This window comes from Hetaerina americana, unplaced genomic scaffold (genome assembly GCF_022747635.1).
Source record: "Hetaerina americana unplaced genomic scaffold, ioHetAmer1.1.p SCAF_1, whole genome shotgun sequence".
Classification (NCBI taxonomy): domain Eukaryota; kingdom Metazoa; phylum Arthropoda; class Insecta; order Odonata; family Calopterygidae; genus Hetaerina; species Hetaerina americana.
The window spans coordinates 80,556,639-80,628,727 of NW_027286069.1; positions in this window are offsets into that span (position 1 = coordinate 80,556,639).

A 72,089-nucleotide genomic window follows, 5' to 3' on the forward strand; every position below is an offset into this window, starting at 1 on the left:
CATGTTGTTCACATCAGGATCACGTAACAAAGTTGCATTCTTCATGACACCATGTCCAAGTTTGAGCCATGGCTTACCGCCTTAGAGCCATCGGCCTTATGGGAAGGTGGGAAAATAAAGTGGTCCTCCAGCATTTTCGCTGGACCCGCCGGATTATCCTCCATTGTGGTTTAATCGTCATCCTGGTACCAAGCAATTCCCGCTGTCACAATACCGGCGTGTATACGGTAGCGCTGAGGAACGAAAAATATATTCAAACGATAAGTGCATACTATCTCCATCCACTGAGTCAAACGCTCGCTGTATTTTTTAGATAAATATCTATATTAACTACCATCATCTGTCCATTTTCGGAAACTGACAAAATCAATGCATTGAATAATATAAAAAATTTACTATTTCTAAATAATAAACCTCATCTCTACCTTCAAAAAACTGCGTAGAAGATATCTCAAGAAAAACTCCTTAAACCCATACCTTACAGATAATAAATCGTTTTTTTTACAAATATCGATTGAGGTTAAAAAAATTGAAATAATCTGAACATTCTCTAAGAAAGCCTGATAAACTATATGAATGATGCATCAGAAGTATAAAATAAGTATTGGATTTAGAATCCCACCCAAATTATGACTAAAATAGGATTCTTGAAAAAAATATCTGAAAGCTGCAAAGTTATCATTACTCGTATCTCACATCGCTCAAGTCTAAAAATAGACGCAATAAAGATAAAGTCGTTGATGCCTCATAATCTAACACAAGTTGCCTTTGACTATTTTTTTTAATTCTACTCAATGATTTAGCTGGGTTGCAAAATATCGCAGAAAGTATTCAATTTTTGTATCTGAGAGAACATGAAGACATGATTATACGTTTTAAGAAATGTCTCTGAAGGAATAACACTCATTCTCCTCTAGTTAAAAATGGCTAAAATTGTGTAATAAAAAATGTGAGTCAATCGACTGAAATATTTTGATGAAAATGCAATGTATTCGTTTAGCATAATTTCAAAAATCACGAAATTCCAGAAAAATAGTTGAGGTTGAAAATATTGAAATAGTTGTTTTTCAAGATTTGTTTTTGAATATAATATTAATTTTGAGGAAGGTCATGACCAACAAACGAATCAATCAAATGTCTAAGTAGCCTTTAAGAAGATAAGTATTTTTAGAATATTACGAACAAAATATTTATGTTTAAAAATAAAGCATTTAATTTCTATGGAGAATGTCATTGCGCAGTGCAACTTTTCATTTAAGTCGCAAAATTGTGCACCACAAAGACTAAGCGTCGAATTACTTCATTGAAAAATTAAACAAATTCGTTCCATTTGCTCGAATCATTGATTTTTCTCTTTCTCAGCCATGCGATGGAATTTTTATGGTATTCTTATCTCGGTCAGGCGGATTCAGTTCACTAACAAGAGCTGTAACAGAATTGCAACGACCTTTGAATTTTATACAATTTTCCGTCACAAATTAAACTCCAGAGAGCAGGTTATTCAGACAAAATGAATCTCTTGTGCGAGATTTGATGCCAACCCGGAAATTTTGTCCCTTCCTGGGAGGTCGTGAAACAACGATCTACCTGAGTCGGTCTAAGTAAAAAATATAAAATAAAATATTTTTTCATATATATTGTATTGTATCCACTTCTTATTTGATTATCGCCATTTAGATTAGAGACGCAGATCTCTACGCTTTTACAATATTCCCGTAAAACTTTACGGTGAAAATCAACTTTCCTATGCTTATTTTTAGAAAAATCGATTTGAAAACATATTAAAACGCGTAGATAAAAGTGTAAATACAAATATATGAATTGAAGAAGGCCGAAAGCTTAAACAATTTACAATGTGAGTGTTCTTTTAAGTGTTACTATTTTATTTGCGATCTATTGTGCCGTTCAAATATTATATATATATATATATATATATATATATATATATATATATATATATATATATATATATATATATATATATATATATATATATATATATGTATATATATAATATGGGGTACCCACGCGCTGGCGATACCGTCCCAAAACTCAAAACTCGCCTGGTAGATTATAAGGGTACCTACGCGCCTCCACTCCGTCCCAAAACTCAACTTTCCCAATCCTCCTCCACCTCGATTTCACTCGCGAGATCCTCTTTCTGCCCCATCCCAAATTTCATCCTTTCAAATTACTCCGAAATTCTCCCCCTCTTCAGGGTGGGAATTGCGTTTCAATGTTCCCGCACACACAAACACAGTCTCTTTCCTCGCCGCGTCGGGTGAAAGGCCTCGGCAGAACTGCTCCCAGGCACGAGGCGCTCGGAGTCCCCCGTGCCCGCCGACGCCACCAGATGCATGATTTAGGAAGAGGGCAGTAATAATGAATGAGTCCGGACTGGAAGGGAGACACCGAGAATTGTGTGTGTGTGTGTGTGTTTGTGGTGTGTGTGTGTTTGTGGTGTGTGTGTGTTTGTGGTGTGTGTGTGTGTTATCTTTGGGTTGGGCTGAGGAGCGTGGGGGTGGGAGGGAAGTCGGGGAAGGGGAAGCCGCCAGTCTGCAGATGGGGTTGGACGCTTTCTTCGTCATAGCATGACTATTTCAAGCTCTGATCTCATTTTGTGTGGGGAAAATTGATATCACCTCCTTTTCCCCCAACTTTATCACTCAAACACACATTCCCCCACACTTTGTGGCTTCTTCTCCTTCCTCTTCACCGCCCCCTACGCGATATCGCACTCGAGCGTCAACGCCCACCCTTCCGCTGGCTGCGGATTTCAAACACCCCAATCCCGCTTCCCATCCCACACCCACCATCTCTTAAGCTCGCGTTGAACCCACCACGTCGACGCCGAATCGGACGGAAGAAGGGATAAATGGATGCACTCGCCGATGGAGACGGGGCGGGGCATTGGATTCGGGCGCCTTCCGACCGCACGAAGGAGCGGAAAGAATTTAATATCCCCCGCGTGGCATGAAGGCCATCCGTCGTTCTCCTGTCGGGGACTTCGTTGACGAGTTATCATCGAAATCTATCTGGGTCGTCAACCACCGCCGTTTTATTCCCTCCCTCCTCCCTGATGGGATTCAAAGGTGATGCACGCAAAGGCAGGAATAGAGTCTCGAAGTAAACCTTAAATTAATGGGACCCGATGGTTTCATATTTTTAAATCATCACTCTTAATATTGAATTAACATTTACCAGAAGGAAAGAACTTCAGTTTTTTCTATGCCACTAGAATCTTTGAATGGAAAACATATATAGATAATTTTAACACAAAAATGTAAAACACTAGTCACGAAAAATGGCTAATGCACTATTAAAGAACTTTTGTGAGGTTCTAATAAATAAATATCCTTGAGTACGGATTTTCCTGAAGTAACGAAGATTATTGGGGTAATGTTGGAATAGTATCCATCTCAGCAGAAGTAAATATTTCAGCATCACTGAAAATTTTTATCTTAGACACGCATCAACCACACATCAACCTTGCTTGGGCAAGTTATGAAAGTAACCATTATGAGTCTAGACATATTATTAAATATTTGCAGTTTGTGATGAAAGGGCACTCAATCATTACAGCTTAAATGATCAAGTTCGTTAAAAGATCACGAATGCCGATATTTTACGTCATACCCATAAGAAATAAGATTCAAGGAAAATAATTTAGTCCGGATATAGGAAAGAAGGATAACATATAGTTACTAGCGTACAACTTTATTAATAAAAAACCATTAGAGGCCTCGTTATGCACTACAATATAATTAATTGTTATTTGAACATAAGAAGGAAATTTTATGGAATTTTGTAGGTCACATCGGATTTGTCTTAATCAAGTTTGAAATCTTTAAGGCGTTAGGAATTCAGAAATAATTATAATTCATTCGGGAATAATCAGGTCTCGAAAATATTTCGCATGATAGAAGATAGAAATAGGATATTCAACCAGCGAAGTATAAATTTAAATGACCTAGCCCAAATTTTGTGTGCGTACGATTGTGTACGCACTGTGAACGCGATTCCAATTGTAAGGTGACTACGTGAATCTTTCCTACTCTAAGGAATGGCAGGCAGGGCGGGGGTTGAAGGTAGTGATGGGCCCGGATCAGGTCCAAGCGATGGAGAATTTCGACAAAATGATGCGGAAATGTGCCCCACCGAGGTTGTTGCACTTGTTCGCCGAGCCGACGGCGTCCGCCGGTTAAACAAGAGCCCCGGGGGCGAAGTTTGACTACAAAGATGTAACGAGGGAAGCAAGGCGGGAGCGAGATAGTGAGACAGAGAGAGCAGAGGGAGCGGGGAGGGAAGTGGGTGTCCTGGCGTCGCCTAATGAGCATCGCGGAGGTGAATTCGCGCGGAGAAATAAATTCGCGCTTCGAAGTCGCACGCCGATCAAAGACATCTCTCGTTCCTTGAAACCCGAGTTAACACACTGCACGTCTCTGTTTTAAGTTGTCGTAAAGTTTGCGCCTCTCGCGTCTCTCGTTAATATGGCGGCGTTGCATGTGATTAGAAGTTTTTGATGCCATTTGTTTGGACATTGTCACTTTGCAATCCTAATTAATAAAATTGAGTTTCCGTAAGGGAAAATTTGGAATATTCCTTTAATTATGCCTTCAAAACTTCTGTCATTCATTGAAAATGTGCCAATGCTCTGAGATGTTACAACTTTGTCTACATTTCCGCCAAATACCACTATCTTGGAAGCGTGAATGCCATTTTGAGAGCATCATCAGAGCATTGAGAATAGGCTTGTTTTCATTCAAGTGGCGTGGGGAAAACACGCCTGACACCTAATTAAAATAGAGTAAATTTTTTCATACCTCATTAATTATTTTCAAAACTTAGGACTCCTAGAGCTTGAAAAAATGTCCTATATCGATAGTTATTAAAGTTAATGTATGTTTTTACTCACAAGTTACTTCATTTTCATAGTTTTACGACAACTCTGATACATTTACCGAATAATTTTCCTTGGTCAATTTAAAAAAAAGGTTTGCACAAAAATTATCGGTAACAATATTTTCCTGGCGTGTGAATGAAGTGCTAAATTCACCCTGTAGGTTAAGTGTGTTAGTTAAGTAGGTTAGTAGGTAAGTAGGTAGGTAAGATAGGTAAGTAGGTTAAGTCAAGGTCCTAAGAACCTTCTGGAATCAACTTAGCAAGGAGTCAAATTGTTTCGACACTCAAGAGATGTACAGGGTTCGTCCGGAAAATAAGTGTACTGATTTTTTCCCGCCGCTCCAGGCGCACCCAGCACCGCTCTGACGGGCTGCGATTGGAGGGGGGTATGTTGGCAAGCGACGCTGAAAAAGGCAGTCGGCTCTGAGCTGTGGTGTAGTGAGGAGCTCTGTTAACGCGAACCTCCACGCTCGACCCACGTCACGGAACGCGATGCCGAAGTTTTTGGAGCAGCGTTATTCCATCAAATTTGCGGTAAAGCTTGGGAAATCGTCTACCGAAACTGTCGGTATGATTAACCAGGCTTACGGGGAGTCAGCCATGTCCAGAAACATGATCTTTCGGTGGCACAAGATGTTCGTGGAGGGCAGAGAAGAGGTCGACGACGAACCACGGCCTGGACGCCCATCAACGACACTCACCGACGAAAATGTGCGAAAAGTTCGCGATGTACTGAACTCTGATCGTCGTCTTAGTGTTCGGATGAAAGCAGAGCAGTGTAATGTGCCAAAAACAATAGTGCACGAGATTATTAGGGAGCAATTACAGATGCGAAAAATTTGTGCAAAGTTGGTGCTGAAAGTGCTCAGTGATGATCAAAGACTCAATCGTTTGGAAATCGCGACACAACTTGCGGATCACTGCAAAAATGATCCACATTTTTTTAGAGAACATTGTTTCGGGTGACGAGACGTGGATCTTTGAGTACGACCCGGAGTCGAAGAGACAAAGTGCGGAGTGGCACACCCCATCATCACCCCGTCAAAAGAAAGCTCGCATGAGCAAATCTCGGATCAAGGCGATGCTCATTGTCTTTTTTGACAAAAGGGGAGTCGTCCACTACGAATTTGTACCTGAACGACAAACTGTAAATGCTGCATTTTACGTCCAAGTGCTCGACAGGCTTCGAAAACGAGTCGCCCGCGTCCGGCCAGCGATCAAAAACATCTGGCGGCTGCATCACGACAATGCGCCGTCTCACACCGCGCTTGTCGTGTCGGACTTCTTGGCCAAGCACGGCGTGGCAACGCTGCCGCACCCGCCCTACAGCCCGGACTTGGCACCACCGGACTTCTTTCTGTTCCCGAAGATAAAGAGGAGTTTGAAAGGAACGCGATACGGGACTTTGGACGCCGTCAAAGAGGCCGTGACGACGTGTCTTCGAGAGGTTCCCGATGATGCCTTCGCGGGAGCGTTCCAGGAATGGGAACGCCGCTGGAACAAGTGTATCGACTCACAAGGGTCCTATTTTGAGGAATATTAGCTTAAGATATGTAAAAGTGTAATAAATTTTTTTTCCTGAGTCAGTACACTTATTTTCCGGACGAACCCAGTACTTTGAAGAATTTTGAGGCATTTCAGCAATATCTAAAATAAACATATCTTTCCAAAAATGTTCCCGATACTTTTAATACAAACAATGTTATTACGCATTAAGGCTATAGGATACCAATTTCCCTATTTCAAAAGCAAAATAGTGTAGAATAGACTGTATATGTTAGGTATGGGTAAATTTGAGGAATACATGTAAAAATAAGGCAAAGAGTTGCGTCAAGAAAGAATTCGGACTTCATGTACCGATGATACACTGAATGAGGTTTTTTACACTGCTGAGGTAGTGGCGAGAGAGGCCATGATAATTCAATCACCAAACCAAGATATGAAAAAAGAATAATGGGATAGGAAGGGCAAATCAAAGAAAAAAAGGTGTGTGTGATTGTGGTCGGAAAGATTCTCTAAACAAGGAATGTTATGAGTCAGAGACAACCAGGATCTAGTTTTCCAAAGCCACAAGTCAGCTCGCAATTCGTCGTAATTTTCGCTCAAGGAGTTTGGTCATAATGGCGAATGATATTTTACTACATTGCAACACGCCAATCAGAAACTGAATGTCAGTTAGAGACGAAAGAAGAAGACAAGAATGGAAAAATATAGATAGTGAAAATAGATAGTGATATTGAAATTTAGAAAGTAATAGAAAAATAGATAGTGAAATTGAGTACGTTTTCTGAAACAACTAATTATAGGCCTTCTTTCCATTGCTAATACCTTAATAATTTGGGTGTTTATGTATATGAAAAATTTTTCACATTTCATTTTTTGTCTTTCGCCGCTTTTCAGATCATTTAATGGAAACAATCAGAAAAGTCTCAGATTTTGTGACCTTTATTTCTAGTCCTGAGAGTCCTATTTTAACTAAAAACTTACACTATCATACTACACAATATTTTTACTATCTTAAAATTAATCATCCATATGGTGTGAGAATTTGAGAGTTTACGATAGGAAATCAGGGTAGGAATATTTAATTCACGCAGCATGTGAATATACAGATCAACCTGTATGTCTTTAAAGCAATGTTAGAAGATGTGTCAAACGCTGAATCCATGAGCGATGGCGTAATATATTTTGAATTTTGGTGGTAAATATGCAACGAAGACAATGGTGCTCCTATATGAACGTCGAGGCGAAAGCATTTCCCACCCCCGTTTCGCCCGCGCGGGCGTCGGAATGGGAAATTCTAACTCAGCTCGACCGCCAGTAGGTGTTACCGTCAAACACATGGCTTCACGGTACTCTGCAAACGAACGTGAGTTACGCACTGAGCGGAAGGCGATTCACGGTGGAAACTAGAGTCCTGGATACAAACCACAAACACGAGAAAATAAACTCAATACACTTTTAAATCGCAAATTTAGGACCTAGCTCTCCACCACGCCGCGTAATGAAATAAAAAAAATGAGAAGAAAAAATGTAATCATATCCCGAGTACTAAAAAGTTTAGTTTTCGAAGAAAAAATATTCTATGAAGAAATAAATTTTTCTGAAATTGACGGAGTCGTAAAGCCTATAGTTTATCTTTCCGGAGCAAAATGAATTTTACCTATAAGGAATATAATTTGGATGCGCCAAAAAGCTTAAGCATATTTTACCATAAGATGGACATTGATTTTATCGAAGGAGTAAATTTTTCCATGCATATCAGACGTGCGAGTTTATTACTGTCAGTATTGCTTCTGAAGTGATTTCTAGGAACATGTTGGAAGAAATTGTGAGCGATAGATTATTATTACAGGAAAAAAATGAAAGCCTTACCCGGTGTGTGATATGTAATGATACATTAATCAAACTCCATATCCATGACAACACTCATCAGAAATAGCAATCATAGCAACTCTCTTTATATATGACATCATCATGCATAACCATGTATTCTGGGATTCTCTTGATACAATTCTCGTCATAATTCCCCCGGCATGCTAATTTATGCGTCTTTCTTCTCTTTCACTGCCTTGGTTACCCGTTTCAAGATTGCATCATGGTTCTGTGAAGTTCCAGCATATAAAATTTTCTTATAACATTTCTAAGTGATTTGCCATTATACAATACACCAAAGATTACCCCATCGTAGTTAAAGTATTTTCATAGGCTTCGTTATTTTCTTTTTCGTAGAACTTGGCTCGATTCATTTGAATTTCTCTGAATTACTCCTAATATTCTGTCCATATTTATCATCTACCAAGATTCCTTGTGTTTTTCTTTCCTGAAATATTCGGATTTCTTCACATCTTGTTTGTTCCTTTAGTAGACTTTCGCACTTAGAAAACTAGTTGCATTGTCATTCCGCCAAGGCCTGTCTTTATATTTTCTGTTACTCGTAATTCTGCTTCCCAATCGGGAAGCTTTTCCGATTGTTTTAGCTTTTCATGATCCAGTTTTATATCAGTGTTGTCTTGTTACTTAGATGATTATTTAATTTCTCTTCGTACTTTCTCGTCCCTTTCCCCAAATCAACAAGTGCCCTCATTATATGTTTTACCTTTTGCCTGCGTCTAAACTATATCGTCTACAAAGTGGCAAATACTGATTTTTTAGTTCTAGAACACGAATTCCAGCATCGCTTGCCTCCATTTTAACTACTTCTGACCTTTTTAAAGGTCAATCTGATGGATAAAAGGACGTATTCTTTCCTTGATTTTCTTTTTACTCTTACTTTTCTGCTGTTAATTTCATATTTAATTACAGTTTTTTGGTATCTGAATCGCTTTCAATTTAACGTCAGGAAATTGCTTATTTGAGTAAACTTAATCAAGTTCTTTTTCCAAATATACAAGTTCCAAGAAAGTTTTTTCAAATTTTGTCATTACACAGCTCTGGGAGAAGCTTAAGGCTAATCTTAGCACATTATTTCTCCTAAATCCAATTCAGCTTTCATCCAGAAAATCTCGCCTTATATATCTATAACACATTCATTCTTAGCTGTTATACTCTAGATCCAATAGTTCCTTATTATTTGAAATTGATGGTCAAGACAGTTTCACTGTTATCTGCTCCCGTTTGGAAGTTTTGCCACTGAATTATTTTAAGAGTCAATGAATATTATGATTTTTGTTTAATTTACTCTCTGCCGCAGGTTGAATATTTAGCTTTCTCATTTTTGCCGTGTTTATATGGAAAATGTTTATAATTAATCATTTAAAATATATTTACTTTTGTGAAAGCTTTCACCGCACTTTTGATTAGTCCAGAAGTGCTGTGGTTGTTTCGAGAAGCATTGTTTACCCGCGAGTCTTGAACGGCAGCCTCGGTATTCACCACAGCTAACACCAGCAAGTAAAGGACCTCACCAATAACTTTCGCCACCAATGTGTTTCTCAGCAAATCTCATACTTTTGCACTAAGTTATCCATAATTGCAGATCTGTTCCATACACCCTTTCAGCCTAAAACTTTCTCTCCATCTTTGATTAGAATTTCACCGTTCTAATTCCGTACTGCAATGCATTATGCCCCTTGGTGTGGTTTCCTGATATCTCATAAGCTTCTTCCACGTTTGAATTAACGATGTTGACTTCCACTTTCTCATATAAATTCTATCTCAATTTCTCCATGGCTTTGCTTACCTTTCGGATAATCTCCTTTCTTATCCTTTTTTACTTCCGCCTTCAATTAGTTCTTGAGTTTTTGTATTTTCTTCTCTCTTAAATCAGTAACAGCAATCCTGTATCACCTCCGTGATCCAGGATTTTCTCTATCTGTAGCTTCTCTCATTGCTTCTAAGATTCCACTTATAATTGCCCTCCATCTTTTCCCCTGTTGACATAGCATCAACATGTTTTCCTCGTCTTCTTCTTGATCCTGAAATTTCCTTGATTGCCTTTTTCTTCTTAAATTTAATTTAGCACTTCAAAATCTTGATGGCGTTACGTATTTATTAATTCATCTCTGCGATTTCTCATTTGGACCCAAGTTTCACTCATACATGCATGTAGTTAATTTAATATAATCTTTCTTCTCCCACCTTTTCCCCTATACAAGTATACCTTATTCGGCGTTGGTTAAAAACAAGGTGTTTATTAAAACTAATTGAAAATATAAGCTGAATTTGATTAACAAATCTCCACTTGAAGCTCATTTCCATTTTATATTAACTTTTCCCAGCAAATGCTTTTAGAGGTCCGTGGAATTTAAGACTTTCATCCGAATGTCGGCTAAAACTTGCACGATATCTTCGTAATCCAATTATACTTTGCATCTCGATAGATATTTTTAATCTTGTAAACAATAATCAACATGTTGCCATACCATTAATTTCCAGCTCTTCTAGGAAAATCCAGTTGCTGTGCTTCAGAAAACAATTTAGCCTAATTTGGTACTCTTAGAGACAATAATCTCTTCTTCGGTATTTTTATTTTATTGGTCCAATGAATTTATACATTTATTATGAAGCCACTCTTAAATTCTTGTGCACCAGGTTATTTTATTTCACTTATTCACTCTAGCATAAACCTTCACATACATCTTTAGTTTAATTGTATTAGACTTCCTCGCCGATGGTCTTATTGAATATGCACCCCCGATCTAACCTTCTTATCGCCTCCGAATTTACCTCTTCCTCTGGCTATTACACTTCTGTGTATCAGATTTCTTGGATTTATTATACATTTAAAATTTGATAGTACCTTCTCAAATCCCTCACACATGTCTTCAATTTCCCCAGGAATCTAACTCGTCTCCACGAAATGCAAATCAAAAATTCCCTTACCAAGCATTAAGCATCTATTTTTCATTATGCCATGGCACTGATGAATGAATCACAAGGGGAAGCATCAGCACCTGTCAAGGAAGGTGACAACGTTGGCGGGAAAAAATCACTCCACCACCTTACACTCGGAAACAGTCGCGCAGCGAAACGTCAAAATGGAAGATCCTTGATTTCAGAATCACGTATTTTGAGAGGAAGGAAAATACAATAACAATACGTCAGTGCGGAGGAATCTCTGAAGGCTTCGGGTAGGAGAGGCAAAGAGAGAGAGATCACTCGAGTTGACGAAGAACCGCAACGTCACACGTTCACCACTCTGCCCTAGGAGTAGAGGGGATGGAAAGGACGGATGAATGGGATAATATTCGAGGGCGAAGATGAAAGTGGTGGAAATAGGGGAAGGAGATTGTAGGAGCGGATATGGGGAGTGAGGGTTTGGAGGATAATGAAAAAATTCAGGAGGAAGGGACGGAGGAGGAGGGGAAGCAAAGAGGGAAGTAGGCGGGAGGATTCGGCGCCAACTACAGTCGCTTGGGGTTGCGGGGAGTACGCCCGCTCTCCTCTTTACGTAAATTTTTCATTTTCCCACGCTTATCTAAGTGGAAGGGGGGAGGGGGAAAAATAAACGCATTGGACCGGAGTTTTTCTCTCCTCACCCTACCGCCTCATCATGCACGCTCCATCCCCAAACACCTCCCCCATGTTATTCCGTCAAAGAATTTCATTTCACGCGCCTATATTGTCTTCAATAACGTCCACGCGCCATATTTTCATGGGGAAAAATAATAGATTACCACTTCTCTTTTGGCCTTAGGATTTCCGGGCATCCTTACGGAATAGTAGATGACAAGACTGGGCGGGATTAATATGAGGATAGTCCGCATCCGTATAAGTATACTTCGTTTTAGCACCATGATTCAATTTTGTAACAATGAAATCATTAATATTTTTATTTTATTTCCTCGGATAGAGTTACACCGAATAAGGGAAGAGAAGTGAATCTTGCTTGATAACATTTTACTTACTTTGTGACGAGGGATTCAATCCTTAATTTTATATTTACTTACATATTTCGAGAAGGAACAGTTCTGAATTGGAATTGAATTGAAAAGAAGGAATTTTTTGCACAACTATACATCAAGCTCTAGTACTTTACCGGTGTCAATAGTTTTGAATTTGTGTATTCCTTTTTACACCCACCAACATTGAAAAGGGCGTGATGATAACCGACTAGAAGGTAGTATCGTCTAACCTATCAGTCAAATTTCGAAACCTCTTGACGTTGGTGGCACAGCAAAAAAAATTATACCTCTTCAGTTTGTCATAACATAGGCATAAATTTCAAATAAATTTTTGAGACGTTAAAATATATCATTCAATATATCATCATGCTATTTTATGCACTTATAAGAAATCTTAATCAAAGAAAATTTATCTCATTACTAAACTGTTATTTCTTCTATACTACATCGTCAAGACATCAAATTCACTCCGAAAGCCATACACCATTCTGGTGAATTTTAGGTTAGTATGTAAATTTAGTAAAATGGCCAGATTCAATTCGTGATCGCAAAGTTTGTACCGTTCAACCCTTATGAGACCTTCCAGATAAGGTTGATCTTATAACTTGATTATATCCATGAGTAAGTTCCAAATTTAACGATTTGGAACCCTCACGCGTCTATGAGAAACTGTGCGACCACTCCACGCTCCGATTTCAAATATCACCCCCGGCACACTATGGGCGGCACGGCGTGCAAGATATAGGGCGGCGGAATTTCAGCGGGTTAATAATAATAGGAGTTCGGCCTCCCACCTACTCTGATTCATGAAGAGAGCACGGCGCTGTTTTTCGGACCGCGCACAGACCTGTTCTCCGAGAGCACCATTCAGCGCTATACATTAGGCGTTACTTACGACGCGAGAAGAGCAAGCGGAGAAGATAACGCTCTCCAGATTGCAACTTCTTCGGTGCGACGAACTCTCCTTGGCTGGGACGAGCGGGGGGAGAGTGGTGTGCGGAGAGGGATGGGCTGGTGGTGGAGGACCTAAGTTAATCGTGAAGGAGGGGTGAAGGTTCTCGTAGAGGTTGGGGAAGAAGGTGGAGGGGAAGGTTGGTTTGTACTTGGCGGGAAGGAACGAGGGGATGGGGTGGCTTGGAGGTGACAAAAAGGGAACTGGAACATACGAGACTTTGACAACTCCACGGCGGCGGCGGCGGTGGTGAGATGACGCAGAAGACCCAATTAAGGCTCCACTCCTCATTCTCCCTCCTCTTCCCAACTCCCACCCTTCTGCACCCTTTCCTTCCCTTTCCTTGACTAACCTCCTTTCACACCCTCCATCTCCTACCACCAACGGCTTTCAACCACTCTAAAGTACTTCATTCCCACCAAGTAAATGTTCCCTAAACATATTTCTATTCCTAAATGAAATTCCACGTTCAATAAACATCTGTTGGGTAGAGAATTTTTTTATTCTAGTTGCAAGTAAATTTTTCGAAATTCGATTATTTGCATGCAAACCTTGCATTGCTTAAAATTTGCTCCCTTAAATTTCACTCTGTTCATCAGTTGATTCTGCAGAATTTTTTCAACCCCGGATTCCCGAGAATTTCCCGATTGCATTAAATGTCGAAAGCGTAAATGCTGACTTTCGGTCTTGTTTGTATAAGTACTGCCTTGGTTTAATGTTTCAATCCGGTTTGTCACAACTAGGTTATATTTAAAATTTATTTTTCAGTATATTTGTACATTCGATATTGCTTTAGGTAAAATTAAATACGCATAGCATTTTGAAAACGTAGGTGGAAATTTGCATCTAGTGCATTTTTACACATTTTTATGGAGTTTATATACCAATGAATATTCTTCAATCAATTTTTATTGGTTAAATTTCAGTTAAAGCGGAGTAAAAGTTTGCTCCCAAAAGTACAGCCCTTACAAAGCGCTGGCGCTTGGCGTTTTTCCTACAATCTGCATGACATCCTTTAAACGTATCACTGTTCATCTAAATATCACTTTTCTTCGAAAGATTGTCTTACTCGCGGTTGTTCTGACTGCATTGAGAAACGTCTTTAATGCGGATAAAATAGGTGGATCTGTGCGTTTCAACAAATGAAGGACGACAGCAAAAGGTTTTCCCTTTTCCCGACACGATACTATCCTGAAGAGGACGTTAACAGCTTTTTTTTTAATTTTCAGTAGCTTGGTAAATATGAACACCCGCATTCTTATATCTCCAAGCTTAACTAGTAGGTACTCTATCGTTTAGGGTAGGTTTCAATTGAATCCAGACTGCATTACTATACATTATTTTAATACTCTGACACCCCAATCTACGGTAGATCCATCTTCATTTCTATTGCAAAGGAAACACTTGGTTTTTCCACATAAAATTTTTTTGTGGAGTGTATGTGGAATGTTTGTGGAATTTTGTGGAGAAACGAAAAACATGCCCACATGTTAGGCATGTTGTGCATTACAATTATATGGTCAACAATGAGATTTGGAGATGTTTGCTATCGAGAGGGTCAAAAAGATATACATATAACTTTGAGCCTAGTATCCTACATCTCAAAGGTACTTATGGTAATTTAATGCTGTTTGCGAACGAAAGTTGAGAAAAACTCCCAGGGAACCATTTAGAATTCCACAGCCGTTAATAAACGCTATCATAGAGAAAAATCAGGATGCTAATATGCAAGAAATCAGCGCAGATGTTTAGCAGTGATTTCTAAAAATCTATGCATGGATTATGATAACGTACGGGCCAGGAAGCTGGCCCGTGAAAGCTTTTGAAATGAGGTATTTGCGCCGCATGTTCAAAATACACCATTGAGTAAGCAATGAAGACGTTCCAAAGGGATCGAGGGAAAAGTATCAGTAGGCAAAAGCAACAGAAGAAACAAGTTAGGAGAACACTTGATAAGACATTCAGATAGGCGCTTAAAACTTTTTGACGGGAGAATAAAAGGAACAGGGAAAAGGGAAATATATATGGAGCAATTTATGGATGAAATAAAAGGAGGACGCTCATGAGTGGGTGAAAACAATTGTTTTCAACACTGAACATGGGGAGTCAGACACGTGCTACTCAGACAGATTGAGGTGATATAAGAAAAAGAAGCAAATTTTTATCGTGAAAAGATAACTAACAGTGGTAAAATCCAAGATACATAATTACTCACTAATATATTTTTGGTCCAAAATGTTTCATTTTGTAATTACTTAAGGTACTTATTATATGAAAAGAAAGAAATTTTATTTCCGTTTTTCTTTTGAAAGACCTCTCGGCGTAATAAAAATTGTTCCAAATTGATATAAAATATAATCATCAATAAATACCAAAACTGTAAGTCACAACTTAGCTAAGCAGTTTAATGCACTGACTAGCTAAAGCACGTATAACCAAGGTAAATATTTGGCAACAGTCAATGCAGCCGCCATAGGCAATGCATTTTAATCAAATCCCATCTGCAAATCTGCTCATGGGCATGGGTTCTCAGCTCGGACTCAGCATATCACAGGATAAGCTGAGTTTTTCTTTAAAAAAAATGTTAAAAAGGGCTAACAATATTCTGAAAAAATATTGCCTTCCAGACGCCCTTTTCAAGGTTAATCTATAGTACTACTGTACGGAATGATAATTTCTAAAATGAGCCTTCGGTGATTCAGTTACATCCAATGAAATATATAGAGAAGAACAAATATACTTAAATGCCAAAATGAAATTATACGAGGAGGAGAGCTGGTTGGGTCCATGAGAGAGAAAGCAGTTCATTTTATATGAGAAGGCAAATGCTGAAGGAGCAATCAAATTGGTCCGACAAACAGAGCAACCCTTTGGGCACAGCGTGCACCAGCAGAGGGAACGGGCGACCATCAAATACGTACATGGCCAGGCAGGGGAAGTTTCCAAGAGCCAGAGAAAGCGGTGAAAAGAAGCCGACTGCGAGAAATCAGGGTTAGAAGCAATGATTCGGGAGCTATATTTGCTATAAGCATATATTTCGCCGTGTGCATCTAATTGAAGAAGATTACTAGTTCCTAAATTATGCCCAAATTACTGTTGACAAGTTCTATTAAATTATTCGATTCTTTAGATTTATTCCACTGAGTAAACACGTTCTATGCATTAGGGAAAATTCCTACATAGAGTCAATACCATAATATGATTTCAATAATTAATTACTATTTCTTTCATAATTAAAGACCTTGGAAGGTTAGAACTTTCTCTTTCAATGTAAAGGCGAATTCTCTTCGGAAGAACCTAACTATCCAAAACTTCGTTTCTTATTATCTATTTGTTAAAATAACTGTCAATATATATTTTAAAGATGAATGACTGTAAGTAAGGTTTAATCATTAGGAAATGAAAAGATTATCTGAAGAATTCAGTTTTACTCGACATGTCGCGCATGAAAGAATAGTATGTCAATAACATGGAAAAGAATTAATAAGATTTTTCCGGTAAACTTTAAAGGATATTTTGTATAGCAAAATTTACTATTATAATTAAATTTCCATGATTTGATGAAATTGAATGAATTCTATTGTATTTATTCAGTTTCATAATTACAATACTGTACCTTTTGAATGCTATTGGACTTAAAAGTATTGGTGTAACTGCTATCAACACATGCTAAACATGAGGGCAGCCGGTGACTTAAAGGCGCTACTGATTGCGTAAATCAATGGGATAATATCGATCAGAAATGTTGAGCAGAGGTCCAATCAATGACCTTTAAATGGATTCTAGACTCCAATTGCGGAATAATGTCTAAATAATCTGGACCCTACAAGATCTTCAGGTCAAATACCGTTTCATAAACCCAAGCAGCCGTGTTGAACATGTACACTTCAAAGTGTTCATCCCTCAAACATTTTAAAATCCCATCTGTTTTTTTGCATAAATAAGATAAATGCATCAATCATTCGTAAAATAATAAAATATTTTCAAAAAATATTGCAAATAAAAGTTTGAAGTCCATTTTATTTAACAAAACCGAACATGAACTTAAAAGGACTCCCCAATAGCCCGATTATGTCATCATAATCATTGGCATTGTGTGCGACAGGACTTAAAAAAAATAATATTAACAAAAACGTGCAGAGCAAAATTTGCTGACTGCATCATATTTTGTATTCTAGAGAATATATTCTGATCCGTTTAAATGTGGATAACACACCACTGGGCAATCCAAAGACTACGATTCCAAATCCCACCCTCAATATATGCTTCACTGCCATTCTCCCTTTGTTTTTCTCCGACAAGCGAAAATAAAAAAACGGCACTCTGGGACATAAATGATCCTAAAACTAGAAAGGCTTCACTATTATTCCGTATTTGGCATCTGTGCACACACCAGAGTCCGAGTACCCATGATTCTATTTTACAGCCTGAAATAAAAACCCCTAACTCACTCACGATACGGGGAAATGAGATGGAATTTTTATGAGCACAAAAATATAAGCGTTATTTCGTAATCGTATTAGAAATACGGCTCAGGAAGCTTTGCATTGCAAGTTTTATTCAATGAAGTCATTTCATATCAACTAAATAAACAAACCAACCGACATAGGATTAAACATAAAACGTGATATGGAGTTCACTGGATGCGTCCGCATTCCGCCGTTCGTCTTCCTCCATCAATGATCCGTCAGTCTGTCTAGGCTTTAAATCATCCATTTTCGGATTGGGTCTCGGATCCGTGGCAGTTGAAGTAACTTACCGATTCTTCGAAAAAAACTTGTACACCCCATGCCAGGGTATAGCATCATTACCCACGGACCGTGACATGTGCTCATTTTGCGTAAGATAAATTCTAATAAAACTATACCTCCTGATATCTCACAGCTAGTACATACGTTTAGCATTGATTTCCAAATTAGGCTCGTCTTGAGCGATTTTTAAGTGACAGTGGAAGTTCTATTGATTAATGAGTATGAATGATACAGAAATAATGGCGTAATTGCTCTAAGTAACAATTTAGATATAAGGTAAATCATGTTACAGGGACACGCACCTATTTTTTTCCTCTTCCATGGAATATCTGCGTCAATCGGAACTCGGCAAACGCCTTCATTTACACGCTTCCCACGCATGTTTTACTGACCCTCATGAATGTTCATGAACACCGGGCTTTATTTTTATCTCTTGCATTTGTGTGCCCATCATATGAAAATATTCCGAATCATCTCTGACGAGTCTCATTTAAATATCATTATTCGCCCAATTTAAAACAATGATACACACACACAAACATGAAACTGATATACAGTTAAAAGTTAATGTACTTGTCTGCATAAACCGAATCAATCAATGGCAATGGTAGGTGGACCTTAGTCCTGCACTTCAAAATGGAGGATGAATGCAAAGGGGAAGTTAATGAGAAATTTGGTTCAATGAGCGTTTAGTGATTGATTTGCTGAGAAGACAGGAGACTGTTATTCAAGGCTGTAATAGGAGCTGTAATAGAGTTTGCAAAAAAGTCATTGTTGATTGTGAAAGTTGTTATTGACGACAAAATATAGCTATTATTTCCTAGTTATTTTCGAAGCGGTGCGTTTTTTAGGGGGGCGCGATGTCTCCCTGTATTAGTATTTTCTTATAAATTGATGTTTTCTCATGAAAAGTTTGCACAATGTTTGGTTAAATTTCAACACGAAAGGAAAAAGATTCCACGAAACGTTCTCGAATAACTTTTTAGATAATAATTAAGATTCAATAATGCGGGGTTAAAATTCGTTAATCGGGGTAAAAATTTATTTGTTGCTTGCCCTTGAGAAAGTGGAAAGTATTTGTGGAAATGTTGCATAACAGAGCTATCGTAAACAGAGAGAAAAGTTTCTATGGAGGAATAATAATACTGATCAGGAAAGCTGACTTTATTTCGCACGCGCGTGGAATATGCAGTAAATTTAAAACAATGAGAACAACGTGTAGCAGAATTTAGCGAAGTAAAATGATAAACGCTACAGAGTTGAATGTTTTATGAATTAAATGTGGACTTGTGGCACTCAGTTACCGACATTTAAAAAAAATGTTGTCTCCGGCGTAACTTTATGGAATTTACAGAACATATTGATATGAAATGAAAAAAAGTCCATAATTTACAAAGTCATAAATTTCATTTCATTTCAATATATCAACATTCAATGTTAACAACAGCTCAGTTGATTCAGTAAGTAAAAGTGTATAGGTGCAAATGGGAGAAAAACATTTCCCATTTGCCCCTTTACTATTCTAAAAGGCAACACCTTCGACATAGGCAGATAAATATAAAGTTTTAAGATGTCGCAATATATTCCATGACTTTCAATATCGTTGCCCTAAACTTATGTTACCTTTAAGCAACTTATTGCCCTAGTTTAAACTTCATTATGCTAAATCTGATTCATTCCCAAAAATCATTCCAAAGATGCAGAATAATATATACTTTGAAAAAAACGAAAAAGATATATATTGTGTTGACACATAAACTCTAAGTCCTTTGGAAGAAATGAAGATAAAAATATTTCAATTACGAGTTGAAATTAAATCTGGACTATACGAAATATTTGACTCTCGAACAGCATTCGTATTAAGTTAATGAAAATACATCAGTACAGCAAATACAGCATGGCATATTTGAAAAAATATTCCAGTAGACTTGGAGGTAAAAGTACTGCTGGCTGTTATTTATAATAGTATATCATTAACGGCTCATTTATCGGGAGTAACTTTAATATCCGTCACAGGGTACATACCATATTAATGAAGATAAAACTTTTGATAAAACGTTTGATGGTAAGCTCACGTCGTACTAAACCCTTCCGCATGTGAAAATCAAACAGGGTAAGGGTGCAAGTTCCTTTCTCTGGACTGCCTGCAGTTTTCTGAAGTAACTACTCTTAAAATTACATAGGTATGGTTAAGGTTGGAGCGTAAATTTTAGCCGTATCTAGTAACCAAAGTGGACCTCTACTCTTAAGGCTGGAAAACACCTCGTAGTTCCTAAATAGACGTCTTGATAATTCAGACGATTTCGTTCGTTGGACGTTTCACAATAGGAAACCGGCTGCTTCATAGTGCACGATCTGACTTACCTCCCCCGGAGCAGTAGCAGAGAGTAAAAGTAAACTGGTGCAAATGATGAAATCTGAAGATGGGGAAATTCTTGCGGTATCCCATCCCGCATCACGCTCCCACCTCGTCTTATTCTTTCCCTCTTTGTGCCATCGTCGCGACCCCCATGCTCCCCGAACGGGCACACAGCCACCGTTTCCGACTTCCACAAAGGGAGGGCGGCCCGCAGAGGAGCCTCGACGGGGGGGAAGGGGCTTTCTGAGACGGAAGAGTGAGAGGGAGACCGTCTGAGGAGAGGTCGGGTGATGCGAGAGATGGGTTAATTCTCTCTCGCTGTCGTCGTCGCGGTTTTTATGGCGACTAACTTTTGGCTCTCAGCCCTCCATCCCACCCTTTTCCCCCCAAGCTCCATCCATCGCGCTCTATCTCCTCCACATCTGTCTATCTCTCTTCTCTCAATACACCGTCTGAGGAACATCACCGTCCTTCTCTTATTACACACCCCGAACATAATTTCTTCACCCGTGCCGGAAACCGCGCGCACAATGAACGAGACGTTGCGGCATTGTTACACAAACCCCCGGACGCAGTCGGCAATGAAGTTTACAATGGTAGCTTCCCGAATTACTCTTCTCTTTAAAAGGAAATCTTTTTAACACTAATCTTAAAGGTGAACTCAAAGACAGAACAATGGCCAATCGAGCCAGATTTCGTTCGATACCAGGTCACACCTACTTCAAAATCTAATAATATACTATAAGTTCGGTTCACTGCAGTATAAGAAAAAATACCTACTTAGATACCAACACGAATAGGTTAGAAAAAGGTTAGGTTAAAAAAGTACTAGGTAAATGTGATGAAAGGGTCAAAGAGAAATGTTATCTTTCACAGGTTAGGACTTATTTAGAATATGCTGCTAGTGTATGGGACCCCCAAGAAGTTAGATTGATTGCCGAACTGGACCGTGTTCAGCGTAGAGGAGCAAAATTTGTAAAACGTTTTTTACGATAAACTTGGTAGCTTATCCGAAATATTGGAGCAGCTAGGCTAGGAATCACTCACGGAGCGAAGGTTAAATTACAGATTAAATCTCTTGCATAAATTGGAAGGACGTCTCTTTAGCAAGTGATTTTGAAAATATATTATTATCCCCCTCGTACTACGGTAGGATAGATCATGTCTGTAAAATTAGAGAGATTAAGTGTAGAACAGATAGATTTGGAATGTAATTTTTTCCAAGAACGATAAGGGATCAAAATAATATTGTCCGGCCAAGGTATGGTCATATTCGGGTCAGAATTAATATGGTGTGTATTTATCCTATGCCATACACCCTAGCGGTGGCTTTCAGGATACATATACTAATAAAAAATAAATAAAGCATTATTATTTGGAACCTTTACAACAGTTTTCAACGTATTCACTCAATTAAGATGTTTTCCTATCCATAAAAAGAACAAGAAGATATTGTAATACTGATTTATTCAGCAAAAATAAACACCCCACTTGATAAGTTTTCCAAAGCCGATGTCTAGTTACTCACTTTGTAGAACCTGAATGACGTTAAATAGCGGCAGAGACGGGGATCGAGATGGTGCGGTGACTTTCGTACTGGCTTCCCATCCAGAGGGTCCGGGTTCAAATCCCGGCGGTGTTGAATACTTTTCAGAGGTATCTCGATCCCTACTTGAGGTGCTTTGTGGAGGGCACTTTGAGTGAGTACGCCGTCCGTCGGATGGGACGTTAAGCTGCGGACCCCTTGGCACCTTTCGTTAAGAGTAGGCTAATGCCGACGCCGGGTTTCTCTCCACCTTTCATCCTTTCCTGTCCATCCCCTATTGCGCAAATGGCCTCAGCTGTCGGTCGCCTCCCCTGAATACCACTACTGCTAGCATGTGTAACATTACCCGCTTTATAGTGTAACATCTATTATGGATCTCCATGGCACATTGGCTCTTGGCTCAGTGACATTGGTTAGTGACTTAGTGACCAGTTGTTCATATCCCATTAAAGTTTTGGAATTTCAATACCAGATTAACATTGTTCTGGAATTCTCTCCAAAACTTCTTCTGAGTGTGATACCTCAGTAGTTAAAATTGCAATGGTTATAGATGATAACATCAAGATTTTCAAAAATTGTTTGATTGCATTGTTATTAAATCTAATGATAAATGCTTCCTCCGTTTCTACAACCAGTTAGGCTCATTTACATACTCTGACCAGTTCCAACAGAACATGGGGAATGAGGCGAATAATTTAATCGCCATTGACAGTCAACAACATTTTGCATTATTCTAAATGAGAGATGAAACTATAAGCATTACAAATATCTCCCTCAGAATCACGGAATATTTCAAATAAAGACTCTTAGCCACAAAGACGCCGAGGCCCGGATGAAGTCGAATTGGGAATTCACATATACGTTCCCCAACTTATAAAGGGTGGGGTGGGCATAGGAAAATTCGCTTACCCCCTAAGACTACGAATCTAAAGAGAAATAGAACGAAACGGATCGTCGCCACTACCTCTTTCCTCTTGTCTCCCTTGGGGGTCGATGGCTTTGATTTCCCCGGCCACAGCCCTCACGCCCTTGGTTGGAGATTAACTCAAGGATACTGCTACCTCAGGCGTCTAAAGGAAGGTTTGTGCAGAACGAGAGTCGTCCTTCGGATTCACCACTGTGCGTTCAGGACATTAATGAGCGCGCTCCCTATTTGATCCGCCGATGTCACATCCGCCCTACTAGCCAGTGTTTACGAATCATTTCCCCCGCGGGTGGGGCAGGGGGATTGGAAGAGGAGGAGGAGGGTGGAAGGCGGGGAAGCACGCGTCTCACGGTTCGATGAATCAGGCGCGCCTTTAATTAATGCCCTTCCGCCGCACCGTTAGTTTTCCGCGCCCTTAAACAGGATGTCGCCGTCTATAACGCTGAGAAAGTTGCTCATCGACTCATTTACAAAGACGCCTTCGAAGTTATATATAGAAGCGCCTATCCTCCCAAGATTCTTTGGTGCAAAGAGATGATTTAATCCACGCCGGTTTATTTTCAGTTTTCTCCTACATAATTAATGTTTAAACAATTTTATTTTCTGGTTTACGTTCAGGTTGAAATTATATTCAATCTATTGAAAATTCTTCAATTAATTTTCTGCTACTTCAGGTACGTACAGCTAACGCTATAATTAGAATACAATTTTACTAAAGGTACTGGGTAACAAGCTAAGCATAAAAAGTCATCAATTATATCCATTTAACTTCTTTTCTCGAATACATAGTTGTCGTTTCCATTGAATAATTCTATTAAAACATCATTTTTATATAAGAGGTATTAAATACAAAGACCATTAAAAAATGCTGCTTCTTCAGGGAGGATTTGGAGTGAAATATATTTTTTTGAAGGGAGATTAGTCAGCAAAATAGTTCGGCATTAAAATGAAAACTTAAATAGAAATTTCAAACTTTGATGAACTCCTTTTCTCTTGAAATTATTTATATAAAATTGATCAGGGAGGCAAATCATCTTAGATGTTATTGAGGAGACACGTCATTTGGCATAGCTAACCTGAAAAACTTTTGATAAACTCGCCAGAGAGAAATTATTATTCTTATTGGCGTCAAATAGAATATAGAGTAGAATATAAAGGAAGGTCAGTTAAACTCCATTCGTACGCTATCTGTTTCCATCTAGCTCTTCTACGAAGTATTTTACCATTATTTCCCCGTGGACTTCAAAATCCATTATGAATTTTATCTTTATTCACTCCTACGTGGAAATTGTTGCCAATATGCATGATTAGTACATGCTAAATATCAAGTAGCAAAACGTTAAAACTAAGGTTTCTCTAAATACGTACGGATACCTATTGCAGAGAGCAGTAGAGGATAAAGTATTTAATGGCATAAAAATTGCCTTAAAATGTTTTATAGCATTCTTATCATTATTAAAAAATACAACAACACCAGAAGAGGTGGGAAACAAATCCAATGAGCAATAAAGAAAAATAGGGCAGATTATTGGTAGATTAAACGCTGGCAGGCAATTAAAGGGCAGAATTTTAATAAAAGAAATTTAGAGAGGAGATTACAAAAGGGCAGAAGTGATAGATGGAATTATTATGAGAAAAATAAAAGACTAAAGGATTTAACACACCTTCAGACATAATGCGTCTGTCGCAAACAAAATGAAAGGGAACATGGTAAGAAAGATGGCTAGTTGGACTAACACGGATACCAAGTAAAGTGGGATATTGAACGGACAAGGGTATAAGAGTTAGCATTAGATATAGAAAAATTGTAGGACTGCAGTCAACAAGCACTGAATGATAAAAATTATGATGGCAAGTTTTACAAAGATAGGAATAATACTGGATTATTTTAACAGGTTGTGTCAAGATAATGTTCCTTATAATGAAGACAAATTATTTAATTCAAAGTTAATTCGAAGTGCACTCAAGAATTTATTTTATTTTATTTAAGAATTTATCGTTGCAATTACGCTATCGTCCTGGTGGCAACGGTCTGGTCTGGTAAACAGTCAGTCTTACGATGGGCATACATAAATACACCAGAAGAACAGATAGAAGTCAAAAAAGCTCTTATGTACAATGACACTTAAATATTACCAACTGCACCTTTACCAGTACTTAAGTTCACACCATGCGAGTGCATACTACTCACCGTTCATCGCCACACACTGTCCATAATCACGCACTCTTCAAGTTAATATACCGTTCAAAATCACGCACAGTTACCGCATGATTCACTTTTGCAATACTAAATGCAAGTATTAGCTGGCTGAAACGTTTGAGCAAAATACTTATTTGAAATTGGCGTTCCATTAATTTTATATTTTACCCGCTAGGAAGCGTCGCATTTGACAAATTGACGAAATACAGTTTGGAACAGAGACAAAAAGTCCCCGAACCAAACCTTATACGAAATATAACATTATTTTTACAGGCCGGAAACGCAGTAAATACACCGGAAGGTTCCAACAGATTAGTAGCCATACTATGTAAAGGGACTTCAGCTAACGACGGCTCTATATGCACCGGGTTAACCGTGAATGCATTCAAAATAATTCATAGCATGTGGCAGCTTAATTTCTGTTAACCTGGAATTTACAAATTAACTTTGGAAAGAGAAAATATGCATGAAAGAGTTAAGCCAAATGCGTTACCGAGTAATTTTAATTTATTTAAGTTAATTTTTTTCTAATAATTTTTTTCAACGCAGCACCGAATGTGTTTGTGAAAACACCATTGCGTCTCCCTCTGCGACATATGCCTGCCTCACCAAAGCGTCAGAATTTATAGGCGGTCAGGGAAACGGCGGGTGGAGAGGGAAGTAAGTATAACTATCTAGGTTTCTAACCTTCTCCTCCTTTACCTCTCCCGTACCATTATTCCAGGACTACCCTTCGCTCACACTCACCCACAACTACGGGAGGAAGAAAATTTTCCAAGAGGCGATTAAAAGTAAAAACATTCGCAAAAGGGATACAGAGGAAAAGGGACACTGACGCACGCACCGCGGCGCACGAGAGATGCCCATGCAACTCATTACTCCTTGCACGCTGACGCTTCCGCATGACGAGTTTAAAGTAATCACCCGATGGGACTCGAGGCGGCATCGGTATAAATGTCTGAAGGGTTATTTTTTATCATATACCTTCGTAATTAACGTACCGTCTCCACGCATGATCAGACTAATATACAGGACTGTATATAAATATAAATATATATATATATATAAATATATATATATATATCTATATATATATATCCAAGACAGCATATATATACTGTATACGTTGGCATGTTTTTATCAAAATCTGTGATGGTAGAGTTCTCTCAGTACTTGCAAGCCCGACGGCATGTAAAATTCACCCATCAGGGTGGGGTGGCAAGTTCCTTTCCCTGTGCCGGTTATGGTTTCCCAGAAAGATCTTTTGCCCGAAAGATCACACAGGGCGGACCTGAGGGTGTCCAGAAATCGAACCTCGGCACTCCGGGCAATAGTCCAATGCTCTACCCCAGGACTACCACGACACACCGTTAAATATACTATATATATCTATATATATAAAGGAGAGTGTTTGTTTGTATGTATGTAATTTGTTTACTTTTTTGCTGTCATAGAAACAGCATTTTTCCAACTATGCCAGCAAGATACTTTTGCAAGAACACTATTGTATTCAGAATTGCCAAGATATTATGCGTGGAATACATCAAGGAAAGTCTTTTGTAGAAGAAAAATGGGCAACTTTGATCCTGAGAATAATATTTATTCATGTGACGCATTGGGCCGAGTCTACACAGTCCATCCTAACAACGCCGAATGTTATTTTTTAAGAATGCTTCTACATACCATTAGAGGACCTCGCTCATTTGCAGAATTAAGAACCGTAAACGGAGAAATATGTGAGACATTCAGAGAAGCTTGCCAGAATTTAGGGTTGCTAGAAGGAGATCAACACTGGGATGATTCATTGCGAGAGGCCAGTTTGATTTCTCTTCCAGGACAAATCCGAATTTTGTTTGCCATCATAATAACCTCCGGTAATCCATCTAACCCAAAAACAATATGGGAAAAATATAAAGAAACAATGAGTGAGGATATACTGGCTAAAGTTCGAAGTGAAAATCCTACATTGGATATTACGTTTAACTCCGACATTTTTAATAAAACTTTGATTATTTTGGAGGAAAAGTGTATCACCATGGTTAACAAGACTTTAGTGGAACTCGGTCTTTTTGCACCTGTACAAGATCAACAGGGTGTATTTTATCCAGATTATATACGTGAAACTAGGTACAATGTCTTAGACTTAGAAGCATACATCGCGGATAAAAAGCCACTTCTTAATGAAGATCAGAAATTCGCGTATGAAAAAATAATGGATCAAGTAGATAAACAAGAAGGAGGTATCAGTTTTCTTGATGCTGCAGTGGCACGGGAAAAACATTTTTAATTAATTTAGTTCTCGCTGAAATCAGGGTTCATGGAGAAATTGCTCCAGCCGTTGCATCTTCAGGTATTGCAGCGACATTAATGGAAGGAGGAAGAACAGCCCACTCTGCCCTTAAGTTGCCACGTAATATTTCCCGACAAGAAAATCCCACATGTCATATAAATAAAACAAGCGGCCAGGCACAACTTCTTATAGAATGTAAATTGATAGTATGGGATGAGTGTACGATGGCTCATTAAAAATCTCTTGAGGCCCTCAACGCAACACTTCAAGATCTTAGAGGAAACTGCAGTTTAATGGGAGGAGCTCTGGTACTCCTGTGTGGAGACTTCCGTCAAACTATGCCTGTCATTCCAAAATCGATTCGAGCCGATGAAATTTATGCCTGTTTAAAACATTCTGTTCTATGGAATCATGTCCAAGAAATTAGCCTTAAACAAAACATGCGAATCCTCTTAAGAAATCGGAATGCTCAAAATTTTGCAAATAAACTTTTGGAGATTGGAGAAGATAGATTAGTTATTGAAGCATCTGGTATGATAAAATTGTCATCAGATTTATGTGTATCGGTGAAAACTGTCCGCGATATGATACAAGCAGTCTATCCTAACGTTAATCAAAATTATAAAAATTTAGAATGGTTGTGAGAAAGAGCCATTCTTGCTCCTAAGAACGATGATGTTAATGAAATTAACAAGGAGATACTAGCCATGCTGCCAGGAGACGTGATTGAATATAAATCGGTTGATACCGTAGTGGATGCTGACGAAGCCGTCAAATTATCCAACGGAATTCCTAAATTCACTTGATCCAGCTGGATTGCCACAACATCGCCTTATACTTAAAGTAGGATCTCCAATCATTTTATTGCGAAATTTAGATCCACCAAAACTCTGCAATGGGACACGATTGTGTGTGACAAAATTAATGAAAAATATAATCCAGGCAGTCATTTTAACTGGAAAAGGAAAAGGTGAAATAATTTTTATTCCACGGATACCTCTAATCCCAACTGATCTTCCCTTCAACTTTAAAAGATTACAGTTTCCAGTCCGGGTAGCTTTTTTAATTACCATTAATAAATCACAGGGACAGTCTTTAAAGATTTGTGGTGTTGATCTAAGATCGCCATGTTTTAGCCACGGGCAACTTTATGTTGCTTGCTCCAGAGTAGGTTCGTCTAAAAATTTATACATTCTTTCTCCCGGATATGAAACAAAAAATGTAGTTTATTAACAGGTGTTAAATAAAGAAGATTCTTAAATTTGTATGAAGTAGTGTATTATTGTACTTTATAATTTGTTGTTTTTATTTATGTAGTATATTTATATTACTGTTTCTCCCTAACCCGTGCAAAGCCGGGTATTCAGCTAGTATATATATATATATATACATACATATATGTTTGTATTTATTTATATAGTTATTAATTTATATATTTTTCCCGTTTAAATATTCCTATTATTTTTTGAGTCACGTGGCAACGTGCGTTCTTTAAAAATCAAAATTAGGAGTAAAAATAAAGATGTAAAGAGTGATTCTGGTTTCAAAAAAGAAATTTTTGCGACACAATGAAATCTGGAAATCAGATGTGGCAGCAACTAAGAGTGGGACTGCAAGTTTAAACCAGTACGTGGACCACACTTTCGCGTTCTAAATGTGCCTCATCCGTTTTCCCGTCGACAATGTATGAGTTAGCTCTTTCTCCATCACACTCTCTCTCCATATCTCTCAATTGTATTATGTAATAAATAGCCTTTGCAGCTTATCACCTTTGAATTATTCTTAAAAATTATACTCCAATTGAAATGTTAGAGCGCAGCCAAATTACTTTGCTCACATTCACCGCTGAGTAAGCTAGTCCACAAATCGTTCCCTGTGTATAATCAAGCGTATAGAGCACCACTGAAGGGGGAGGGAAACATTTATCCGTATAGCAAGTATTTCCCGTTAGTTTATGCAAAAATGTCAGTTCTCCGTAAAAGACCGTGTATGTGTACTTCATGATGCTATTTTGGTTGGCAAGCTAGGCTTTTTCGGGCTTTTACACGTACTTTACTTCTTCTGTAACCAACTTCGATTATAAAGGCTTCATGTTTCCGAATTACGCCGCGTGTGTTCTTTTCTGGTGATGAGTTTTGTCAACGTAATAGCTGGCGTCTGAAGAAAGCTTTTGCACCGTTTCCCCCTCCATTTCGATCGTACAGAGCTTGAAAAAATAGTGTGTCTCGATCACGAAAAATTTTATCTCTGGCGATATTCTCGGCACTCGTTTAAATTTTTTTTGGAGAAAATAACGAAGAAAAACAAGGTCTCATTCTGATCTGATATCTCGATGGCTGTCTCATTTGCCGTTGCTGTAATCTCATGGCAATGCCGAGTGTTTTGATTCGTGATCATTATCCCGTTGAGGGTAGGAATAATGAGGGGAATATCAAAACATGAAATTCTCTACATCATGCCCCGTCATCATTAGCTGCACATAATGCACAACATTATTGCTAAAGTTAGATGGAAGACTGGAAAAATGTATAAAGATGGCAAGATAATTAATCAAATCTTGATAAGTATTTTTAAAAACGAATATATATTATACTGATTTGATGGTACTATTATTTTGCCATTATGGCATTAAAACATTTACGTTTTCTTAAAAGGGAGTTAACACAATGCATTGAGTAAATTAAATTCACCTCATTGTTGTAAATTCGATTATACAATTAGTTGCATTGATGATACAATCTGTTAGCATAGCTCAACGACATAATTATGATTCAAAAATATTCTTAAAAATAAATTCTCGCATCTTTGTTATGCATGGGAGTGGGTGAAATGATCTCTGCATTATGTTTTCAACACTTGAAACATACAAATGGCAGTACACTGAAAAAAATACTATCGAGTGATTTTCTTTTCAAAATTAATTTCCAACGAGGACTTTTTTCCATGACAGAGAGAAAATATTTTCAACGCTATGGAGTGAATATTAATCAATGTGACTGAAGATAAACAATTGACCAGAAATTGGAATATTCAAACTCGAATACAGATCAAGTCGTACATTGTATTACTTTGTATGGCAAATTTACTTCCATAATAAACTATGTATTTAATCAATAATAATTCAAGCAAGAGAAAATTATTCACCGAAAGACATTTGTATTATAGTTTACTCACGTCACGGGGCGATGTAGCACATTTAATTATTTTCAGTGTAACAGATTCAAAAATGTTGAAAGTGATTTTTTGGTTCCGGCAATCCTGAAGTCAATCAACGAAGAATGTGGTCCTTAGGCGAAATTTATCATTGTAAATACACAATTGTAGGCTTACATACATACCATATACATAGGCATAGGCCGTATTTTTTATCTATAATTAGATAAATTTTGAGCTCTTTTGCATCAAATTTACGAGAGAAAACGTTCACGCTACATATCTGTTCACACAGCTGCTATAGATCTACCCTACCAAACTTATAACTAATGGATAGATATGCTGTTAGTAATTTATTATTCCTCCGCAATTCCATTTGATTGATAGAGATGCCAAAAGATAGATAGATGGATAGAGTTCTTTAATTGGGCGAAATTGAGACCAAATTGTCCAATCTATAAAAGGGTAAACTTTGTTGAGATCACAATTCCGAGTAACATGCACACCCAAAAAGGTGTATATCCGAAATATTTCTTCATAATCTGGTGAGTGTTTTAAGAGGCTATTGGTCCATGGCTCGCAAAATGGGGCCTTATGGAAAAAGCCAGGGGGGACCAGAAAGGACATAAATCCACAAGAGTTTTAAAATTCGTTTTATATATTCCGTTGTCTTTTTTTTTAGATTGCCTACGTCATAAAAATGTCACCATGGCTTCACCTCGTAAATCAACCACACTAAATCGTCGGCACAATAAGCAGAGAAAAAAGTGCTAACTGTTCGAAGAGTTGCTTCATTGCCAACACGTCTTGACCGTGCCCGAGCAGCGGGTAACCGGCTATGGAAAATTGCTGAGAGGCACAAAAACGAGTTACGGGACTCACTTGATGCTGGAAATAAAACAGCTTCGCGAAAAGATTCTAAAATGTGCGGGAATCAAAAGAATAATGGCAAGCGATGCATAACTGGACGGGAAGGCCATCGAGGGTGGAAGGGTGGGGCCGTTAGGGAGAGTTGAGAAACGGCCGCCTTGCGCAATTGCCTCACGGTCATCTTCAGATCTCCGGGTCTGGGGAATGGAACACGTACCTTGAGAGTGCATTCGAACGAGATTTATAAAAGGATAGAAAAAAAGAAAATCCAAGACCTAGACGGGTATTAACAGGCTCGTGTCCAAAATCCACAAACTCATTGCATGCTTACCTACATAAAAGCTATAATACTCCACTAAATTATTTTTAAATGATATTGATTTGAACGAAAGCACATAATAAAAGAGTTTTCAGTTCTATAATCAACGCGGTTCATAATCAATTAACATATTAATAAGAAAATGCGAAAAATAAATATTACAATAATGCATTACAGTTGCAAGTAAATTAATTGAAGAGCGAGATCAAAATCATATTCTACAAGCTCAAGGTGTTACACAATGACTACAACCGCAAAGAATATCAATCACTTTTGATCCCCAATAAAACATGAAAAATTTCCCCTGGTATAAATAATATTAGCGCAGTAGAATTATATAAGAATCCTACATGAGAGTTGAAGAAGGAAGGATCAAATATTTGAATAAAATCAAAACATGCATATGCTACCATTTAAGCAATTCTTTTAATATATACATCAATTAAATGTTATTATTAGTCATAGAATAATACACTCATTTAATAGTAGTAGTAGTTTTGAGGGGAGGCGACCGACAGCTGAGGTCATTTTCGCCATAGGGGATGGATAGGAAAGGATGAAGGGTGGAGAGAAACCCGGCGTCGGCATTAGCCTACTCTTAACGAAAGGCGCCAAGGGGTCCGCAGCTTAACGTCCCATCCGACGGACGGCGTACTCACTCAAAGTGCCCTCCACAAAGCACCTCAAGCAGGGATCGAGATACCTCTGAAAAATATTCAACACCGCCGGGATTTGAACCCGGGCCCTCTGGGTGGGAAGCCAGTACGCTAGCCCCCGCACCATCTCGATCCCCCACTCATTTAATTGATCGACTGCAAAACATTGAACTTTACTGCATGAGTCACAATCTTGATTGGTCATTCTAAATACCTATCTCACTTTAAAATTAATTAGTTATTTTATTTTTAAAGGCCAACATTAATTGCATGCTTCAATGCATGCATGAATACCTTACGTATGAAACAATTTAAATAGGGCAAACCACAAAAATGTCCATCGCCCCTGGTCATCTCAGAAAAACCTCTGTGAAGGATCCCGAATGAATTACTGGTAGCTTATCCGAGCTTCGAGTACCCAGGATTTTTTTAAAACAGATAGGGAGGGAAAGCATCTGCTCTCGAAAATCAGAGTAAATATGAATCACGCAAATATTAAAATATAAAGCTCCATTTGAACAATTAAAATCGATATCGTGATATGTTAGTTATTCCATTTTTATTTGATTCTCTTTCGATTAAATACGATGAAGGGGTGAGCAGAATAGCGCCAGGTTACTCGATGGAGGGGAGAAGGGGTGCAGTCGCCAATTCGGCTCAAATCCCCCCTTTGGGATATCGATTTTCTCTAAGACGAGAAATCATGAAAGGAAACGCTCCCGCCCTAAATTATTTAAATCCACGGCGACCTCACCGGCGACGTTCAAGTGGCACGGGTTAAGGAAGGAGGCGGGAGGAGATACGGATCAAGGTCAATGGGTGCGGGAGAGAGGAATGGACCGCGAGTGAGAACAGTCTCGGAAACGGGATTGAGGGGGGGATGGAGGAGTAATGGTGGGGGATGGGGGAGAGGACAGGAGAGTGGGCGAATGGGTTGTTAGAGACTGAGGAGGTGGGGAGCGTGAGGGAGGGTTTGCCGACCGCACGTCCTTATCGGGGCGTGGTCCCAAGGATGGGAAGGGGTAGGAGAAAACTTATGGGCTGGGATAAGGTCCGAGTTAAGAGCCTTGGAGGTCCCAGAAGGTCGCCCCACCGATAGAGGGTCGTGACACCCCTTACGACTTAATCCTCTCAGCTCGCCTTTTTTACCTCGTCCGCCGACCGTTTACTATACGACACCGTATACATAGATATATATATATATCTATATATATATATATATATATATATATATATATATATATATAGATATGTTCAAATGTACACCAATATAGCACTAGTGAACAAAAGACAGAAATACACACAAATGAAACTCACGCGTACTTATAATCGGAATTTTTGGTGGCAAGGCCACCTTTTCATTTTCCAAGGAACACAAGAAGGAAGGAGTTCCTTGTCTCACTTGAGAAAGGTGGTGTTGCCACCGAAAATTCGGAATACGTGTGAGTTTCATTTGTGCGTCTTTCACTTAATTTTGGTTCGCTAGTGCTACCTTGGTGTACATTAAATACATGCTATCTTTTTTTTCCTTTACCTAGTCCACAAATTTTCTTTTTCTATTATTATTTTTTTTTAAACTTGGCCGTTTATATTATCTACCAATTTAATCTTCAGCATTAGCCACCAGTATCAGGTTACGAAGGATCACATCTAACTCTGGTCTGCTTTTTAATTGTGAGACGTCTCTATCATTTCCATATGGTTCGACAAGAAATTTTTCACGTGTTACTTTCTTATTTTTTATATGACGAAAATGTCTATATCTTCCTCGAACTTTTCGTCCAAACTGCTCTTCACCTTAAACCCCTTCTTAGTTGTATCTATTGCGCGCTTGATGTCAACCGAGCTTTTGCAAGTACAACGAGTTAATCCGTAATAATGTGTAAATGCAATATTTTCCGGCAATTTTAAATTTTATTTTAGTTGATGTGATTACCAACTATATTATGGTGTGCCCTTAAAGTGACTAAAAGATATATTTATATGACTTATGGGCGCTATGTAAATATAATTTATTTATCAGGAACTAATAATGTGATTGCCCAGAGATGCAGCATTCGTTACACAACTGTTTGAGTTTGAACAGCTAGATGCCAGTGGAAAGGTCAGTACGGAGACATTGATGCCCGCGAAAGAGAGAATTTTTGGGTATGTGCTCCCAGGGGTTCTTGAAGAGTTTTCAACCGTCCATTTGCTTCCTTAAAATTGATCGACATTATTCTAATGCAAAGGACACAATACGACCTTCGAAACAGATATATGAATATTTTTTCCATCGAATACTTGCAGAGGAATGCGATTATCAACAGTCGTAGAGAAACGAACTCAAGGAAAACTTTAAATAAAAAGCTACCACTCTGCAATAGCATGTTAAGCAACGGCTAAATATCTACTCACATTTGCCTATCACAAATATAGGAGTTATAATATCTCTGGTGTCATCAGATAAATTGCAATTACGGTTACACACATAAATCTGATCATCTAATGTCAACTATTTTACGTCTTCAAGATTATCTATTTTTTATCTAATCCAGCGTTAAATACCGCCATCGTATCGTCAAGAACTAATAGTTAAAGCCATTTAGTTTACAAAAATCAATATAAGATTAACATCATAATTAATACCAGAATAATTTCCTACAGTGACATTGTTTCCTTTTCACTAACTTGAAACGATAAATGTTCATAGTTCGGCATTTTCACTTGCCTATGCGTCATTCTAACCTGATTATTTGGCAACGATAGTTATTCAGATTTAAATTTGATTGAAAAAATTAGGAATATATCAAAGCATTTGCTAAACGTTCAAGATTAAAAATAAAAACGCTAGTTTGAGGAGCTCCAATGTCCATAGCACTCGTAATTAATATGAAGTGAAGGCTTGGAGAAGACCGCATAACTAAGGATTACAAACTGATCGCTAATCATCTATCAATAAAAGCTAAACTTCATTAATAATATAAAAAGACATATATCTGAAATTTATATTGTAGGCATATACGATGAGTATTCTAATGGTGATTATAATTAGCAATGAACAAAAATATATTATGTACCTGAAGAGTCAATGCGATTCCTCCGTCGCTGGACTTGGTGCAAGGGATTCTGTTTGCATTCATTTTCACCATTGAGATGGTTGTCAGACCAAATTTCTCTCGAATCATGCAATTCAATTCAGTTATCATTATCAATAATATTGGACGTAATTAATGTAATTCCTTGTATAAAATGATACAGAAAACTCACGCCAAAGAGAGGAGAAATTCCGGGAGTGACGACATTCAAGTTCATTGGCAAAGCCTGCGGTCCCTTTACGGTGTCGAAATTCGTGGCTTATCGCATGAGCGGCCAAAATCTTCTACGAGCAAAAGGAACATCCCCCTCCACCCATTACAGTCCGGTCTACTCATTTCCCGATTTCCCCAGCGGGGAACTCCCTCTCATCCGCCTTCTCCAAAGACCCACGTCTTCCGTCGCAGGAGCTCCTCTCCCAGGACTTTGTGGGGCGGGAGAGGCACCCAAACCACGCGTCGTCGGAAAGCCACTCTTCCTCGCGTGGTCGCTCGTCGAGAGTTCAGCGAAGCTTTGGATGGATCACTGAGAGAGAGAGAGAGGGGGATAGAGAGACTCACCGCCCTACGAGTCACACGACCTCCCTTTCTCGCGAAACCACTCCCTCCCCCTTGACTTCTCAGCGTTTTCGCCATCCCTCTCCGGGCAGATTTGGAAGGGAGATGTAGGATGGGTGCTGGGGTGGTGGGAGCTGAAATCTCGCGGAGCGTCAAATTAACTCCCTTAAAACCATTCTTGAACTCGCGTGCAATTCCAAATTTTCCCTCGTCGGCCCCGGGTTATGACGCGCACGAAGGAGTGAAGGAAATAAAGAAAGACGATGTGGAGGATGGGACGAGGGGAAAATGCGATGGGATAGGCAAGGGGTTTTGGGGAACGGGGACTTCTGCGGTCCGAGGGCTTGGTCCCCAAACTCAGGGTCAGAGTTCCAATTTGCGGTCCCGGAAGAATGGGGGTAGAATGAGTTGGGAGTGAGGTGGAGGGTGGAGAATCATCTTTGGTGCCTCGATGGGTCGATGGTGGGACAAATTTACATGCATATTTTATATTTACAAGTATGGCCACAATCTTTATGGTGGAAGATAACACACAGAGCAAAGATAGGATTTTTCTACTTGGAAATTTCTGTGGCACAACCACTTACCTACATCGGTTTAAGGGGAATACTCCAGAGAGACTAGACCTTAGGCCAAAGAATTGTTTTTTTCCTGTGTTATATTCAACCATCAAGCTTGTAGTCCATACTCTTTTCACCAGTGAGAAACCTTTTTACGATTTTATTTGTATGCACGCAAGTAAATTATTAATAAGAATTTTTCTCGGACGCAACGTTCTACGAAGGATATGGTGCAGGTCTAAATTTGAATTCGTGAATAATCCAAGTAAATAATTAAACATGCTATTACAATCTAAATGAAAACCACAGGTCTAAACCACTCCTCATGTTCTTGTTTCTAAATTTTTCATTCCCTTTGAATAATTTTCGTTTTCACAGCGTCAAATGATTCAGTGAATGATCCCACCCGATGTCTTCCACTCATATGTTTTCCGGCAACTGCGCATTCATAATTCTTTTTGGTCGATAGCTAAGAATACGGGCTTCTACATAAGGTGCCGCTGTTTGTCTGGAAAGTTTCCAGGAAGGGATGCACACCTGAGAATATTCGCGTATATACTTATTATTTATCTTGATCATTAAGTCAAAGAACTATCTGCGTCCTAAACTAGAAATTTTTTAAACACAAACTCTTGATGTCACTTGGTAGGAAAATTTAAGTCTATAGTAACTATGACATAAGTACAAGCAATGAATTACACTAAGGAAAATCTCTATTCCTTCAAAGCATAAGCAACTCATTTGATCCGTGTCTGTTTTTTCGGAGGAAAAACTTTGCATAATTATCTATCAATAAGCTCTAAAGAATTTTGTAAAAGAAAGAAATAATTAAATCGATAAACTTGCAACAATGTGACATATATCTGCCAATGTTACTCCCATTGAAATAACCACATAACTCGACTTCGAAGATATTGGGTTGATGACCCGAGAGCGTTATCCGACTTTAAGAATTTTATTATCTGCTCAAAATTACTTATTTTAAAGACTTAATAAATAGTATCGAAGTTTTAATTAATTAAAACAAAGATGGTGATGTTCCTTATCCTTAAAAAATTGGTGGAATCCAACAATCATACTCTAAAAAGTAAAACTTTAAACTTCAATCAAACACTCCCATTATTTCCCAATGTAGGTCTACATTTACACGATACACCACAAGGTGCAGAAAAAGAGTGCAGATGGGATGATTCATGTCTAAATAAGTGTATGTATGTGTATATATTTATTTTTTTATAAGTGAATATTTATACTTGGAAGGACGTGTTCGTGTCCCGCCAGGCACCCTTGCGGCGGCTTGTGGGCTATACAATATTACATCTGTAGATGTAAACTCGAATAAGAATTAAATCCTGGAAAAGCAATGAATCAGTCGACACGAGCACTTTGGGGTGCCATACGTATGCAAGTAACACGGATGGTCTGCATTTGCCCACCTTTGAATAAAATCACACCATAAAGGGGAGAGAGTGGCGATGTATCCTTTCATTCGAAAAATTATCATTTGCCTCGGATGCGCGATCGGAAACGCTTTACATTCTATTTAGTTTAAAAGTCACACTTCCATTTGGCGAACTAAATTGACAGTCGATGGGTCTGATCACCACCGACCCTGCCATACAGATTCCCGAGCGGATACCTCCGCTCAGTCATGGTGGCTCAGTCATCAATATAAGGCAAATGCGTCCACTTCAATTGTTAATAATCTCTGAAAACCCTACTTACCCCGGTGGAATGTCACAGCCGAAAGCATTAAAAATGTTCACATCCGAGATGAGTGCAGAACGAATGGTGAGTTAAAAAAATATTTTCCATTGTCGACAATGTATATTTCAAGCTGTTGATTCTCCCTCGACCCCAAAGGATGAGGATGGGCACAAGTTTTGGGCGAAGCTAATTTAACGATTGCGCTCATCCTCTGGATGTGTAGACATGAGATTAAAGTATCTATACCTGTGGATTTTCGAAATAATCAATTTCAATGCATTAAAAATTAAAACAAATAGTTTCAGTTGTCATGGTGTCAGCCGTTTTTGAAAGAATTTTAGAGTCGTGGCAGGCAGAGAATATTGAGAAACACATACAATACGTAAATAATTTGATGTATTAAAATTAAAATAATGGTGAATGTGGCTTTTATTTCTCTAAGGCAACGTACAAATATTGTAAGGGTACAATTGTAAATAAGTCAACTATAAAGGCAAGTGTAAAGATATACTGATGCCATAAACTTCCCTTTAAATTTATTAACTTCCTTCATTGAAACAGTAAAGTGATTTCTCATCAAACGAGCCAGCCACGATTAAGCACGAACGCAACCTCCGTTGAAAGTTGTCATTCCTTGTTTACCTATACCCAAACAACTTCCCGATCAAGAATACTGGTTCGATTGACTCTACTTGACGGTAATTACACCTTGACTTCATTATAAAGTGAAATGCCAGCGTTTAAGCGGAAAGGTCATGAGCAACTGCTGACATGGAAATTGTTACATCCATCCAATTTAGGCTCAATTGAGAGACAGTTTTGTGCCTCGTAAAATTCCTATCGGAGTAACCATGTCGAATTCAAGTGCTATAATTGCATCTTACAATTCGGGGATATTATTTTGGGAACAAGCATCAGAACGTCAATTTTTAAGCATTCATGCCCGCGTGGCGTTATGGACACGACTTTTGCAATTTCACCATGCGCACTTGACTCGTCGGTTATCTTTGAACGTAGGGTGATTGATAACATTTTGAAACTAAACCACCGCATGGGGTTACGGCGAAGATATGTTCCTTGTGCCTTCATCGATTCTCTCGGCTGGCACCATGAGCTTTGATATATCCCCGTCGCGATTTAGTTCAAAGCCCGAGGGTAATGACTCAATAGAAACTTAACTACATACTTACAGCGATGCAAACGGAAGTGCGAACCAGTAAGAAATCATGAATGAGTGAAACAAGCAATTAATCGTGATGTATGGATGGTCCTGGGAGATAAAGGGACCCGGGAAGTCGATGTGCCGAAATTTGGTTCGATAATCCGTTAGGAGAAAACAGGATAGAATGTAAGCGTATGCATTGGGCAGAATTAATCATTAAATCACCAACAACAAAAACCTAAGCACTCTACTAAGACTGCTTGACTGGGAAACTAAAGGATTAAAAGATGAAATATTTGGGAATGAACATTTAGATGTAACTGCCTGAATAATTTTCCAATATAATCGGTATCTTACGCCAATTCACTTCAATTGTTCATATTAAACGTGATTTATTAGACAGTACTGACATATTTTAAACTACGCAGCTAAAGTAAACAATTCCAATTTCAATATCATGTATTTAAAATAGAATATTAAAATATCAAGTTTTTACATTGCATCCCGGACAAAAGCCTGCTCAAAATCTGTTTGAATAGTAATGTTAGGAAATAAAACCTCCTTCAAATTCCTGACTGGTAATTATAAAGGCGTTAATGCAGCAAATTTTGCTGCCAAATGCAGCAAAAAATTTTGGTAAAAATTAAAAAAATTTTGAAAACTATACTGGTAATGGAACTTTTTAAATTCAACTGTTTTGGCAAGAGTAACTTGGAGTCATAAAAACGTATTCATCCTAAACGGATGCTATCGGAATAAGGTTTAATGACTAAAGGGTTTTAATGACTACATTTTCGAAAATCAAAATATCTCTACAGATGAGAAGTACCTTGATTATCCGTTATAACCAGTTGGAATAGAGCTTCCACTTAATTTAGCAGTAGCCGTAAAACCGTGGTAATTCTTTTCTAGACAATTATTAGGCAGCAGAATGAGTTTCAATAAGTAAGACATATTTTCAATGCATCTTTGGGTGCATAAACGTAGATTTGATTGGATATTTGTATTAGTGATACTAAATATAGACGATTATTATTCAGTATAATATTATAGGCTATATATGACTTCATAATAGGCTTAATGTTAAAAAGATTTCGAAGCAAATGGTAAAATTTCGAAAACATAAAACACATTTTCCCTTCAATTTAATTTTTTTTGATCTGTTACTCCTTTTCCCTTTACTCTGGAATCACATGCAAAGTGTTGAAATCCGCCCTTGTAAGTTATAAAATTGAGATTTAGATAATAATTTCTTGCATCTTTGTTGAAAACTAATTTCCCTCTAGAAATTCAATATGGGTGAATTCACAAAATCACCTCCCAAAAAGTATTTTACCTCGTTTTAATTTAGGAAAAATGTTTACCCATCTATCCCATTCCGATTCCAACATAAGAATTTTTTTAAGCATTCTATCCCTTAAACCAATTCCAACTCTTCATTAAAGCTTGCTTGGGTTGACATTAATTTCCCTAGAGCTAACATCATCTTGGATACAATAATGAATTTATTGAGTATGACTGAATGGAAGCAGTTCCCTAAGATTTCGATGGGAGCACAGTGCCATATCAATTTTCACTTAATCTTATGATTGACTACGATAGAATTCACTTCTACATAAACATAAAATGTTGGCCCCAGTGGCGTCGGGGTAACGTCCTTGCCAGCCAACCCAGACATAGCGGGTTCTATTTCATCTAGAGTGGATTTTCCTCCACCTTGGGAATGGGTATTTGTAATTGTCTTTGTAGTAATTTTTAGGGATTAGGGGGGAGAAGGGACTATAAAGTCTCAATCTCATCCAAGTTTATATTTGAAACATTAATTTTTCCAATCACTTTATTGTTTTGTTCGGTTCCCCATCCAAATTGGACATTGGAAGTGTTTTCTATCAGATATTTATTCCCTTGGGGCCGTTTCGAAAATATAATTATGATCTGATGTTACATAAAATGAAAGGAAGAGGGTGAACCAGTTGGAAAGATTTTGCGGAAGGTTCGTCCTTAGCCTTTATTGAAAAACAGAAACACTAATGCATGGAAAATGTTTTAGGAAAACTGATCGAGGAGACAAAGTTTTGATCGATTGTGGATGAAAGGAGCGAATATCCAATCCATTTTTTTATACTCAACACGGGTCCATCTACGGTTTACCAATCCTGCAGACATGTCCTAATTAAATGCGCGTTTGACGAGGAAGGAATATAAAACCATGAATTGCAGATTTCAGAGATTGTATTTGCAATCCCCCCGTTGGTGGTAATGTCTTAATGGGAACTGGATTGATGGGTTTTATTAGCGATTTAATTGATGATCGGATTTTTCGATTGATGATCTTTTCCCAAGCACTGTGTAACCGTGGTGAACGATGAATTGGCAACTGCAAAAAAATTCACCCTCACGCCATCCTAATTAATGAAATTTCGTAATGTGGAGTGATAGATTGCGTATTAATTGCACTGAATCAGGATGTTCGATCAGGGAGTAATTTTAACGGAGCCGTGATTACTTATCTCAAGCCTTATAGTTGTGATATTTCGATATGAAGTTTTAGTTGGAGAAAATTGGCGTGAATTCCTAAAACAATAATAATTAATATTCAGTAGCTCAAAACGGTAGTCTTTTATTAAGCTTATTATTTGACTCTTGCAAATCAAAGAATGCTTATGTTTCTATTTTACAGGTAAAAAAACTTATTCCTAAGTTGTTTTATTAATGCAAGAAAGTAGCAATCTTTAAAAATACATATAAAGTCATGAGTATAAAAAGTGTTAGTAGCGGTATGGCCTAAAGTAGTAAAGTAAGTAATAGTATATTATAAGATTAGTATTCTACCTAGCGAAGGATTCCATTCGCATAATAAAATATCAGCAATATGGGCCACGAGGGGTAACGTGCAGTGGATGATATTTTATGTTACGGTAAAAGTTGTGTTATGTTAAAATCTGTTAGTATTCAAATAATAGAAAAGTGTGCTGTAGAATACCATGTAACACCATTTTCTGCGCCAAGTCTTCTTAAGACCAGGATATTCCAGAAGTGGATCGTTGAAAAAAGAGCTGGAGGACCTCCACGTACGACAGACCTATAAATAATTACAAAATTATCTTTAAAGAACCACTTCCACAAACTTTGATGAGCGCCACCAGTAGGTATAAAAGTAGCAGTGGTGTACATACATGTACGTGCATTTACGTATCAATTCATGTTACTGGTAGTTTACTCTATAATAAGCCTGGGAATTTGCCGAAGGTTTACTAAAGGAGATGAATATTTTCATAGTGTGCTTTTTCTGTGCGTAGATACGAAAGGAGTTTTATAGAACGTTGGCTTAATTATTTTTTCAGCACAAAATAAATGAATATGGCAGTCGTTTATAAAATTTATGACGATATTTTCCCCTCTCTTTCCTGTCGAACCATAAATTTGGATATGAGAGGATGTAAAATGTCGATATTTCCTGCCTATACTCTGATATTAGTTTAAAACTGGGGTTTCAAACGTCTTAAGTCATTGTCCTAGCCTCATGAAAAAATTGGTTTATACCTTTTTTGTTGTCTCAGGCGTAACTTTGTGGAATTTGCATAACATATTGAAATGTAATGAAATAATTGACTTTGTAATTCCACACACTTTCGTTTCTTTCGAAAAGTGTGTGGAATTACAAAGTCAATTATTTCATTACATTTCAATGGTTTATACCTATTTTCCACCATGAACTTCAGTGCAAATAAAATTAGCCGATGGGAGTATATTCACACGAACAGGATCAAGCTCTCTTGTTTGTGTACAAAAATTATTAATCCCACACAAACATTTCTAAGATTGGAAATATAGTATCTGATTTTAGAAATATTGTCGACAATCGGTATTTTCTCTATTTCCGTGTTTTCTTTGATTGATTTCCCCAAAATGTTTGAGTAACACGCGTATATAATTTATGGCAGTTGAGTAATGATCATCGCAGCAATCAATCATCATCTTTCCCGACTTCATGTAAAATCCCCGACGACCCATCTACATAAATCTGAGGGGTTTTTTTATCGCCGAGATCCGCGCTCAGCTGGATGCATGGGGATTGATTCATCAGTGAAATGACGCAGATGTTGGCTCGCTGCCGCTGTGCTGAAAGCATTTATGTTTGTAAGGATATGAATATATTTAACGCAAATGTGACACCAGAGTTTCATTACGCAAGTAAAGATACATAATGAGAGTCATAAGCAGGAATAAGTACCCTACCAACTCATCATTGATCTTGGTAGAGTTAATAAACTAAACGCGCGAGAATAATAATAAATCGCAATGAGACCAAAGTTCATAACATAAGATAAGACAAGCTACTTTTATAATAGTTAATTCCTTCAATTATTTAGGAACTAAATCGATAGATATATAACATCAAATATTTCTGCATTTATATGATGCAGAATACATCGCAACGAATAAGTTAGTAAACTAAACCTAGGGATATTTCATTCCCCAGAGCTAGTGACAGCCTTAAACACTTCAGTGCACCGTGCCAAACACATGATCGTGGATTAAAACCAAACACCTTCAGGTCATGTGTGGCAAGAAACATAATTTTCTTTGGCTCATTCTAAAGTGAAATATTTAGTTGCTTCATTAATATTTATGGTTTTTGGATGCTCCTTTCTTCCGGTCCAGGCGAAATAAAGCCCCCTTCCAACGTTCCTCATGTAAATAATCGACGGATTTTATTCACCTACGCTCCGTCGTTTTTACAAGGGCATGCAGCGAGTGACAATTCTCATATGGTGGTGTTATCACATGAGCGGTTCATCGAGAGGGAGAGAGAGAGAGATGTTGAGAGAGGGAGCCTGTGTGGTGTGGTTATATTTATTTCTTTCATTCCCGGTCCAGGCGGAAGCGTATCATCAAGTGGGATTAGTGATCGAGCCAATGGAGCCAGTGCATCAGACGGACGATTGAAACGAGTGATGGGGGAGTTCGTGTGACGGGTATTAATTCTCTGGAGAGAATGAGAGAGGATGAGTGGGGCACATTGTCGAATTCGTCTATAGCGCAGGCCCGGTGAACCCATTTGTGTGCGTGTGTGTGGAGGTTAGAAAAATCGCTTCAATCTCGGGATGAGCTCACGATGCTTTTATCGAGAAGCCATTGGCCCCATCACGTGAGATCGAGAGACTAGAATTCGATGAATCCATCCTCCTCTCGCCTTTCACCTAGATGCCGAGATTTCGGTGCGGCATCGTTTGCCTATGGATCAAATTGCGCCGACCCCAATCGTCGTTATTCGCATTCTCACTCGAATTCCCCGCACGGTGGGACGCCGGTCAATGAACCCTCCGGTTACTCCGGCCCAGTGCAATTGAGACACCTAGGAAAAAGACGTACGTACAGTTTGACAATAAACGCAGTGAAGAAAACACCAAACGTCTAGCCCTCCTCATACGTAAATTAGAAGAAGTGGCGCATCGTTTATGAGTATTGTAATACTTATATGAATGGAAATTAAACTTTCTTTACAAAACATCAGATGAAGTGAAATTCACAGTGGAAGACAGTCAATTGGAGATCGGATGGAAATAGGATACAAAAGGAGTTCTGGCTGCAACTAATGATCTACCCTCCTTCTTGATTTTTATATTAACCAGCTAAAATAAAACAATAATATAGCTATACACAAAATGGATGTTAAGCTCTTCATAGTGAAAATGGACTCCTAGATCACCGCATAGATAATATTTTAAAACTAAAAAATGGCATTCTATCCCTTAATATCAACACTTTTCCTGTTGAAAAGTATGACTTAGGCATTTTAAATCTTGATACCACATGTTCTCCCTGGTGAAATCATGTAAGGTTTTCCAATTCTTATAATAGTATTCCATTCAGATTTACAAATAGCGATTTTGAAAACAAATGTGATCGTAAATTTAACGAATTTCGAAATTCATTCAATTGTGTAGTCATATTAAATTGGACATTAAATGCCACAATAGAGCTCCTTATGCTAACATTAAATATTCGAATATGCGTGGAAACGTACGCATTAGGTCAATAATCTAGCATACCTGATATTACTAACATCTTGAACGTATTATTGTTAAACTCTACAACTATTCAATTTATTATACATGTTAACTTTCTATATTGCAATGTAATGAAATAATTGACTTTGTAATTCCACACACTTTATTTATATACAACAACGATTGAGGGTATTTATATATAACGACGATTGGGGTCGGCGCAATTTGATCCATAGGCAAACGATCCCGCACCGAAATCTCCTCATCTAGGTGAAAGGCGCGCGGGCGAGAGGAGGATGGATTCATCGAAACGCACTAGTCTCTCGATCTCACTTGATGGGGCCAATGGCTTCTCGATAAAAGCATCGTGAGCTCATCCCGAGATACAAAGTCAATTATTTCATTACATTTCAATATGTTATGCAAATTCCACAAAGTTACGCCTGAGACAACAAATTTTCTATATTGCATTTAATTCGATAAGAAATAAACGTAGAATATGCATATTATAAAGCTCAACTTTTACAGCAAACCGGTAGTTTATAAAATATTTTTATGAACTATCTATGTAACTATTTCTTGATATAATTTAAATTTCTCTATGTGTACAATAAGAATAATTTCAACTACTAAAGAAAAATTGCACTTTTTGACTGACTACAGGAATTATCAAGCAAAATTACAATTATTTATAACTTTATTAATTATATTAATACGTAAATTCCACCAAGTTACGCCTGAAACAACATATTTTGAGAATAAAACGTTAAATATTTTAATTATTTATGGCCACGTCCCCTCTCAAGATTTTTGAAGCGTTTGAGCAAGTATATTCTGCTGCCGTCCCTTCCGCTAATTGGTCCTACACTTTCTATTATTATAAGTTATTCCCTTCGATTCTTGAAAAAACATACTTATTTATTTTGTTCACAGTATTTCTTCTAACTATTTTTTTCCATGTGCTATGTAATTTTGGCAATAAAATTCCGTTAAGACTGAACCGTTAGGTTTCATTGCCTAATATACACCCTCATTTTCCTCCTAAATTTCCATTAATTTCTTCATCTTTATAATTTGAAGACCCAACATGACCTCTCACATTAACGAAAATTGAATTTGTATTTTAATGAAGTGGTGCCTCTAGTTGTGGAGTATAGTCTCAAGTGGAGCAGTTTCTAGATAATGATCAATTTCATTCATTAGTTATTCAGTACTTATCTAATTTTTCATTAAGAAGTACGCCGGAGTAAGATTGAAAGGTTAAATCAGTCCACATAAAACAGTAACAGTGGAAATGAGCATTTATCGCCAAGATCGAAAAAGGGATGAATTTGGTCTGGTTTTGAAATTATAAGAAACGAGATATCGTTTCATTCTACTGTTGAATTTTGTAATTGATTAATGAGACGACTTTTAATACTTACACAATTGTTTATCAGTGTATACAATATTTCTCAGCTATTTTTGTAATTAATATGATGAGAATGAGTTTCTTTACTATAGTTTCAGAATGGATACATTCCTAGAAGTGTTAATGGCTGGATAGTATCAAAACAATTTTTTCATAAACTATTTTCATTCAAGATGTAATCGGTTATAAAAGAGTTGACTAATATTTTTTTAAATATTCCTTTAATCTTAGGAAGGAAAATCTTGACAAAGCAGTCTAGACTATTTTAGAATATTCGTCTTCAAAGATTAAATAAAAATAGTCGATAGCAAAAGAGTGTGAATAGGAGAAAGAAATAATTTTAAAATTATTTTTTTCTTGAAAAGTTACGTACGGAAATATGGATAAGTTGTACTAATGTTCTGCGGTCAAGGAATAAAGGATTCCTTAAAATGATATTGCAGAGTAAAATCCCGTGTAAGTGCAAGCGAAAAAACTAACCGTTACGTTGGAATGCCACAAGGATAATGGAGTACGAGACGGGGAAAATGTTGGCTCACGAAAACATTACGGGAGTTGAATTTATTCAACACGCTAATTGTTTTAAAAGCCAACTACACGAGCGGGCACAGGCACAAGAAGAGACGGAAACAAGAGTCAAAATGGAACGTGACAAGGGTTCTATATTTAACTCCATGCTTTCCCTAGTTGAATTACACGGCCGAAAAACCCTGAGAGTCATATTTAGACCCTGGTAGACTCGTAAAACAGGATATTCACCATATCCTTCCGATTATGCCTCATCCATTATCTCTAATCACACTCTTTTCTGTTCATGACATAAAGCACTATCAGTTTTCCCGTTCAACTAAAAAATGAGATCAAACGAATGGTGGTTTGGTAACTTGCGCCTTCAAATGTAATAAATAATCTGAGGTAAAATTGCTAAATAGGTACGTATAATAATGAATTATTTAACACACTGTTCGGACGAAGAATTGTTTGTGCCATATAAAATGTCAACGTTGAGCAAAGATAAATGAAGTGCACAATTACTGATTATGCTATAATCAAAAAGAAAAATATAAACAATCAACGTCCTCTTCCGAAATTTTGACGCTAAGGATAATATAGATAATAAAATCTTAATAACATAAAAACAGCAACATATTTCTAGGTATGATTGAAGAAGAGAGGCTCCTGTTGGGGGAATTTCGAGGAAGACAGGACAAGAGAGTACTGGAAATACTTAAGAGGCAATTAAGTCCTGAAAGTGGTAATAGAGGAGCGTGTGAAGAGACTGTCAAAAGAATGAGCATTTTGGATGAAATAAAGCGAGATACAGGAGCAGGGACAGATATTGCAGGATAGTCATATACCCAACATTTCCTCCAGCTAGAGAAAAAAGTGTCACGGAAAGAAGACTTTGGATAGCTATTCACTGGAAAAAATTAAATAAGATGGCGCGTATTAAGTCCATGTCACACGAAACAGTCATCGTCTCCTCGTCGTTCGAATTTATTTGCTGCGCTTCAACTCGAACGCTCATCCAAAGTCTAGCGGCTTCTCATTAATGAGATCCAAGCTAAATTTTTCCATATTTTTATTCCACCCCTTCACTCCCTCCTACTGTCTAATGCAACGCCGGTGCTGTTAATCAAAATACAAGAAGAAATTAGGTTTTGCTTCGTTATACAGGGTAAGGGAGTGACAGTAAAAAATAAGCGGGTAATGAATAGCATGGGATTAGGGCATTGTCTTCTACGCCACAGCGGCCTGTTTTAAGCGGGCAGCGGCTGCCCTCGTCTGACGTCGAATGGCATTAAAATCTTGACGGCAGAGATTGACCATCCCAGTGAAAAAAACGTACGGAAACTCATATATATATATATATATATATATATATATATATATATATATATATATATATATATATATATATATATATATATATATATATATAATATATATATATATAATATACGTAAATATATATATGCATACATATATACCATATACGTACATATACAAGATAAGTTTGACAAACATGAAGAATCCTGCCGACTTATGATGAATGGTATAATCATAAGGATTGGGCAAGTAGCACTCACCAAGAAAAAAGCAGTCTTCCATTTCTAAACCATAAAAATATTTTACGTATCACGGCATGGTGCAGCCGGAGTTTCAATGTCTAAAAGATTAATTCCTTTTTAAAATAAAATATAGCTGATTTCTTTCATTTTCATTGTGAATATTTATCCCCTCGCTGCACATTCTTACCCTAATTTCATTACTTTTCTCACCTGTGTCATTTGTTTCCTGCAACATCTATCCGGTTCTCGAAAAGGACGTGTTGGAAGTTTTAAAAATGGCAGTATTGGAAGAATAATTGAGTAAACCGTCGATTGTTAAGTTTATCTAAACTTTTATATTAATAAAATACAAAGCAACAGTGCCAGAGGTAATTAAATCTCTTTTCTTTCATCATTTCACGCCCAAACACTCCATGCAGCTCGGTGTGCGAATGGTGATAGTTAATTTTCATCGTTCAATTTCTCCTAGTCTGCCGTTCTTGTGCATACAAGTCGATAGAGAGGCGGAATCAATGTATTCCATCAAGCATTTGGCATACAGGTAAACTTTATTAACAATCCACAGCTCACTGTATAAATGGATTCCGCAAATAATGCATCACCATTTTTCTTTCGTCTCCCAAAAGACAAACTTCCCTGCGATTGCAGTGGAACCAATGGGAGGGAGAGAGCAGATGAGTATGGTCGAGGGCGATGAAAAAGCCCCGGTGAGGAGACCAATGAAATTGTATCCACTCCATTCATTCGTATGAGCCCGGCGAGAAAGTATATTGGCCGGGTGGGAAAAAATGAGCTCCTTCCGTGCGAAAAACTACCGAGGTAAGAGAAGAGCCTCCCCCTATGCCAGGAGACTCCCTCGTGGCAATCCAAGAGCTCGCCCTTTGGCTCCTTCAAACCCACTCCAACCTCCTCAACTCTCTCTCTCTCTCTTCTATCTCTCCCTATCTCTCTCTTTCTCCCTTCCACCTTTCCCCACTCATCACTCCATTACGGCTGAAATCCCTTGATTTGATGCAATGGCGCAAAAAGCCCTGTCCGGTGCGGAATTGCGGACCAGCGGCTCCCGTCAGACAGCCCAATGAATGTCTTCGTTTCGATAGAGACCGAGCGCCGTCATTAAAGGGAAGGGCTTTCGGAGGGAATTGGAAAACGGTTCGGGGGTGAGATTTCATCCCTTCACGGCATGAGAAGTGACCCAGGGGAGTAAGAATAATTGCGGGAGTAGCCAACTCAAACGCGTCGAGTCTACTCGGGGAGTTAGGGGAGTAATCGCAAGACTTCCGCCGCCCTGGACTACTAACATCAACCCTGGCGGTGGCAAGCGTTCTTCTTTTCAAGATTTTTATCATAGTCATAATATGTCGTCCTTATCCTTTGATTTAAACTCGTCGATCTGTTCGTGGTGACAGAATATTGTCGCGTTGTACTAAATTTTAAGGAGAGTGAAAAATCACTTATCGCTGATGTTGGGATCGATTCCTTTGCCTTCGTCGGGAAACTCTCCAAGAAGGGTTCTAATATCCAAAAAAGGATGCACTATTCTTTCAAAGATGACTGTGTAGGGTTTTTCGCATATTCAAATTTGCACTAATAATTGAGAAATAACATGGCTTCTGTGATTGTGCTGAGATATCATATAAATTCCAACTCGAGAGTCTCCAGTAGATATCCAACCTTTCCACCCATAGGGTTACTTCACTTCTTTATTGTTACTCCTCCTTAATTTAATTTTAAAAATAGCCATTATATAACACAATGCGTTCTTTTAAAAACTAGGATGAAATTAAACTTCCATGCCACATTGGATAAAAAATTAATAATCAACTACACAGGCGGGATACGACTCTGCGACAACTGAATCAGCAAGCGAAACTTCCATGGTACTATGAAGTGGTATTCTAAAGGTATGGACTTATGAACGACTTGTAAAATCATTTCTAAGTTCCTGATTTCAAAATTGCAGACATATTCACTTCAAAAAATAGAATATCTCCTGTTGAAGAACTGAAACTTCATTAAAACACATGTATGTAACTAGAAGATCCTTTACGAAAGGGTTCAAGTTTTAAATCATATGCCATGGAAAATATTTTGTGCATACATAAAAAATAAACTCGTTAATCAACCCGAAGGTGGGTTTGATAGGTGACGGTAGTTCACCAAATACTAAGCCCAACGGCGCGGCGGGTGAAATTCACACATTAGGGCAAGGGGTTCAGATCCTTTAAATGTGCCGCTTATGGTTTCCCAGTATGTTCTGGTTCCCGGAAACATCACAAAACTCGGGTGAAGCTGAGGGTGCTCATAGGCGTAAATATACACGTTAAACTCGTTTACATCGACATCGTTTGCTTTTATAATGCATGCGTATATACGAGTATGCTCGCGTGAATCTCGCCATACCTTTTTCTCTGGCCCCATTCTCTTGCTCCAAAACCAAATGTTGAGACAAACTACTCATGACTTATGCCCTAGGGATCGTACTCTTTTTAGGGAACAGAAAACAAGATTCTCTTAAGGTTTGTTCAGTTTTATAATTTATTTCGGTGACCCTCCTCACTTGCACAGCACAGGGATTAGTGAGAAGAGAGGCTAGAGCGGTAATTATAGCTGAATAGCTGAGAGAAGATAGGTTAGTACCGTTGGTCATGTAAAATGGTGTTTAAATCGTGATTTCTCAAAGTAAATAGTCGTTCAATCTAAAAAATAAGGTAAGGGGAAGGCCACCCCTCCCTTCTTCGATCTCGATCAGTTTTCTCGCGATCACCGCAACCGACTGAACACTGGTGACGAAGAATTTGAAATAAAAAAATTTTAATTCCTCTCCTCCAATATTATTTCCCCAGGTTTTTACCAAAACTCCGAAGAAAACAAAAGGCTCGAGGGATAAGGGAAATCGGAGGGCGTTTTGGTGCTTGCCCTCATCCCCACCGCGTATTTATTTTCAAAATTAGATTCCAAACCTTTTGGAACTCCTTCGCGTTTGCTCGAATGATATTTTTTATCAAAAACAATGGATGATTGATCCATTGAAGATAGTCCGTTTGAATATGTGTCTGCGCGGATACGTATATTTGTACTTTTATTTCGGGACGATGTGTGCACAAGGTGAGTGCCCTCGTTTCAAATTATCCTTTGCGTTGAACGGTAAACACTGTAGGTTTTCTTTGTTGAAAGCGCAACGTTTTCTGGCCATTCACGCGTTTCTCTCAAATCAATCATGTATGAAAACCCCTGATAAACAGTCGGAAAGTACCTTTGTCTGGTATTTTTTCCCAAAATTAAATCAAGAGAAATGTGTTTATTTTCAGAATTTTAATATCCAATATTGATGGTATCCAAATGGATTGATTCCTGATAGCCATAAAAGTCATTAATCCAAGCATTCCACAATAAGCTAAAATTCCTGGTGCAAACATTTTGCTAGCAAAATAATATCAGCCAAAAAATGTTCATTTATTCAAATATTCCCATTAAGTTGAAGATATATTTCAATTTGGCAAAACAATGTTTCTCTTATGTCTTAGAAATATTCGTGTTGTCGATATTGTAATTCATATTAATAAATTATTTCACTCAAAACGTGAACTCTAAAATGATACCTTCCTCATATAGGCATGCATATTTAAATATATAACTGGAGAGTTAAAAAGTACAAATTTGACAAGAACTTGATCACGGATCTTTCAATTTCAATCAATTGTTACATAATTTAATATTTTGAGAGTGCCCAAAATGTTATATTGCATAACACTATTTTAGCAGTATTTTAATATCAGCAAAACCGACTGGAAAGTTCAAAACTATGATGACTGCATGATTAATATTAAATCTTTTCCTCATGAAAGCTGATGAAAACACTGAATGTTATAATTTATGACGTTTGATAGTTAAATTTCTGCTGTTTGTTATGAAATGTAGCACTAAATACTTCATTATTCCATAAATCTTTAAACTCCCTACACAATTAAAATGACCGATAATGAATGTAATATGAACAAAAATCCATTTTTACGGTTTAGTTATTGAGAATTTGTAAATTCAACAAAATATAATCATACATAATATTGATAAAAAGAATCGGGAATAATTTCTTCTTGACAAGACTCTTCGTCGCAGCGCGCTCGCACCGCGTAGACTGGGTGCTGGGGGGTTCGACCATCAAAACGCACCAATCACCTGAGAGCGTTCGGTTAGGTTAGATCGGGGGCCCCTGTCTAGTGACGGGAGATTACGATGGTGCGATGGCTAATATACTGGCTTTACACCGAGAGGACCCGGGTTCGAATCCTGGAGCCGGCAGATATTTCTCAGTCTTATCCTGATACCTACTTGAGGTGTTTTGTGGAGAGTACTTTGAGTGAGTACGACGTCCGTCGGATGGGACGTTTAACTGCGAACCCCTTGGCCCCTTTCGTTAATAGTAGGCTAATGCCAACGTCAGTTTTCTCTCGAACCTTCACCCATTCCCATCCATCTCTAAAGGCGCTAATGATCTCAGCTGTCAGTCGCCTCCCCTAAAACTACTACTACTGTCGAGTTGCCCGATGCCAGCGCAAAACGGAGCGAACGATTGAACGGTCGTGTTGGAATGGGGAAATCGGGTAACGAGATGTTGGGTATAACTTGCCAAGTGTTTAAGAACGAAAGCATTATTCAAGCTGCAGTTATTAAGAGGTACAAGTTCCTCAAATATGCCAGAGAGAATGCAGAGGACGAGCCGCGCGATGGACGGCCTTCGATGTCAAGAACCGACGACAGCGTGCAACGTGTGCGTCAAGTGATGAATTCAGACCGTCTGTTAAGTACACCCATGATCGAAGCTCGCATCGGCACTGATGAGATGACCATACACACCCTTAACACTGCAAATTTTACGATGAAAAAGTTCTGCACTAAACTCGCCCCGAAGGCACCCAGTAACACCTGCTCCGAGGTAACCGACTAACTGACTAAAATCAACATCGCGACGATTCCCTAACCCCTTTACAGTCCCGACTTGGCACCAACAGATTACTTCCTATTCCGAAAATTGAAATCCACCCTCAAAGGGCACCACCATGGGACCCTAAGTGCCGTCAAAAAAGCTTGCACGCGTACCCTTAAGGACCTAAGACTTCGAATCGTGGAAAAGCCGCTAGCAAAGTGTTTCGACGCTCAAGGGATATACTTCGAAGAATGTTGAGGCATTGTAGCAATATCTAAAATAAATCTATTTTCTTGAAATTCCTCTGGATACTTTTTATGCAAATCTTGTACGTGTAAAACGCCTCTCCCCCATCGCTGCCTTCCACATTTATCCACGCACCTCCAGACTAAGACATACCTCCTTCCTCCTTACACTAATCCATCCATGGTAAAATCTCCTCCTTATGCCCTTCCTTTGGATCTCTTACACGCAGTTCACTGAGTCTTTAAACACAATTTTAAAATAACAATTACAAGGTTGACTTTATATATTTAAATGGAATTTTTAACACCCATTATATTTAGCATTTAATGAAATTGGAAATAACGAACCAGGACAAATTGAGTAGTCTCAGGCGTGATGTGGTGGAATACGAGCAGTGGAAATTGTTACTATCTTTCTTTGTAATGAATTAAGGTTTTGGGAATAGATATACATTATGAACAGCGAATGAAAACGGTGAAAGAGACATAATCCACACATTAATATTATAAAATGGTCCCTGTGATTAAGATATTTTATTATTATTTAATCTTTTGAAATTGCGCTTTAAATTATTGAACCATTTATGTTCATAAACATATGAAATCAAATTGCCCACTGCTAAACTACAATGAAGGAGTTACCTATCTCAAAACAACCGGGCTATATACGAGACGCTCCTACATGGATAATATACAAGCGGGTAGACATTACCTGTAAAATTGACTCAAAAACGTTTACTTACTATCACTGACATTCCTACACACACTTTTCGTGAAAAAATACGATATCATAATATACTCCAGAAGAATGTGCAAACATTATACGACAACCTTCAGAGGAAATGATAGAAGCAATCCCTCTCGATTGCATACGATTTCCGGAATTCGGACGGTTTCCGCCATCCTGGTCGAAAACATCGAGTAAATTGAAAAAAAAGAAGAGAGCGCGAGAATCTAGGTGCAATTTAACTCGCTCCACCCACTCTCAACCATTAAAATTAGAAAGGTGAGCGTCGATCTACAGAGGTCGCATGACCGGCACGCGTCCCTACTCATTCCTTTCCACTCCGATTCCCAGAGGACCGCTTGGCACGAGCGGGTAAGGGGACGGCAGAGATATGGGGTCGCAGACGACGACGCGGGGGTGGGGAGGATGATCTCTCTCTCGCATCCCGACACTCCCCAACCCAATCCCACCCACCGCACACGATTTGGACGTTGTCCGGCAAACAAAAGCCTCTGGGCGACCCCGACTCGCAGAGCCACTTATCGCGCTGGAGCAATAAAAAAAGTTCATTGCCCCGCCAACTCCTCTCTCGCTCGCTAGAGCTTTCCTGCGCATGACCAGTACAGCGATCGCTATATATGCGTGTGTGTGTGTGTATGTGTGTGTGTATATATATATATATATATATATATATATATATATATATATATATATATATATTTGCACACTCACACAAGTATCCATTCCACCGGTCGTCGCGCGGCCACCCCCTTTTCCCTTCAGGCGACGGACTACACCACACCCCCGTTCGTCCCCGCCTCCCTTTCCTAGCACCCAGATTATTTCCGATTCCCTGCCAACGGCGGGCCCGACCTCCATTCTCGAATCGTTTGGGCATAAGGGACTCCCATTTTTTTCCTACATACCCTTCTGCTTTTATTATTTTCATTACGTCCATTTTCACTCGTATTTTATTTTGCATAACCCAACAGTGAGCAGAAGCGATCTAGTCGCGCTCACTTTGCACGTACAACCAGATCACGTCACTCCCTCGTACCGTCCAACGTCTCCCTTTCTCTCCCCATCTCCCCATTAAAGAATTTTTTTTACTCGATCGCTCACAAGTTCTCGGACTGATGGTGGGTGGATTTAATGAGTCGACTTTATTATTTTTCCAGGTCCGTTAACCACGGGGAAACACACAACCGAATTGGCAGTGAACACACCCTAAATAAAAGTATTATCACTTTTTATTCGCTCGAATAAAAGGTGTTACATGTTTAATTCATGCTTTGTAAGAGATCGCTTCGCGAGGGTAGGTTCACAAAAACAATAAATTTACCAGAGAGGAGATAGCGTCCCCTTCGGCATTTTGGTAATTTTGGTAGATTGATTTTTAGGCACTCTAAACGAATAGATTGATCGCGTGGGTATTAAATAAAGGATCATAATAACAAAAAATTGAATGGAAAATAATACGTTTACTGCCTTCTATGAAAGAATATGCTATGATTATTATTTTTCTCTTAAAATGTAGAACCTAAATCTAAATTTGATCCATACTAAGAATGCATTCTGCGATTCGTACAAAGAATGCACTGAATACAAAACAGTGAATTCCAACTCACTCTGAGCCAACTATCTAATCGCTTGCTTTAATCACGTCGCAGTATCGCGGAACAATTAAATAAATTACGAATTCTGCAACGTATATAACTAATGCTGTACATTCCAACTAAACGAAAGAATCCCAAAGAATTTGAGAGAAAATGAAAGACACAGCATTCGAGAGAGATTTTACAGGGAAAGAGATTGACCACGCAAATACATCATGAGTACTACATTAGAGGGAATTTGAACAAACTGGAATAGTAAAATTTACTAACCAATCATCCGGCGCCCATGGCTACCCTTTCCTCGTAATAATCTTATACTTAGATAAAATAAATCGAGAGTTCCAATCGGAATAATATTTTGGGACTGTATATTTTTTATTTTACCTTTGCCGTCTAATCTACAGATGGAATATCGATGTTTTAATATTTGACCCGAGTTTTGAAAAATTGATAACACTTCGGTAAACTTTAGCCAGATTTGAACTCCATCGATTAAATGCTTGGAGTTACAACGCTAATTATTTTGATAATCTTCTAAAAAATATATTTTCTTTTGCAAAAGGTTATTTGTGAGCAAACCTCCTTGGAAACTTAACTAAATAAAATAACAGCACTTCTAATGGCTCCCCAATACTTAGTTTACAGACATTCAAATAAAAAATTTACATTCAAACACCCCTTATTGCTCCATTTTAATCATTCTATCACAATTTTGGCCTAAATTCCACTACCATGAGACAAAATTGAATGTATATCCCAGTGCTAACATATACTATATTTCCCAGATGCATTTTTCGGCGCAAATTTGTTTCCGCTAAAATGGTGAAACACGAGAACATTATTTACGTGTACTATTAAGAAACTCCACAATTTCAAGTGTGCATATACTACGATTTTTACGCATCATAAATACAAAATGTTAACCAAGTATTTAACCACACTCGAACCTACGCTTCAACATAGTCAATACACACCTGGGCAGTGTCTGACTTATATTTTGGAACATATGGTAATGCACATTGTAATATGGAATATTGTAACGTTTCAGAGAAAATCTCGGTGGCTCAGAAGATAATTTTCTAAGGGAAATCAAAACCGTCAGAGGCCTTCACAAGGGACGAATATTGGTCAGTAAAGAGACCAGAAGCAAGCGACGGGATGTGTAAAATCTAGAGGAAGTCCCAAGTGACAGTGCTGCTCTTGAGCCTTCGCATTAATCGCCACGACCCGTTCGTTATGCCACCAAATTAATCTCTTCCCTTGCACCTTCCATGCGAACAGATGGTGGGGCTTGCGCACCTATCTCTTTCCCCTCCCCCACACGCTCCTTCGGCGTAACATTCGAATCGCGTGCTTTTTCCCAATCTCCTCCCCGCGGTGCCAGCCGGCGGAGAGCTGAAGTGGCAATTACCACGTAATTGTGTGTCGCTCGATACGTCTAATGTCCCAAAGGATTAACAAGCCAGCGGAATAATTACAATCATGAAAATCCTCTTCCCCGTCTCCCCATTCGCGTCCCTACTCAGGTACGTACTTCCGGAAACCGAGGTCTCTTATTCCTGCTACCTCTCGCCATTGGAGTAGATTCGGAATATTTCGCTCCAAAGCACTGCACACCCTTTTGTCTCTCTCTCTCCTCCACAATATTTCCTTATCACTCTCTCCCTCTTCCTTCCATTTTCTCTACTCACTTACCCTGCATCACCCAACGACGCCTGGATTCGTCCTCGTTTTTCCGCAAACCTACCGAGCGGAGAGTAGAGGAAGACCGAGGGATGAACTTCAGTCGGTCGTGCCTAGGTATTCCTTATATTTGATGTTTTTAGGCTAAACTTTGATGAAATTCATTATCACCCTGGTAAAAATACCAATGCATCTTTCCACTCAGTTTTATTCGGTAAAACTAGTTTCGACGCATCAGCGTCATCCACAGGAACGCAGGACGCATGCGTCGAAACTAGTTTTACCGAATAACGTTCAGTGGAAAGATACCTTGGTATTTTTACTTAAGTAGGTAGAGCACATCTCCTGAATGAATAACTGATCGAAAACTGATTGATATTAAGTGTAAAAGTGCAACAATCAGTTATTCATTACGTTCGACTTCCACCACATCACACCGGAAGCTACTCAATTTGTTTGCATCTCCTGAAAGGCTTCAAGATATAATTCTTTGCTGTACTGGCATTGATGATAAACTCGATGGTCATCCACGCCCAGTACCACGCTCCCTCTCACACCGCCCCCCCCCCCTTTACCACCGCCCCCCCCTCAACCTCCTCTTCCCCCCCCTCAAATAACTATATATTCTGGAACTTACTGATTCTATGTACCTGATGATGTCGCCTATGCGACGAAACCGGTCGACTTGTAAAATAAAGTGTGGAAAAAAGTACCATCTCTCGTTTGATTTATTAGAATGGATTTCCACAAAGTGAAGCCATTCAAGATATAATTGCTGATGATCTACGGATGGATTTTGATGCACGGAGTGAGGAAGAGGATAAGCTAGGAAGGAGCTTTGGTTTAAAAGAGTACTGTATAAGAAATCTAGAGTAGTGAAAATTAGAGGTAAAGGAGAAGAAATAACGAAACATTTGTAAATTGACTGGTATTGGGGATGATAGATGTAAGGAATATGTACTTTTGAGTCAGGATTATCTCGTAATAGGGGGAGGTGGTGGGTGGCTGACTAGGAGAATAAATTGAAAGAGAGCGGAAATGATCAATTCTGAGTACTGAAGGATGTATAAAAATTATTTTAACCATACTAATTTGGCGACATTTTTCTAGCTGATACACATTTATTGGGAAGGTAGTGTCAACATGTTTTGAAAATGAACTACAGATAATGAGCTAGCGGAATCTTAAAATATGCATCCTTCAGAAAAATACATTTTTAAATTGAGTATACTGTTGCTAATTGCAGACATTGCGACAATTATTGGTTAGGAGCCAAACATTAACAGTTTCATTCAAATTTCTTTTTTTTTTCTTTTAAAATATAAAGTTGTAAGTAATTTCCATGAATTTTTATGTGAAACGATGATGTGTTATAGATGTTAAAATCTTTGATTGAATTGCATATTATCTTTATTTAGGGTTCATTTCATATAATTACACATAGATTATTTTGGTTTGAGAATACGTCAATTATTCTTTAACATCATTCTTTAACAACATTTTCATAATTGTATTGCGTTGTTTATCATATTCTTAGTGAAATATTAATGGGTGATTATGCACATCTGCATTGATGCGTGATTCTTTGCTAAAGTAATTGAAGAAGATAAACTTTAATAAACAAAAGTGAACAAATTTCATTTGTTTGGCGAATTCGAATCGAATTTAACATTAAATTTACAAGGCCATAAGAAATTAAAATTGACTCAAAGTATGGATGACCAGTGGAGTCTATCGCATAAAATCATTAGCATCCGTAATGAGTGCATTTTCACTAGGCCACGAATTTGAAGCTGAATACTACTTTATTTTAGAGATCAGGTGAGGAATACGATGGACCCCTGAGAATCATTTAATTTCCCAACGATATCATTTTGCTCGAGAATAATTTGTGTAAATCAATAGTCCTAGGAAATTTTATTCCAAAGAGAAACCTTGAATGAATTTTAATAAACACTTTGAGGGTTCCCCCGAGATTAATACAATTCCCATGGAAGCATTCATCAGATGAACCACTTAGTCGGCCCCGTTTTCGAACGACCAACCAGAAAGGAGTCCATTTTTAACCCGTTCTCTTTTAATACACCACGGTAATTGGTAAAAAAAAATTCAGATCATAATTCTGGGGAAAAATCAGGAAAATCGCCGATTTAAATACCTGAAAGACATTTTATCACGTTTACAACGGTGCTATGAGAAATAATTAGGGAATTTAAGGTGTTTTTCGCAAACTTGGCAATTATTTCCTCGAATAATTTCCAGTGGAGACCAGATCAAGGGTATTCAGTGCAATGGGAAAGAAGCGTTTGTAGAAAGAGAATTAAATATCTTTCTATTAGTGCCTATGACTTTGATATGTATAAAGATTCCGCTTTCTCTCATAACAGATTATTTAATTGGACGATTTGGAAATCCGGAAGCAAACCTTTCTTTCACAATCAGAACTTGGCTCTGCTATTATTTGGAAAATAATCATATAGAAAAATTTTGGAGGCATTTCATTCCATTTTTGAAATCATATTTCATAAAAAAACCCTTTCATATCAAATTTCATGCGAGATTTCATGTAACATGTCATAGTTTACGTTCGATTCATAATATGCATTAGAATAACAAATTCACAGCCTCAATGGTGCAATCATATTATTATATATTGTCCTTCTTCTGAAAGGAATACAACAGTAACGTAACGCTCTTGTGATTGCTAAACTCTATTGCGAAAAAATATTCAAAATATTTATTACTGAAATGAGAAACTTTGGTAAATTTAGGAAACTTTAATTTTAGGTTATAACTGTGCATCTGTAATATATCGAATGTAATCGACGAATTATGATTAACTTATATGAGCCCACAAAAATTTAAAAGAGTGACTCTTGTCCCGAAAAATTTAGCGTAACAAAGAAAACCGTAGATTTTAAGTCGTTTACAAGCATTTCCCCCAAGATTAACGCTATGACCAAATTGTATGCACGAGTAATTACTATTCTTAACGAGAACTAATCAAAAAATGATTAAAAAAACTGCATAAAATGTTCCATGAATCTCGCTGGCAAGTCATGGTAAGAGCACAGCGCGAGGAACGAACGCTTGACCCAGGATCGTAAATCAGCAAAACTTTTTAATAAAATGTTGATGATAATCAGAGGGCGGCCACATAACGGCCTTAAATGGCTCATGCGGGGTGCTGCGCTGAAATGTCTCGCCCGGGCTTTTCACGAGACGCACGGCTGGCACTGCGCGAAGCCACCACCTCAGAGAAAAAAATGAACGACCCACGAAAAAGATAAAGAGGACAAAACCGGGAAGAGAAGGAAACAGGAAAGTGTGGATGGTGTGAAATGGCGGTGGGGGAGGGAGCCGTTGGGGGGTGTGGGGGAATGGAAAAGTAATAGGAGTTAGAGCGAGAAGAAGTCTGCGTAAGCGAGGGAAGGAAGTCGAGGCGTAGAGGGAGAGGCATAAAAACTCTCATTAAAAGGCACAGCTATGGTACCAACGGAATTAAAGGGGGGATAAAAATTTTAAGGAGAAAAAATAAAGAAAATAAGAACGAATTCGCGTTCCAAGAGAGTAATGCCGAGCAAATGGGTATAAATGGCCCATCACACATGCTCGCGAAGGAAATGGAACGAGTGCAGTGGGACCGCAGAGGTGAACACGTAAAAAATACACTAATATATAATTATATATATACAGGTGTACTATCATATATATATATATATATATATATATATATATATATATATATATATATATATATATACATATACATATATATATATCTGTGTGTGTGTGTGTGTGTATGTATGTATATGGGTATAAACGTTCGAAACTGAGTGTGTGTGTGAGTGTATTAGAGAAAGAGGGAGTAGGAATAAGAGAAAGAGAAAAATGCCGTGAAAATTAAGAGAAAAATATGCACCTGAAAAGGGGACGGGGTTAATTCGCCATTGCCGCAGACGCGAAACCGGTAGGTCGGTGGGAAGGTCGAATTTTCCCAGAGGAAATGGGACTGAGGAAGGGATAGAAATGAGAGATAGTCTCCGACGGAGGCGGGTGGGAGGGAAGAAAAAGACACTGGGAGAGAAGGAAGGAAGGTATGAAAAGAGTGGGAGAGTGGGTGAGCGTGGTCGGTGGGGGAGAGAAGGAGTGGGGAGAATGGAAAAGGGTTGGGAGTGGAGTAGTAATGGAGATGGGGGACCGCGGGGGAGACGAGACGAGTGGGAGGGAGAGAGAGATGAAGCGGAATCTCGACCTCACTCCGGCCCCCTTGGGGTTTGGGGAGCGGGGCACCACCCGGTGGTCGGATGCGCAACAAGCAAGCGAGAGGGGGAAAAACGGGACGAGCCAATAATGAACCGGGGGAGTCGATTCGAGGAATGGCGAGGAACATTTTCGGTGCGGGCAACAATATCATCCTCCACGTGGAAAATGCAGCGCGAGGGTGTTTGTGAAATACCGCACCCGAATATTTAGTTTCGGGACCATCGATTGGTTTGGTAAAAACCACGGTGGAATCTGTCGTTTGGGTTTACCAATGTCCTAGGTCACTTCGGACCGTAAACAAAATTAAACGTTCAACAGCACCCACGCTAGAGGCGGGATCGGAACATTCTACCTCCTGGTTTAGCGCGTACATAGATTGTTCGCAAAAACTAGACCTCGGTCCTTAAATGAACACTACCGCAGCCTCGTAATTCAGAGCTCCTGTTATTCTAAAAATTTCCATATTTTGAGGCGTTAATATGACAATTGTGTCAAAGCTACATTGGCTTAGTTATTTATTATTAATCTTTTACCAATGGCGAATTAAAATGGACAATTAATCCTAAGACTGGAAACCATGAAAGAATCTAGCGTCGTTAAAATTTTTTTATCGCCAAACTTAAAGGAGCTTGCATTTAGCAAACATTTTACAATAAATGTAGCTAAAAATATTTATTTCGTTTTTTTCAAATTAATAGTATTCGTTAAAATGAATTCGCTGTTAAAGGGTAGAAAATAGAATACAGGGTTCGTCCGGAAAATAAGTGTACTGAGCTCAGGAAAAAAAAATTATTACACTTTTACATATCTTAAGCTAATATTCCTCAAAATAGGACCCTTGTGAGTCGATACACTTGTTCCAGCGGCGTTCCCATTCCTTGAACGCTCCCGCGAAGGCATCATCGGGAACCTCTCGAAGACTCGTCGTCGACCTCTTCTCTGCCCTCCACGAACATCTTGTGCCACCGAAAGATCATGTTTCTGGACATGGCTGACTCCCCGTAAGCCTGGTTAATCATACCGACAGTTTCGGTAGACGATTCCCCAAGCTTTACCGCAAATTTGATGGAATAACGCTGCTCCAAAAACTTCGGCATCGCGTTCCGTGACGTGGGTCGAGCGTGGAGGTTCGCGTTAACAGAGCTCCTCACTACACCACAGCTCAGAGCCGACTGCCTTTTTCAGCGTCGCTTGCCAACATACCCCCCTCCAATCGCAGCCCGTCAGAGCGGTGCTGGGCGCGCCTGGAGCGGCGGGAAAAAATCAGTACACTTATTTTCCGGACGAACCCTGTATTTTTCTATCTAAAGGGCGAGTATCATTTAAATACAAAGTACAGGCTTCCCACCGAGACGGGTTCAAAATCTTGAAGAAAACAAATATTATTCAACGGTATACCCGATCCCTACTTGAGGGGCACTTTGGAGAGCACTTTGAGTGAGTACGACGTCCGTCGGATGGGACGTTAAATTGCCCACCCCTTGGCGCCTTTCGACTAGAGTAGGCTAATACCGACACTAGGTTTCTCTCCACCCTTCCTTTCTCATTCATTCACGCACATGGCCATAGCTGTCGGTCGTCTACCATAAAAAACTAAACTAAACTCGACAAAATATCCAGACTTATAAGTAATAAAAATTATTGAAAATCGCATCGACCTTTTTGCATTCACTTGGTGACTGTTCCCAAATATAAAGCCTATCCAAATACATATAAATGTACACGGAGAATTATAAGTATGGAATAACGATAAGGATTACGGACGATATTGTAAACTATTGGCTGTGAATATGTAAGGTTCATATCCTAGAGCCAAAATTGAATATTTAAGAGAAACTCTATACCGATATATCGGTCACCCAGGTGACCACCAGCTGGAGTGGGAAATTTTAACAACAAGGAAGATATAGTAGTTAAGTACTCCCCGTGGTCAAAACCACCACCACGGCAGTACTTCGGCCGGTTTTAATATATCTCAAAAAAACTTAGTAGTGGTTATTTACGATTTCGTCGGAAGATTCCTAACCAATCCCGAATATAGCCCATCGTAAGTCGTTTTACAAGTTCTTACAGAATGGTCGAAATAGGAGATTTAAATTTATCTTTGCTTTATAAATGCTTTTGAATGCGTCAGAAAATGTTCTTTTTAAATATAAATCTTGATCAAAAAAGATTATTAGTTAATGGCGTAGTCACATTCGCAATGCTAACATGATAAAAGTAATTCACGTTATACGCTCACATTTTGTTCCATTAATACTTATCCTCTATCTCTCCCTATGACTCGTCTCCCTCGCACACCCCATGCAGTTCCACACGTTTCGTCACCTGAGAGCCTCCCTTGGCTTGACATTTGCCGGAGCTACCATACGTCACCCCCATCCCTCACCACCAGCAACCCCCGTCCTCATTCTCCCTCTCCCATCCCACTTCGTTTCGTCCCCCTAACCCGACCCTTTTACCCTCCACTCCTACCACCATACGGTCAAGCCGACGCGCATTAATTAAAAGGCCGCAATAAGACCCTATCAATCCCTCTCCTCCGCGCCAAGAAGCGAATTACCGCACTGGACCAGAGTGGCGCTTCGGAACCGACTGACCTATTTCGCGTGACTTTATTTTTGGAGGAGGGATGGAGGGAACGGGAAGGAGGGAGGATGTGGAAAGGAGTGCATGCGGGGAGGAGGTGAAGGGAAGACGCGGTGCCGCAGACAACGTCAAAGCGGAGGGCGGCGGGAGGAAGGGAAAGGTTCGGAGAAAGACAATGTCGGGAAGGGAGTTCAACGGAGGGTGAACGAGAAAGAGAGAGAGACTGATGGATGAAAGATCTTTGTGTGTGTGTGCGAAAGGGAGGGGGTTGATGTGTCCCGGAGAAAGAATGCATAAAACGAGAATGCATTTAATGCACGGCGATCCGCGTTTGACTGAAATGGCCGCCTCCTCCGCAGGCAATTACGTTTCCCCATCCGATACGCCGTCGCCCCGCCAGCTTCAAACACACGGGAGAGTCGGCGTCGCCCGAGAAAATTAACGTTCGGGCGAGGGGGAGAAGAGAACTGGAGAGGAGGAGGGTCCGTCCGTCTGGACGAGGCAGATAAGAGATCAGGGACGCGAGGATGAGTTTCAGAGAGACGCAATTAAAGCAAATTCGTCCCCCGCACCTCCCCCCCGCTCTCCTGCCCCTTCCTCTCCCATCCAATCGCCTTCCACCTCGCCGTGCATCGCACATGCGGTTTTTTTCGATTCATTGCCACCCCACGCCCCGTGAATGGACTCTTTCGCACGTGCTCTCCCCTCCATTCGATCGTCACCGGCAGTATTAGGGCCTCCTTTGCGCAGTCCGGCCGGCCGAAAAACGCCCAAATCAGAGATCCGAATGTGCGCTTGCCTGCTCTCTGTAATCCTTTGCGCGCGTTATAATGAACCGAAAATAATTTTTGGATGGAGACTATTTTGATTGTCAGACATTTTTGATCACTTTGAATTCATTGAATCAATAAATAAGCTAATATGGTAATTAATAATCACGTATTTTTCTGAATATAAAAAAAGTTCAAATGGAGGAAATTGAGTGCAAGTAATTATTACTGGCTTCTGAAACAGACCTAAAAGGGTAGTCGGAACATAAGACAAGCATATTTTCATAGCTGCATGTGCTAGGTAATCACTGAATTTAATCGGCACGTAAAGTAGTAAAGGAATTGTATACACCAAGTAATCTCTCAGTATAAGCCTAGATTGTTACTGAAAAAGGTCTGCAAATCAGATCAAATCAGAAGACTACCGTTACATTAGCCACCCATGCAATACTCACACATGCCATCGTTAACGTCAACCAGTTATTTCAACCGATGCAACCAAGAACAATCAAATATACTACGCATCACTACTCTTGGCCCGAGTTATTGTCTTTTTTTCGCCCATTTAATGACTTTCACGCGACTTTCACATAATTCGTGATCAATTGGTGGGATTTGTCCCCCGAGTTGTGAGATATCTTGGTCCAGACTAGAGTGTCAGCTCTGGAAACAAAGCCACCCGTAGTTATTACACTCGATGAATTTTGGATCCGTTATGATGCTGCGCTCTGACAATAAAATCCCAGACTGGACGTGACTGAGAAGCCAAGCAATATCCGCCGTCCGACTGTCTAAACGAAAGAGCATCCGCTTTTCGTTGCAGCCGCCAACAAATTTAGAACACATGGAAAGTTTGAGACTCTATCAAGGAAATATGTAAGCATATTTATTGAATCCATAGTGAAATATTGCCTTGAGTAATCAATATCAATAAATAAGTATGCCGGAAATAACTTTACTGCATTATATTAATGTATTACTTTTCCCTTTTTGAAATAAAGGAGACATTTTTCAGGCAGCGTCATTCAAAGTCTCACCCTAATACATTTTAATTAAAAAATATTCGTTGCAACGTTTTGCTCCAGGCAAAGAATTATTAAACAAAAATGGCACAGCATTGGAAATTTCAACACATAATTCATATTTTTTGCATCGATGATGTTAAATTGCTAAATGAAACTTGTGAGCTGAATTTATGTCGAATTGAATATCTCCCTATCACTAATATCCTGTTATAGTTATTATAAAGGAATACTATGATTTCTTTTAATTTTTCAATGAAAAGTCTAAGAGAACTGAAAATTAATGACCAATCAATCCCTTCTCATTTTCCTTTTAGCTATTGCTCAAAATAAACCACACGTAAATCCTGTGAATTTCATTCATACAGAATTTCCCCAATGAAACTTGGCTCTCAGGAATTCACGTTGTCTGATGCAACGAAATATTTACGTATTTTTGCAACAAATAGCCAATCATGAAAGAATCAAGAAGAGCATAATATGCAAGAGAAAGGTAGTTTAAAAGCCTTTCTATGAGAATAAACGAAAAAAAAAATGGAACGATACTATATTAAATATAAGGAAGTAATTAATATAGAATCATATATGAAATTACGTCTGTCGTAATCTTAAAAACAATTACTGATGATAAAAATTAATTACTGTAAAATCATGATGAAAGTTAATCAATAGACAGAGTTTTGAATAAGTCCTTCAAAGAGTTAAATAGCAAGGGAGTATTCTTACGCAAATCTGATTGAGAAGAGGAAAAATACTTTGGTTTATTCTGAGAAACGATTGGCGGGAAAAATTATAATTTAAGGAAAAGGATGATTCACGAGGAGAAAATGATGGAAATCAAGCAGCAATGAAGGAATGAAAAGGCATGCAATAAACTGGTAGTTGCGGTAACTTCGGCAATTTATTGGAAGGAATGAAAAGAGTGACTGTTAATATGAGATTATGCTTGGAGGGTTACTGCCAACCGATGCCGTTGGTGAGATTAAAAACAATTATTCGCGTTAGAGCAAATACTTTTTTGGGCATTGGTCGAGAATGCAGATAAATCAAAGTTTAAACCATTTTATTCATCACTGTCTGGAGAAAAGCAGCCTTGAATTGGATTTTGCCAAAGGATATTGGCATTGATTTACCCTCAACTGAGAGTGGGACATGACCCAGCTTAAGGGATATCTCTCTTGCTATGTGAATGAGCACTGGCGCCTGATCTACGGATTCTTTCGGATGTCTGCGCCCCTGGAAAGGTCTTTCAAGCACACCCGACGGAATTCAATCCGTTCATTTCACCCCTTCTAGAATGACTCTCACCAACTTAGCCATTTTCCATTGCCGGTTGCCTGGTTGCTACGTACACCAAATCCAAATATGAGGCAGTGACTCGGAGTCAAAATAATTTTCTTTCAGCGGTTCCCAAATATGTGATGTGTATTCCGATGTAACTCTTCAGAGTTAACTATTTAGGACTCTATCTTAGCTCAAGAATAAACAGGTGGGAAAACCATTCTTGGGGGTGCTCTGGGAACTCTTTAAGCGTAGTATTTAACTGCCCATCGTTGCGCACCAATAGCGTTTGATGCATTTGTTTCCCATTTCAAATTTTAAATACAATTGGACAACTACCAGTGAAAATAATTTTTATGTCATATTTATAATGTCATAAGCACTCAATTAGTTAATTGTTGATCATTGAATTTAGGGAGGGTTCAGGGACACTTCACTGTTTAAAAGTGAAATATATTTCCAAAGAAAAATCAAAAAATTTTCACTAAAGCAAATAAAAACTTGGGACGGAGAATTTATAAGTTCTGTAAATATTAATTGTTTTTCAATTCCATTTTCTCTACACCAATGAATTTTCAAGAAGTTTACTTCAATGTCTAAAAAACATTTAATGATAATTGTGAAATGAAACGAGATCTACTATGCATGCAAACGAACTAGAGGGAAACGTTTACCACAAGCAGTTCATCGGTGAGATCATCAAAAAAGAGTTGACCGCTCCCTTTGCACGTATTACTTTTTGTCCTCAAGATTACGATCTCAAGACCAAAACCTCTCCAAATGACTCGAGATAATCCGGTTCTAATTCACCCCCCGCGTGGACGATGGCGTCATCATGAAGTAGATTATGACAGTTGGGATCGGCGGTACTCTCTAACGCGAGCCCTTAAGGACTTCACAGAGAACACCACTACAACTACCAATCCGATTGCTGAATGTATTCGTGCCGGCACGCCAAACGGAGAGGGTAAATCTCACGCAACCACACACTCCCGAACATAACACACCCTTCATCGCCGTGGGGAAATGGCCGAAACGTGTTCTTGGGCCTCAAAAACGTCGCATTACCACTGGATTCCGGAATCGCGTTATTATTCAGAGAAAACGATATTTTCCCTCAACATACAACATAACATATATAACGCAGAGCGTGGATGGAGGAGGTACAATGACACACAGAGAAATCAACTTCCAACGTTCACTTTTCCGCATTTCCATCTCTTTCTCTTGATGACCGTCGTCCGCGATCAGAGAGAATATGTGCGAAGTTTGAGCCCTCTGTAGATGTGAGAAGGGTTTTTGAAGCAGATAGACGCATAAAAATGGAAAAAGGATGTGTTTGGGAAAGAGAGTGTTGGGGCGAGGAAGACGTTTTATGTGTATGCGCCATGTGGGAACCTTTTCTTGCACGCGCTTAAAGATAGATTTTGAGCGTCGGGAGGGAGGAGCGAGAGCTGATTCTCTCCGTGACGCGGCCGCGAGACGAGTGGTGGTATGTAATTATCTCCGCGTGCTTGAACAAGCCCGCGATGGTTTTTCGTCACGGAAGCATTGGAGGATGGGAGGGGCATGTGGTATAGCGGGGGAGGAAGTGTTTGGAAAGGGGAGAGTTGGGAAAAATTGGAGTAATGAAGAATGGAGAGGGAAAAGTCTGTCGTATAGTGAAGCTCACGTCTCTGGAGCTGGATTCACGCTAGGTGAGTTGATGCGTTAAACACTCTAAACACAAGGGCATAACTTTCACCATCTCTCTGATTTACCTCCTTGATGAAATCGAGAATTAACTACAGTGTTTTTTCGTAACATATTTCAAGGTGGTAAACGTATTACTACACGTAAAACTAAGTTCAACCGCGAGTGTCATGAAATGAGACAAATTTAAAACAAATAAAGATCACTTTTACCTAATTTCTCTTCAATAACCTGTTAAAATGGTTTATTAAAGGTGATTTAATGTGATATTTGATGAGTTATTTCAAAATTAAGAGATCGAACTCACTAGGTTAGCTATTGATCCCTAAAACACTTTTACAACATCAGATTTTACCGATTATGTTTCGAATGACTAGATCTAAAGTATCAGACTGCAATACGGTCGCAATAACTGTACATGTGGTAATTCTAATTGGGCAGGTAAATTCTTCGACAAATTCCATTATTTTATAGAAAATGTTATTAAGATAAATATTCAACATATTTTGAATTCCATTTAATTCCTAACCTAGTAATCAAGCATAAAAATCAATAAGGGGAAATTAGAGTAAAAACTATCTTGGTTTCGGGTTTCTGATTTAGTTTCAAGGTAAATAATTGCAACTATTAATGATAATGAGAGCGCGTCCCACAATAAAACCGTAAAAAATGCTGGGCATCATATAGCATCAACAGAGTGTACACATCCATATGAACACAGGCACAATTGCAACTCATGCCCTTTGCGCACTCAAACTTCACTTTGTATTAAGAAATGAAGGTGCCAATGAATATGAAGTGACGGATTCTGTAACTGTGTACGCATCCATTATACAATTGAGGAATATAATGCAGTCGACGATGTGTCATCTCAAATTAAAGCGATTGAAAATGACTCTCGTGTAATACCCATAACTCAGAATTCAATTCTAAAACTGAAGAGAGCAGAAGAATTTCTCAAAAGTGTGAAATCACCAACTTTAGTCGTTTTAACATTTGAAAATACTTCAAATACTTCATAAAATACCGTCTGTGTTGTTGACCGATATTCAAAGCTGACAGTAAAACTCTAATAACTGAAATGGTAAAATTAGTGGCAGTATACGTCACAAAACAACACAAAGGAAAGCGTTAGCCACGTAACTGCTGCCGATAAACTTTTTCGATCAACTATTGAGTCCATATTCATCGATATAATATGCAGATGATTGCATATTTATTGCAACTGTAGCAATAAAAAATACAATTTAATTTCTATTGCCAGGTTAGTTATAGCAATAATTGGATCAGCATTGCTTATGGCGTTTATTTTGCTCACAAATTGTGTCACGAATCTGTTGACATTAGGATTAACCTACAGTGAAAGGCCAACAAAGAAAGTACAGAGTTGCACGAAACGGATGGTTGGTGTAATTGATTATGGTGACTAAAGTGTTGAGTACCAAACTGCATGCTTTTGAATTTTCAACGTAAACACGATTGGATGCATAACAATGAATGCCCCCTCCTGGCTTATTCCTCTGCAATATGTGCTGTAGAGATGAGTAAAATTTTAGCATAGTGATTTATATTATATCCATTATGGTTAAATTCGCATTGTCACAATTTATTTTATTGATTATATTTATGAACTATCTGACGGTGTGAATTTTCGTCATAAAGGATTATTCAACAAAGTAAGTCGTGAGTGCTTCCTTTTCCGATAGAAAGTCAAAAATTTAAACCATATTTTCAACATTTTTTCCACGTTTAGCACAACCTCGCCCTCGCAGAGAATTTTCTTCGCTCTTACTTAGCTAGTGGTGGTACCTTCACAGACAGCGTGAAGTTGCTATCAACCCTTTGCATTAATGTCTCGTTTTACACCTGGTAATGCGTAAGTTTCGTCCAGGAAACTTCTGACTATGTGCAATATTCCAGGAGGAAAATTACGCAAAATGATTGCAAAGGCGATTAATGAGGTGGTAGCAAGGGGATTTGAGAATTTTATTCGTAAATATTTCCATGATTTGCATCGAAATGGGAATTGGATGAGTTCTTCCTCTTTGATCACGAGGAACGAACACTTCTCTTCGTCATTGATTCCAAATATCACATTCTCAAGCCGTAATGAAAAGTAATATTCGAAAATTACACTTAAGAATTAATTACGCAGCATATTCCTTTCATGCTGTCTTTTGTGCATACCTACTTCTGGTGGTCCGTTTGAGGGCCAGGCTCAAAGCCATTCTCAAAATTCAATTATTTCATAGTTAAGTTTTACTGAGCATAGATCGTGCATTAGCGGTAAGCGGACTTGCGTTATATCAAAAGAAAAAGTACACGTTACACGATCAATACTAAACACATGATTTTTAGTTTAGAATAACATTTGAAAAGAGGATATATTTTTAAACTGTGCCACTTCAAATCAAAAAATTTCTTTTTCAAAAGCAATTTCAATA